This window comes from Bidens hawaiensis, unplaced genomic scaffold, assembly GCF_021521415.1.
Source record: "Bidens hawaiensis isolate Kalapana, Puna unplaced genomic scaffold, B.hawaiensis_p1.1 tig00032179_1, whole genome shotgun sequence".
Taxonomy (NCBI): Eukaryota; Viridiplantae; Streptophyta; class Magnoliopsida; order Asterales; family Asteraceae; genus Bidens; species Bidens hawaiensis.
The window spans coordinates 1-72,089 of record NW_027495477.1 but is presented as its reverse complement, the minus strand read 5'-3'; the positions used below and the strand labels follow the sequence as shown (position 1 = coordinate 72,089).

The 72,089-nt window shown below is 40.3% G+C and overlaps 1 protein-coding gene, 2 non-coding genes and 4 pseudogenes across 3 annotated transcripts; 5 read left to right on the top strand and 2 right to left on the bottom strand.

Annotated features, from left to right (window-relative positions):
* The first annotated feature begins 32,175 nt into the window (after nt 1-32,175).
* Nucleotides 32,176-34,322, top strand: LOC143583236 (small ribosomal subunit protein uS10c-like). Its single transcript, XM_077065597.1, has 3 exons — nt 32,176-32,382; nt 32,465-32,515; nt 33,704-34,322. The coding sequence occupies exons 1-3, from the start codon at nt 32,185-32,187 to the stop codon at nt 34,013-34,015; spliced, it is 561 nt and encodes a 186-aa protein (XP_076921712.1). The 5' UTR covers nt 32,176-32,184; the 3' UTR covers nt 34,016-34,322.
* Nucleotides 34,323-39,809: 5,487 nt separating this feature from the next.
* Nucleotides 39,810-39,924, top strand: LOC143583240 (U2 spliceosomal RNA; annotated as a pseudogene).
* A 12,498-nt stretch (nt 39,925-52,422) lies between these two features.
* LOC143583241 (U2 spliceosomal RNA) lies at nt 52,423-52,560 on the top strand (annotated as a pseudogene).
* A 2,734-nt stretch (nt 52,561-55,294) lies between these two features.
* On the top strand, nt 55,295-55,489 carry LOC143583244 (U2 spliceosomal RNA). Its single transcript, XR_013144131.1, has one exon. It is a non-coding gene; the product is annotated as a U2 spliceosomal RNA (small nuclear RNA).
* A 2,199-nt stretch (nt 55,490-57,688) lies between these two features.
* Nucleotides 57,689-58,888, top strand: LOC143583235 (two-pore potassium channel 1-like; annotated as a pseudogene).
* Nucleotides 58,889-59,250: 362 nt separating this feature from the next.
* LOC143583234 (ABC transporter C family member 3-like) lies at nt 59,251-64,412 on the bottom strand (annotated as a pseudogene).
* Nucleotides 64,413-69,074: 4,662 nt separating this feature from the next.
* LOC143583245 (U2 spliceosomal RNA) lies at nt 69,075-69,269 on the bottom strand. The gene has a single exon (XR_013144132.1). It is a non-coding gene; the product is annotated as a U2 spliceosomal RNA (small nuclear RNA).
* Between the last annotated feature and the right edge of the window lie 2,820 nt (nt 69,270-72,089).

The window sequence follows — 72,089 nt, the reverse complement described above, 5'->3', positions numbered from 1 at the left end:
CACTTATTACATTGCCTGACACTGCGACATATAGAAACAAGGGTTCTCCATATATAGGCTTCATCAAGGCTGGTGCTGAGGATAAGTAATCCTTCAAAGCCTTGAGTGCAGCCTCATGTCTTTCAGTCCACTCAAATTTCTTGTTCTTTCTTAGGATATCATAGAAGACTTTGCACTTCTCGGAGGATCTTGAAATGAATCTATTCAAAGCCGCTATTCTTCCGGTGAGTCTCTGGACATCTTTGACATTTGTAGGAGACTTGAGATTGATGATGGCTTCGATCTGTTCCGGGCTTGCTTCAATTCCCCTCTTTGTGACCATGTATCCCAGAAACTTTCCAGCCTTAATGTTAGTGCACAGAAATTTGACACTGTGGATATGTTATCCTGGCATATGTTTTGGATCAGTTATCCTTAGCGTGTGTTCCAGATCTCGTCAGGATCAAGGATCCACATTTTGTATTATTTATTAACGGTTGTTCTCATGTGTAGTCTTATATTTAGCAGGTTTAACGGCTCAACATGCTCAAGGATCCTCCATCCTTCAACCAGGGTCCGTGGGTCAGCATACTCAAGGATCCTCGATCTTCCAGCAAGGATCATCTATCCTTCAACAAGGATCCATGGGTCCACAGGCTCAAGGATTCTCACTGTTTCAGCCAGGATCATCTATCTTTCAACAGGGGTCCATGGGTCTACAGGCTCAAGGATCCTCACTGTTTCAACAAGGATCATTCATCATTCAACCAGGATCCTCTGGATTGCATCCTCAAGGATCCTTCAGCTCCCAACCTCAAGGATCCTTGTGGCAGAATCAAGGATCCTCAGAAATTCACCATCAAAGGTCTTCAGAGGTCCATGAAGGGGACATCATCCCCATGTAGACCATTGCCTCTGGTGGACCAACTACTGTAGCAGATGCCTCTTATCTTAACTACACTTATGGGATGCCAACGTTCAACCAACCAAGAGGTAACGCCTATAATCACATTTCCTCAGATACTAACCTTGGCTCTATACAGGATACAGGTATCAATCAGGCTATGGATAGGGAACTTCAGAAGCTTAAGGATATGATATCCAGCGTGCCAGGAGTGGTCAGTCCAATTCCTGAAATACAAGAAGGGAGCCACAAGCTATCCAGATTTGCTCCACCGATATGCGATACGGAGATCCCAAAACGCTTTCAAACCCCCAACATGAAGGTGTATGATGGGACCACTGATCCGGAAGAACACGTGGCTCAGTATAGGGAAAGGATGGAGATCAATCCAATTCCTGAAAGACTCAAAGAAGCTTGCCTGTGCAAAGGCTTTGGATCCACACTAACAGGATCTGCACTTAAATGGCTGCTAAGTCTTCCTCCTTATTCTGTTACATCTTTTTCACATTTAGTTAACTTGTTCAACAGCCAGTTTTCTTGTAGTAGGAAATTTGAGAAGTTAACTAGTGATTTATATAGAGTTGTCCAACATTATGATGAATCCTTAAGGGATTTTGTTACAAGGTTTGGCAGGGAAGCCCTAGAAATACCTAATCTTGATATGGCTACGGCTGTTGAAGCATTCAATATGGGGCTTCAAAGGGGCTCCCCATTTTATGATGATCTTATGATGACTCTGTGCAGGACCTTAGATGAAGTCAGGAACAGGGCGTTAAGATTCATCCGATTAGAAGACGATAAAAGGATCCAGGATCGTCTTGGGGGACAAACGAAACAAGAATCCCCCGACAAGAATAAAGGATCCTCATACAGGAACAACAATTCAAAGCCGTACACCAAGTTCAACAATCAAAACGTACGAGCAGTCGTATAAGGAGATGACGATGAAGACTATCCTTGCATCTCAGACTATTGTTTCTCTGTGGATACTCATGGCTTAATCTGTGCCATGAAGGATCTGGGGGAAAAGGCAAGGTGGCCTCGAAAGAATGAGAATACGACCACCTTCAAGGAAAAGTCTAAGTGGTGTGCCTTCCACGAAGATTTTGGCCACGCGACAGACGAGTGCATCGGCTTAAGGAGGGAAATTGGATACCTCCTGAGCAAAGGTCACTTTAAAGAACTCCTGGGAAGGAAGAAACCAAGGATCCAGGATCCTGAAGATCTTCCACAGAAAGCAACACCACCACCGCCAGATGCTCATGTGATCAACTTTGTCTCCAAAGACTACGAATTATTTCAAGATTCTTGTGCTATAGAATAAAGTCCCGTAGAAGAATTCGAGTTGGACGATGAGAGAAGATCGCTCATCCCCACTACTCGAGTGACTGATCAGAGAATCTTTTTCAATTCAAGGATCCATGATCCTCAACAAAACAAGCCAGATGTGCCAGTAGTTAATTTCATCTCGGGAGGTTCAGACGTATGTGGAACTTCTTTCTCCGCAGCAAAAAGATTCGCCAAGGAGATCAAGATGGATAACGGAGATCATCCAATAGTGTCAACCACATTAACAACAGACAAGAGAATCTTCTTCGATGAGGAAGATAAGCTGAACATTCAGGATCCTCATCATGACGATTTGATTATTACTTTATTTATCTCTAACCATTATGTACGCAGGATCCTGGTGGACGGGGGGAGCTCAGTCAACATTATCCAGCATTACGTCCTCAAAAAGATGAACATCCCGGATTCAGAAATCATCCCTAGAACATCGGTGCTAGTCGGTTTCAGTGGCGAAACCAAGAAGACATTGGGGGACATCAACCTCCCAATTTATATCGAAGGGTTAAATTCATACCAAAAATTTTGTGTTATAGATAACCTTTCCTGTTGCAATGTTATTTTAGGTAGGCCTTGGCTCCATGGAATGAAGGCCGTAGCTTCAACTTATCACCAATGCATCAAGCTACCTACTCCTTGGGGAGTTGTGAAGATAGTGGGTGACCAAGCGGAGGCTAGGAACAATTATTTGTCATCGATGAAACCAGCAGCCAAGAAAACTATAGCATAGCAACTACAACAACATCCTAGGAACGTGCTGGAAGATCGGGAGAAAGACCTCATAGAAGTATCATTGGACCCCGAAGATCCAGAGTTAAAAGTGTTCCTAGGATCCAGTCTCCCTAGCAAAATCGAGGAGGATATAATATCCTTCTTAGGGCGAAGAAGATCTACTTTTGCCTTCAAGCACTCCGACATGACATGTATTTCAAAAGAGGTAATCACTCATAAGCTCGGCCTTGATTTATCTGTAAAACTCGTCCATCAGAAGGGAAGGAAATTCGCTCCTGAAAGGAACAAGATCATACAAGAAGAAGTTGAAAAACTTCTTAAGGCCGGTATGATCAGAGAGGTTCAATATCCTCGATAGCTGGCTAATGTGGTCGTTGTTTCAAAAAAGAATGGAAAGTGGAGGGTGTTTGTCGATTTCACGGATTTAAACAAGGCATGCCCCAAGGATCCTTTCCCATTACCATATATAGATGCCATGGTGGATACAACGGCCGGACATGAAATGCTCACCTTTATGGATGCTTCCTCTGGATTCCAACAAATTCAGATGGAACCATCTGATCAAGGGGATACAGCGTTCATGACTCCAACCGGCATATATTCTTATACTGCTATGCCATTCGGACTAAGAAATGCAGGAGCGACGTACCAAAGACTAGTCAACATGATATTCAAGGACCAATTGGGCAAGACTATGGAGGTGTACATAGATGATATGGTGGTGAAGTCGAAGAAGGCAGAGGATCACCTTAGAGACCTTGAGGAAGCATTCAATATCCTTGACCATTATAACATGAAACTAAATCCGTCCAAATGCCACTTCGGTGTTAAGGCCGGAAAGTTTCTGGGATATATGGTCACAAAAAGAGGAATTGAAGCAAGCCCGGAGCAGATCGAAGCCATCCTCAATTTGAAATCTCCTGCAAACGCAAAGGATGTCCAAAGGCTCACAGGAAGAATAGTTTCTCTCAATAGGTTCATCTCAAGATCCTCCGAGAAGTGCAAGGACTTCTATGACATCCTTAGGAAGAATAAGAAGTTTGAATGGACGGAAAAGCATGAGGCTGCGCTTACAGCCTTGAAGGATTACTTATCCTCAGCTCCAGCTCTAATGAAGCATGTGGATGGAGAATCCTTATATCTGTACCTAGCTGTTACAGGAAATGCCGTAAGTGTTGTCCTTGTAAAGGATCATGAAGGTGAACAACATCCCGTTTATTATGTAAGTAAAAGTCTTCTAGATGCAGAAGCCAAGTATTCTCATTTAGAAAAGTTATTCTTGCACTTATTATGGCTTCTACTAAATTGATACATTACTTTGAAACTCATACTATTATTTTGAGAACTAACTATCTTGTTAAGAATGTGCTTAGAAAACCAGAAATGTCAGGTAGGATGGCCAAGTGGGCTGTGAAGCTAAGTGCATATGATATTTAGTATGAGCCTAGAACAACCATTAAATCACAAGCGCTTGCAGACTTTGTGGCTGATTTCAGTAGTGACATGCAAAATGAAGCTGATCTAGAGGTCCAACAACTTGAAGAAACCAAGGATCCTTGGATCCTCTTCACAGATGGAGCATCCAATGTAAAAGGAACAGGTTTGGGCATACTACTAAAATCGCCACAGGGGGACATAATACCCCAGTCCATTGCATGTGCATTCCAAACCACCAACAATGAGGCAGAATACGAAGCACTTATCGCAGGTTTACTCTTAGCTAAACAGATGAGGATCAGGTATCTTCAAGTTTATATAGACTCTTTACTTATAACTAACCACTTTAACGGTTCTTATACTGTGAAAGGTGAGAATATGGTAAAATATTTAGAAATTGTGAAGGAATTGGCGAAATCCTTCGAATTGTTTAGTATAATACAGGTACCAAGGGAAGAGAATGATGGGGTAGATGCCTTAGCAAACTTAGCATCATCGTTGAAGATCCCGGATGATGTAAAGATACCCATCATTCATATATTGTCTCCGGCAATTGGAGAACAAGAATCTGTGAAGATAACAGTGGATTGCACAGGAAAACATACGGATCCTACATCCTCTTCAAAAGTAGGATCTTGGATCCTTCCAATCAAAAAGTTTCTACAAAATGGAGAGATCCCTACAGGGGAAAATCCTAAAGCTTTCAGATTAAAGGTATCATAATTAATCATTTTACAAGATATTGTGTATAGAAAATCTCTTGCAGGTCCCTATCTGAGATGCATTGAGGATCCTGAAATACAAGAGGTACTTCAAGACTTCCACGAAGGCGATTGCGGCAACCACACAGGGGGAAGAACATTATTCTCCAGGATACTTAGGAATGGATACTTCTGGCCAACAATGAAGAAGGATGCTATGGAATACTCAAAGAAGTGTGATGCTTGACAAAGGCATGGAAATATTCTTCACCAGCCAGCAGAACCTATGTATCCTATATCCTCTTCATGGCCTTTCATGAAATGGGGAATGGATATTGTAGGCAAGCTACCAAAGGCACCAGGCGGAAAGGTCTTTATGCTTGCTATGACAGACTACTTCTCTAAATGGATAGAAGCATAAGCTTTTGTTCAAGTACGCAAAAAAGAGGTGATATCTTTCATTAAAAGAAATATTATTACTAGATTTGGTATCCCTTCAGAAATTATTTGTGACAATGGTTCCCAGTTTATCGGGAAAATAACCACTAACTTTTGTGACAGTTGGGGCATCCAGATGATCACTTCTACACCAGTTCATCCTCAAGCCAATGGTCAAGCAGAGTCAAGCAACAAGATTATCATCAACAACTTGAAGAAGAAGCTAGGATCCAAGAAAGGAAAATGGGCTGAAGAGCTACCTTATGTTCTTTGGGCTGACAGGACAACACCCAAGAATGCAGCAGGCCAAACCCCTTTCTCATTGGTGTTTGGATCAGAAGCAGTAATTCCTACAGAGATGGTGGTTCCTACGGTAAGAACAAGCATCCGTGATCCTGAGGCCAATGAACAAATCCTTCTCGAAGACTTGGATTCTATTGAAGAACTCAGAGACATGGCCAAGATCAGAATAGCAGCCTATCAACAAAGGATAGCTGGGGCATACAACAAAAACATAAGAATCATAAGATTTCAAGAAGGAGATTTAGTTTTGAGGAAAGCCTTCCAAAACACGACCAGTTCGGCTAATGGGAAGTTAGCACCCAAATAGAAAGGTCCTTATCAGATCGAGTCGGAGGCAGGAAAGGGGGCATATCATTTTCTCACTATGGAAGGCAACAGGTTACCAAGAGCATGGAATGCTATCCACCTCAAGAAGTACTTTTTCTTATCAGGATCAAGTATCCTAAGAGGATTGAGTATCCTTAAATGCTCTAGGATCCTAAAATCGGTAACATCTATCTGATTACTTATCCTTTTCAGATTCTTATTAATTTAAGGATAATATATTTTTAACATTTGTCTTTTCCAAGTTTTTAAGTAACAATGCAGGTTTCAATAAGAGGTTCAATGTCTAAGAGGTTGGTCACCTCTCCCTCACGCTTAAGGTACATCGCTATTTTCCTTGGCCTAGCCCACGATTGGATATGACCCCCGATGGTCTTATCCTCCAAGGTTTAAAGGTTTTCACCTTTCTTATAAATTAGAGTTTCTACACTCTCGCCTGGAGCGCACGCTATCCAACGTATAGTCCGGGGCAGCGGGACCAGTACACGCTTAGTGGCTGACAATTTCGTTGTCTTCGGCTATATGGAGGATCCTACGATTTATGGTAGACGTACCATACCACTGGTTTATAACGTTTTCACGTTATCTTAAGAGAAAGGTTTATAACGTTTTCACGTTATCTCATGTTTGGGCTAAATCCCGGTTTGGGCGAGTCCCCAGTTAACATCCGCATTTGGGCTTGTCCCCAGTTTTGGGCATGTCCCCAGTTTTTGGGCTTGTCCCCAGTTCACGGGCTTGTCCCCAGATTAAACGGGCTTGTCCCCAGTTTATATTATGGGCTTGTCCCCAGTTTGTTGGGTTTAATCCCAATTAATATCATAAGTTATTTGCATCAGGTATCCTAAGTTCAATTACAAGGATCATGGAAGGATCAATACTTATGGAAACTTAGGTCTAATTAGATCTTATGGTATGATTTCTACTTATCAATTTACTTTTACTTGGCTAAAATCTTTATAAACTCTTTTATGTAAGGATTCAGGATCCTTAACTTGTTTTTACAAGGATACTCTATCCTTAAAGCTTTTTATTAAAGAATATTTCACAAAACTTTCAACAAGTCTAAATCTATATCAGACAAACTTTCAAAATAACAGACAATCAACAGATAGTTAAAAGATACTATTTCTCAAACTTACTTGCAATTACCAAAAATCTTAACCCGGATTTCACCATTCATATAAATGGATCATCCACCCGGGTTAAACAGGTGTTACAAGTTGTTCATGATTTGCAGGGAAAAGGATATACAGCCGGAAGGGAAGTTCTCAACGAAACTCCATAGATATATGACAACTATATCCAGTTTGTCAAATCTCATATGTTTTTGCAGGAAGTTTGAATTCAAAGGCAAAATGACAGCTGTGATCTTATCACAACCGCCATTTTGGGGGCAATTGTTAGTGCACAGAAATTTGACACTGTGGATATGTTATCATGGCATATGTTTTGGATCAGTTATCCTTAGCGTGTGTTCCAGATCCCATCAGGATCAAGGATCCACAGTACTTATTATTTATTAACGGTTGTTCTCATGTGTAGTCTTATATTTAGCAGGTATAACGGTTAGAAGACTCAGTCTATCCACTAACTTGCAGTTAAGAAGATATTGATGTGTCTGGATCAATTATCCTTCTGAAGAGTTCCAGAGCTATGTCAGGATCATGGATCCTCGGTATTTGGTGCTATTAACGGTTGTTTCTTATATGAAGGCTGATATTTATCAAGTGTAACGGCTCCAAGACCTGGTCTACCCCCTATTTCGCAGCCTGAGTGATGGATAACATGGTCAAAATGGCAGTTACGATTATATTGAAGGAAATGGCGGATTTTTAGGGATTATTAGTTAATAGTCTTTATTATTCATAACTTCATAGAGTTATTATCTTTTATGTATAAATAGAGGTTATGATCAGCTAGGAAAACACACACAATACACTCTGCTCACTACGAATTTAGCAGCATACACACACACACACATAGCTTTCGTTGTAACACTGATCATATTCTCCAAACCTTGTAACACCCTTTTTTGATTAATAAAGTGGTGATAGACGATTTGTCATCACCCGGGGTTTTTGTGCCGGCGATCCAAACCAGATCAAGGGCTTTTCCCTGTAACAAATCCGTGTGTTTGTGTTTGCAATCGATACATACTTGTTTTCATCACCATAGCACTAATCCTCACTAAACGAATTTGGATACATTATCCTTGAGTGATTTTTGTCCAAAAAACTTAACGCCAAAGTGGCATTTGGATGGATTTAGTTTCATGTTATAGTGATCAAGGATATTGAATGCTTCCTCAAGGTCTCTAAGGTGATCCTCTGCTTTCTTCGACTTTACCACCATATCATCTATGTATACCTCCATAGTCTCTCCCAATTGGTCCTTGAACATCATGTTGACTAGTCTTTGGTACGTCGCCCCAGCATTTCTTAGTCCAAACGGCATGGCAGTATAACAATATATGCCGGTTGGAGTCATGAATGTTGTATCCTCTTGATCAGATGGTTCCATTTGAATTTGTTGAAATCCAGAGGAAGCCTCCATAAAGGTGAGCATTTCATGTCCAGCCGTCGCGTCCACCATGGCATCTATATGTGGTAATGGGAAAGGATCCTTGGGGCATGCCTTGTTTAAGTCCGTAAAATCGACACACGCCCTCCACTTTCCATTCTTTTTTGAAACAACGACCACATTAGATAGCCATCGAGGATATTGAACCTCTCTGATCATACCGGCCTTAAGAAGTTTTTCAACTTCTTCTTGTATGATCTTGTTCTTCTCAGGAGCGAATTTCCTTCGCTTCTGATGGACAGGTTTCACAGTTAAATCAAGGCCGAGTTTATGAGTGATTACCTCTTTTGAAATACCTGTCATGTCTGAGTGTTTGAAGGCAAAAGTAGATCTTCTAAGCCCTAAGAAGGATATTATATCCTCCTCGATCTTACTGGGGATATTGGATCCTAGGAACACCTTTATTTCTGGATCTTCGGGGTCCAATGATACTTCTTTAAGGTCTTTCTCCCGAGCTTCCAGCACGTTCCTAGGATGTTACTGTAGTTGCTATGCTATAGTTGGTTTGGGTGTTGGCTTCATTGATGATGAATAATAGTTCTTGGCCTCCGCTTGGTCACCCACTATCTTCACAACTCCCCAAGGAGTAGGTAACTTGATGCATTGGTGATAAGTTGAAGCTAAAGCTTTCATCCCATGGAGCCAAGGCCTACCTAAAATAACATTACAACAGGAAAGGTTATCTATTACACAAAATTTTTTATATGAGTTTAACCCTTCAATATAAATTGGGAGGTTGATGTCCCCCAATGTTTTCTTGGTTTCACCACTGAAACCGACTAGCACCGATGTTCTAGGAATGATTTCTGAATCCGGAATGTTCATATTCTTGAGTACATCATGTTGGATAATGTTGACTGAGCTGCCACCGTCCACTAGGATCTTGCGTACATAATGGTTAGAGATAAATAAAGTAATAATCAAACCATCATGATGAGGATCCTAAATGTTCAACTTGTCTTCTTCGTCGAAGAATATTCTCTTGTCTGTTGTTAATGTGGTTGACACTATCGGATGATCCCCGTTATCTATCTTGATCTCCTTGGCGAATCTTTTTGCTGTAGAGAAAGAAGTCCACAGATGTCTGAACCTCCGGAGATGAAATTGATTGCTTGCACACCCAGCTTGTCCTGTTGAGGATCTGGGATCCTTGAATTGAAAAAGATTCTCTGATCAGTTACTCGAGTGGTGGGAATGAGTGGTCTTCTTTCATTATCCAACTCGAATTCTTCTATGGGATTTTCTTCTATGGTACAAGAATCTCTAAACAGTTCGTAGTCTCTGGAGACAAAGTTGATCACATGAGCATCTGGTGGTGGTGGTGTTGCTTTTTGTGGAAGGTCTTCAGGATCTTGGATCTTGGATTTCTTCCTTCCCAAGAGTTCTTTAAAGTCACCCTTGCTCAGGAGGTATCCAATCTCCTTCCTTAAGCCGATGCACTCGTCTGTCGCGTGGCCAAAATCTTCGTGGAAGGCACATCACTTAGACTTGTCCTTGAAGCCCACAACCTTCTCATTCTTTCAGGGCCACCTTGCTTTTTCTCCCAGATCCTTCATGGCACAGATTAGGCCATGAGTATCCACAGAGAAACAATAGTCGGAGATGCAAGGATAGTCTTCATCGTCATCTCCTTCTTCAACTGCCCGTATGTTTTGATTGTTGAACTTGGCGTATGACTTTGAGTTGTTGTTCCTATTCCAGGATCCTTTATTCTTTTCGGGAGTTTCTTGTTTTGTTTGTCCCCCGAGACGATCCTGGATCTTCTTATCTTCCTCTAACCGGATGTATCTTAATGCCCTGTTTCTGACTTCATCTAATGTCCTGCATGGAGTTATCACTAAATCATCATAAAAGTGGGAGCTATTTTGAATTCCCATCTTGAATGTTTCAACAGCAGTAGTCATATCAAGGTTTGGGATTTCTAGAACTTCCTTGCCGAACCTGTTAACGAAATCCCTAAGGGATTCATCACTAGGTTGAACAACACGATATAAATCACTGGTTAACCTCTCAAATTTCCAACTACAGGAAAATTGAGTGTTAAATAAATTAACTAAATGAGAGAAAGATGTAAACGAGAAATGAGGGAGACTTAGCAGCCATTTTAGTGCAGCTCCTGTTAGTGTGGCTCCAAATCCTTCACAAAGGCAAGCCTCCTTGAGTCTTTCAAGAACGGGATTAATTTTCATCCTCTCCCTATACTGTGCAACATGTTCCTCCGGATCGGTACTTCCATCATACGTCTTCATGTTGGGAGTTTGGAACCGCTTCGGGATTTCAGCATCACATATGGGTGGAGCGAATCTGGATAATTTGTGACTTCCCTCCGGTATCTCAGGAATTGGACGTATTACTCCCGGGACACTGGATATCATATCCTTTAGCTTCTGTAACTCTTTGGCCATGGCCTGGTTGATACCTGAATCCTGAATGGGAACATGGTTAGTATCTAAAGGTATAGGATCATACCAGTTACCTCTCTGTTGGGTTGAGTTTGGTATTCCAGACGAGTATCTGGGATAAGAGGAGGCAGCAATCAGAGTGGGTCCTCCAGAAGCTATGGTTTGCATGGGGATTATGTCCCCATCATGGACTTCGGAAGATCGTTGATGTTGGGATCCAAAGGATCCCTGATCCTGAAAGAGGGATCCTTGATAAGGAATCCCGGAGGACCCTGGCGGAAGCACCCCTGATACCCCTTGGAACATCGAGGAACTCTACATTGGTTGACCTATTGACCCATGCTGGCCCATGGACCCTGGTTGCAGGATAGAGGATCCTGGCTGAAACATTGAGGATCCTTGAACCGGTTGACCCATGGACCCTTGTTGAAGGATATGTGATCCTAACTGAAAGAGTGAAGATCCTTGCGAAAGCTGAGCCATGGATCCTAGACTGGTGAAATCCAGCATCCTGGGCACCATGGGAGTGAGATCTTCTACTGGCCTCTTATTCTTCCTGAGATCTTCTATCTCACGAAGGATCCTCTGGTTAGTCTTGTTCTGCTGCTCCATATATGCTTTTACCTGCGAAAACATAGAGGAAACGTCATTGTTAGAGTTTACCGCCGAAGTAGCAGCGGTTGTTCTCGAGCTCTGGAAGACTGGTATTTGCGTCTTGCTCCCAGAAGCAGCAGCCTTTGGTGCTCCCGTGATTGGCGAAGGCATCGGCGGCAAGGTCCTTGAGGAGAGAGAAACTGAAGACGACATAGTTGATGATGCAGAGGTGGATTGAGAGGCCATTGAAAGTGATATGGGTATGAAAAATGAAGGTTGATGAGAATAATATGGGTTATAGCACCAATTGCCCCACGGTGGGCGCCAAATTGTTTTGGACAAAAATCAGCTAAGGATCAAGTATCCAAATCTGTTATGTGAGGTAAGGTGCTAATTCGATAATAACAAATGTATAAGCGTGATATCGGTGAACACAATGGTTTGATCACGAGGGAAAAGCCACTTAATCACGATAGTCTTACTTCGGTCAAAACTTATCGAGGCAATCGTTGGTAAAATAGCTCCGGTCGAAGATTAATAGGATAATCTTTGGTCGAAGTACTTTAGTCAATGATCAACAAGGTAACCTTTGGTCGATGAGTATATGGTTATCGTGGTCTCCGGCACAAAAAACCCCCGGACGGTGAAAACTATCACCGTCGAGTTTATTAATGAACAAAAGGTGATTACAAATATTTGTGGAGTATTTGATCGAGATTACAATGAAAGCTAGTGTATAGAGAGAATAATTGCTTCTGCTCTAGTGCGTGTGTAAGTACATGTGTCTATTCCTATCGATCATACTCAAATATATAAGGAAAAAGTAAATAACAAACTTAACGACTTCATCCTATTTATTCGCTAGTCTTCCATTCTCCACCAACGTGCTCTTTGACCACGTGCTGATAGCCACTCACTAGCGAATAAAGCGGAAGACCAGGTCTAGATACCGTTGTTGTTATTTAAACGTCAATCTTCTAGAGAGTTCGTGCATAATCAGCTATGTTGAATTAGGATCCTAGATCCATGTTCCAGCTACAGGATGTCCCATGAGGATAATTGATGCAGGTTCGTCTTGAAGTCGATATACCTGTCTAACACATCACCATACTAAACGCAATTATTAGTAAACAAACAATACCGAGGATCGTCGATCCTTTATATCCTGATATATATTTCAAGGATAAAATATCCATAAGACAGTCAAGGATAAAGGATCCCCGGTATAAAAATCGTGGCCTAACAATGTTCACCTGGTAACATGAGATTCCATCATAAGAAGGGCGATCGGGCTGGCCCAAAAATGGACGTCATCACATCGTTGAACTCACCAAATCCAAATGCATCTTGACCATCACCACCTTGCTCACCTCCTTGTTGTTGCGAGGTGCTTTGACTTGAACCTTGATTGGGATCCACCCACCTAGAATGATGCAATGGTGGTGTAGGGTATGACACACTATCATCATACAGTGGCAAAGTGGTGTTATCCACATATGGCGGGTCGGCCACAACCGGCTGTCCCGCATGCCACGCGTCATGCATCTGTCGCTAACGATCATCAAGGTATCGGCTGTTCATGTCATCTTCAAAGGCATATGAATGGGTGCGGTTCCACTGCTCTTGTAGATCATAACTCTGCTTTAATGCCCTTTCTATGATCGCACCCATGAAGGTTTGTTGATCAAAAATGGTTTGGGAATATTCGGGCCAATTCCCAAACGTGGGCGGCCTTTGTCTTTCTACCACCTCTTGCATTGTTCCTTGATAAGCCCAACTCGTCGTGCATAGTCAAATGCACTTCCCACATAACCCGATTACATTCCCGGTTGACTTCCAACACCACTCGGTCCCCCTTGATCCACATTCATATGAGTTACATTTGGATTATCATGATATGCCTCATCACCACTCAACTCATCTTCACTTTCCGGGTCATCCTCCTCACCCGCAATTAATGGTCTTGCATCTTCCTTCAAGACTCTCCATCTCCTTCCCTCACTCTTCAACTTGTGGTACCGTTCGGAAGTTGAATATACCCAACCGGACCCCAAATGTGAAATGTCAAATGGCTTGAATTTCTTATAAGAACCCTTATCACCCTTTTTAATAGCACCATATTGTTAGTGCACAGAAATTTGACATTGTGGATATGTTATCCTGGCATATGTTTTGGATCAGTTATCCTTAGCGTGTGTTCCAGATCCCGTCAGGATCAAGGATCCACAGTACTTATTATTTATTAACGGTTGTTCTCATGTGTAGTCTTATATTTAGCAGGTATAACAGTTAGAAGACTCAGTCTATCCACTAACTTGCAGTCAAGAAGATATTGACGTGTCTGGATCAATTATCCTTCTGAAGAGTTCCAGAGCTACGTCAGGATCAGTGATCCTCAGTACTTATTGCTTATTAACGATTTTCCTTTGTTATGTTGATATTTTTGGCAGGTATAACGGCTAATGACCAAGTCAAAGCTATAATCTCGCAATCTAATTAATATACCGCGTGGATAATGAAGGAAACAATCACAATTAAGGAATGGCTTGATTAGCGGTTTAAATTAGGGATATGTGTTATTCTTTTCTTGTATATAATGAAGATATGATCAGCTAGGTTAAACACATGTACGAACACACACACTAGAGCAGAAGCAAGCATTCTCTCTACACACTAGCTTACTTTGTAATCTCGATCATATACTCCACAACACTTGTAACCACCTTTTATTATCAATATAATCGATGGTGATAGTTTTCACCGTCTGGGGGGTTTTTGTGCCGGAGACCACGATAATCATATACTTATCGACCAAAGGTTACCTTGTTGATCATTGACTAAAGTAATTCGACCAAAGATTATCTTATTAATCATTGACCGAAGTTATTTTACCAAAGATTACCTTGATAAGTTTTGACCGAAGTAAGACTATTTTGGTTAAGGGCTTTTTCCCTCGTGATCAAATCATTGTGTTCACCAAGATTTCGATTACACATTCAATATTATCATCATAGCACTAGACCTCACAATTACGAATTTGGATACATTATCCTTGAGTGATTTTTGTCCAAAACAACTTGGCGCCCACCGTGGGGCAATTGGTGCTATAATCCAAAAAATACCTTATCAATATTCAACCTTTCTTACCCATATTACTATCAATGGCCTCTCAATCAACCTCTGCTTCATCAACCATGCCATCTTCGGTTTCTCTCTCATCAAAGACTTTGCTGCCGATGCCTCCTCCAATTACGGGAGTATCACGGGCTGCTGCTGCTGCTGGAAACAAGACACAAATTCCAGTCTTCCAGAGCTCAAAGACCACTGCTGCCACATCGGTGGTTAACTCTAACAATGATGCATCTGCTATGTTTTCACAGGTTAAAGCATAAATGAAGCAGCAGAACAAGACTAATCAGAAGATCCTTCGTGAAATTGAAGATCTCAAGAAAAGAAAGAGACCACTGGAGGATGAGACTCCTTTGATGCCAAGGATTCTGGATTTCACTACTCCAGGATCCGTGGCTCAACAGACTCAAGGATCCTCCATCTTCCAGCAAGGATCATCTATCCTTCAACCAGGATCTATGGGTCAGAAAACTCAAGAATCCTCGTTCCTTCAACAAGGATCATCTATCCTTCAACAGGGACCCATGGGTCAGCAAACTCAAGGAACATCGTTCCTTCAACCAGGGTCCTCTGAGATGTATCACCAAGGATCCTTTAGCTCCCAACCTCAAGGATCTTTATGGCAGAATCAAGGATCCTCAGGGGTGCAACATCAAAGATCCTCAGAGGTTCATGAAGGAGACATAATCCCCATGCAAACCATTGCCTATGGTGGACCAACTCCTATAGAAGATGCTTCTTATCTTGGCTACACTTCTAGGATACCAACGTTCAATCAACCGAGAGGTAACATGTATAATCATATATCTTTAGACACTAACCTTGGCTTTATGCAGGATACAGGTATCAACTTGGCTATGGCTAAGGAACTTCAGAAGCTTAAGAATATGATATCCAGAGTGCCAGGAGTGGTCCGTCCAATTCCTGAAATACCAGAAGGGAGCCATAAGTTGTCCAGATTTGCTCCACCTATTTGTGATACTGAAGTCCTGAAACGCTTTCAAACCCCAAACATGAAGGTGTATGATGGGACCACTGATCCGGAAGAGCACGTGACTCAATATAGGGAGAGGATGGACATCAATCCAACTCCTGAAAGACTCAAGGAATCATGTCTATGCAAGGGTTTCGGATCCACACTAACAGGATCTACACTTAAATGGCTTCTAAGTCTTCCTCCCTATTATGTTACTTCTTTTTCTCATTTAGTTAACTTGTTCAACATCCAATTTTCTTGTAGTAGGAAATTTGAGAAGTTAACTAGTGATTTGTATAGAGTTGTCCAACCTTATAATGAATCCCTTAGGGATTTTGTTACAAGGTTTGGCAGGGAGGCCCTAGAGATCCCTAGTCTTGATATGGCTACGGCTGTTGAAGCATTCAAGATGGGACTTCAAAAGGGCTCCCCATTTTATGACGATCTTGTGATGACTCCATGCAGGACTTTAGATGAAGTCAGAAACAGGGCACTCAGATTTATAAGACTAGAAGATGACAAGAAGATCCAAGAACGGTTAGGAGCTCCAATGAAACAAGAGTCACCTAACCAGAAACAAGGATCCTCATTCAGGAACAACGACTCAAAGCCGTACTCAAAATCCAATAATCAAAATGTCCAGGCAGTTGAAGAAGGAGAAGATGATGAGGACTACCCAAGTATTTCCGAGTATTGCTTCTCTGTTGATACCCATGGTTTGATTTGTGCTATGAAGGATCTTGGAAAGAAAGCAAGGTGGCCTCGAAAAAATGAGAAAACAACATCCTTCAAAGACAAGTCCAAGTGGTGTGCATTCCATGAAGACTTTGGCCATCAGACAGAAGGTTGTATTGGTTTAAGGAGGGAAATTGGATACCTCCTGGGAAAGGGTCATTTCAAAGAGCTCTTGGGAAGAAAAAAGTCTAAGATCCAGGATCCTGAAGATGTACCACAAAAAGCAACTCCACCCCCCACCAGATGCACAAGTAATCAACTTCATCTCCGGTGGCTCAGATATATGCGGTACTTCTTTCTCCTCAGCAAAAAGACACGCTAAAGAAACAAAGTTGGAGAACGGAGACCGACCAGTCATATCCACTACTTTGACGACTGACAAAAGAATCTTCTTTGACGAAGAAGATAAGACAAGCATCCAGGATCCTCACCACGATGGTTTGGTTACAACTTTATTTATTGCTAACCATTATGTACGCTTCCTAGTCGACGGTGGAAGCTCGGTCAACATCATCCAACATGACGTACTACAGAAAATGAACATCCCGGACTCAGAAATCATCCCAAGAACGTCGGTGTTAGTGGGTTTCAGTGGTGAAACCAAGAAAACATTGGGGGACATCAAACTCCCAATATACATCGAAGGGTTAAACTCTTACCAAAAGTTTTGTGTTATTGACAGTCTTTCTTGTTGCAACGTTATTCTTGTCAGGCCTTGGATACATGGAATAAAGGCTGTAGCCTCTACTTACCATCAGTGCATCAAACTACCAACTCCTTGGGGAGTAGTAAGGATAGATGGTGACCAAGTGGAAGCCAAGAATTATTATTCTTCATCAATGAAGCCAACAGCTAAACAAACGATAGCATAGCAATTACAGCAACATCCTAGGGACGTGCTGGAAGCTCGAGAGCGAGATGTGAAAGAAGTATCTTTAGATCCTGAAGATCCAGACATGAAGGTGTTCCTATGATCCTGTAACCCTGACGAGATCGAGGAGGATATAGTATCCTTCCTAAAGCAACGAAAATCCACGTTTACCTTCAGACATTCAGACATGACAGGTATTTCTAAGGAGGTAATTACTCATAAGTTGGGCCTTGATTATTCTATTAAACCCGTCCATCAGAAGCGAAGGAAATTCGCTCCTGAGAGGAACGCAATCATACAAGAGGAAGTTGAAAAACTTCTTAAGGCCAGTATGATCAGAGAGGTTAAGTATCCTTGATGGTTGGCTAATTTGGTTGTTGTTTCTAAAAAGAATGGAAAGTGGAGGGTGTGTGTCGATTTTACCGATTTAAACAAGGCATGCCCCAAGGATCCTTTCTCGTTACCACATATAGACTCCATGGTGGATGCAACGGCAGGGCATGAGATGCTTACCTTTATGGATGCTTCCTCTGGATTTCAACAAATTCGGATGGAACCATCTGATCAAGAGGATACAACATTCATGACTCCTACCGGCATATATTGTTATATTGCTATGCCGTTCGGACTAAGAAATGCATGGGCAACATATCAAAGATTGGTCAACATGATGTTCAAGGATCAGTTAGGCAAAACCATGGAAGTCTACATAGATGACATGGTAGTGAAGTCGAAAAGGGCTGAGGATCATCTTAGAGATCTTGAAGAAGCATTCAATATCCTTGATCAGTACAATATGAAACTGAACCCGTCAAAATGCCATTTTGGTGTTAAGGCTGGAAAGTTTCTAGGATACATGGTGACCAAAAGGGGAATAGAAGCGAGCCCCGAGCAGATAGAAGCCATCATTAATTTAAAGTCTCCTGTGAATGCTAAAGATGTCCAGAGACTGACGTGAAGTATAGCTGCTCTCAACAGATTCATTTCTAGATCCTCAGAGAAGTGCAAATACTTCTATGATATCTTGAGGAAAAATAAAAAGTTTGAATGGACTCAAAGGCATGAAGATGCACTAAAGGCTCTTAAGGATTATCTATCCTCGGCGCCTGCTTTGATGAAGCCAATAGATGGTGAGTCGCTGTCTTTGTACTTAGCTGTGTCAGGTAATGCAATCAGTGCTGTTCTGGCCAAGGATCATGAAGGACAACAGCACCCGGTATATTATGTAAGTAAAAGCCTGTTAGACGTAGAGGTCAGGTATTCTCACCTTGAAAAATTAATTCTTGCTTTGATTATGGCCTCAACCAAATTGAGACACTACTTTGAAACACATACTATTATTTTAAGAACTAATTATCCTGTTAAGAATGTGCTTAGAAAACCATAATTGTCAGGAAGGATGGCCAAATGGGCTGTGAAATTGAGTGCATATGATATTCAGTATGAGCCCAGAACAGCCATTAAGTCACAAGTGCTTGCAGACTTTGTGGCTGATTTCAGTAGTGACATGCAAGAGGAAGCTGATTTGGAGGTTCAACAACCGGAAGAAACCAAGGATCCTTGGATCCTCTTTACTGATGGAGCATCCAACGTAAGAGGAACAGGATTGGGTATCCTCTTGAAATCGCCACAGAGGGACATAATACCCCAGTCCATTGCATGTGCATTCCAAGCCACCAATAATGAAGCGGAATACGAAGCTCTGATTGCAGGTTTGCAATTAGCTAAACACATGAGGATCAGGTATCTTCAAGTATATGTGGATTCTTTATTGATGGCTAACCACTTTAATGGCTCATATGCTGTTAAAGGTGAAAAACTAATCAAATATCTAGATGTTGTGAAGGAACTATCAAAGTTCTTCGATTCTTTTAGTATTATACAGGTACAAATAGAAGAGAATGCTGGGGTAGATGCCTTAGAAAATTTAGCTTCATCATTGAAGATTCCAGAAGATATGAAGATCCCAATTATCCATCTACTCTCACCAGCAATAGGAGAACAAGAAGTTGGGGAGATAACAACTGACAAAGATATTGTGTCTTTGGATCTATTATCTTCAAGTAATCAAGGATCTTGGATCCTCCCGATCAAGAAGTTCATTCAAAATGGAGAGATTCCAGCCACATAGAAACCTAAGTCCTTCAAACTTAAGGTATCACAATACATTTTATTAAATAATATTCTGTATAGGAAATCTTTTGCAGGTCCATACTTAAGATGTATCGAAGATCCTGAAATTCAAGAGGTACTCAAAGACTTTCACGAAGGAGATTGCGGTAATCATACCGGAGGTAGAGCCCTATTCTCTAGGATTCTGAGAACATGATACTTCTGGCCTACCATGAAGATAGACGCCATGGAGTACTCAAAGAAGTGTGATTCATGTCAAATACATGGCAATATTCTGCATCAGCCAGCAAAGCCTGTATATCCTATATCCTCATCATGGCCTTTCATGAAGTGGGGCATGGATATCGTGGGTAAGCTACCTAAAGCGCCAGGAGGAAAAGTATTCATGCTTGCAATGACTGATTACTTTTCAAAGTGGATAGAAGCAGAAGCTTTCGTTCAAGTCCACAAAAAAGAGGTGATATCCTTCATTAAAAGAAATATTATTACTAGATTTGGTATCCCTTCAAAAATTATTTGTGACAATGGTTCCCAGTTTATCGGGAAAAGAACCACTAACTTTTGTGACAGTTGGGGCATTAAGATGATTACCTCCACACCAATTCATCCTCAAGCTAATGGTCAAGCAGAATCAAGTAACAAGATTATTATCAACAACTTGAAGAAGAAACTAGGATCCAAGAAAGGAAAGTGGGACGAAAAGCTACCATATGTTCTTTGGGCTGATAGAACAACACCAAAGAATGCAACAGGTCAAACACCCTTCTCATTGGTGTTTGGCTCAGAAGCTGTATCCCTACGGAGATGGTGGTTCCTACTGCCATAACAAGCATTCGTGATCCTCAAGCCAACAACGAAATCCTTCTCCAAGATCTGGATACTGTTAATGAGCTCAGAGACCTAGCTAAAATCAGAATGGCAGCATATCAACAAAGGGTAGCTGGGGCATACAACAAGAATATCAAGATTCGAAGATTTCAAGAAGGAGATCTAGTTTTGAGGAAAGCTTTCCAAAACACAACTAATCCAGCAGATGGAAAGCTAGCACCCAAGTGGGAAGGCCCATACTTGATCAAGTGAGAAGCCGGAAAGAGGGCATATCACCTGCTGACTATGGAAGGCAACAGGTTACCTAGAGCATAGAATGTTATTCATATCAAGAAATACTTTTTCTAATCAGGATCAAGTATCCTAAGAGGATTGAGTATCCTAATCAGAAGCAAGCATTCTCTCTACACACTAGCTTACTTTGTAATCTCGATCATATACTCCACAACACTTGTAACCACCTTTTATTATCAATATAATCGACGGTGATAGTTTTCACCGTCTGGGGGTTTTTTGTGCCGGAGACCACGATAATCATATACTTATCGACCAAAGGTTACCTTGTTGATCATCGACTAAAGTAATTCGACCAAAGATTATCTTATTAATCCTTGACCGAAGTTATTTTACCAAAGATTACCTTGATAAGTTTTGACCGAAGTAAGACTATTTTGGTTAAGGGCTTTTTCCCTCGTGATCAAATCATTGTGTTCACCAAGATTTCGATTACACATTCAATATTATCATCATAGCACTAGACCTCACAATTACGAATTTGGATACATTATCCTTGAGTGATTTTTGTCCAATACACATATGTCTTTAACAATGCCGTTATTAATCGACAATGCGGTATGATCTTCCGGTCTACGCTATTTCGGCTTATCCATAAGTTATTCATTACTATGAATCGATATGAAATAAGCGGTGAGCCATGTAGAAACGTGTATAATATTGGAACTTCGGGATATCGTACCTCGATCCTATCACCACGACGCGGAATGACGTTATCGATGCTTATCGTTAACATCAACTTTGCTTCCATCTTCAAATTTTTTCGGTACAATTTCCCGGCGTATGTACCGGGAAAAAACAGATCATCCAACATTGTGTTCCACATCGGGTGCTTCTTGGGTGCCAAATACAAATCATCCAAATCCGGGTACTTATACTGATTTTGCGGTTTACTATCAAACTTTGCTACCCGTCTCAAACTATCAAACGACATTTCCACTTGAACCCCATTCACAGTACCAATCAACCTATCCTTTGATGGATGGTTACCTGCAACCTTTCGTAGAGTAGCCATCCATTCTTGAATTTAAGAATCGAACAGGTTAGTTGACTCCTTGTCATGACATTTCAGAGCTGCTTCCCAACCCAATGCTCTGAATTTAGCGGTAACCCCAAATGGACCAAATTCCGCTTCTCTAACTTCTTTTTCGCAAATAAACGCATCAGTTCGCTGTCTCAACGCGTTCATCTGATCATGGAAGAGCTCCGCTTGCCATTCTTGAGGTTGATCTGCCAACGACCCTGATCTCCAAATTGGCTTTTCCCTTATCTGATCCTCTTCCTTCTCACTTCCGAGTCATCCCTTTGAAGAATTAACCTTCTTCTTTTCGGTTGGTCAGCCGGGTTACTTGAAGACCCAACCGGTTCCTTTCCTTTTAGACCCATTCTAAACACAACAACAAAACAACAAAAGAGCAAGTTAATCACTTTTCAATCTTGAACATCCCCACACTTGCTTAACATTATGATTGAAGATGTTACTTAGACATATTGTTCAACTTTTCAAAAAAAAATTCACAAAATTTTGACATTATGTCCACTAAATGACCAATAATATGCCCATAATTATGTTTCAAATCATACTAATCATCTTCAACCATAGCCCATTCAAACTCATTATTCAACAATTCAAGCAAGTGTGGGTGTAGCAACAATTATAAACAACTTACAATTTCCTTGCAATACACCATCAAGAATGATAATAGATTACATACCTTGTTGTTGTAGAGGATGAAGATGAACAAGCTTCAAAATACACAAAAAACCCAAAAAATTTCGGACTTGGTTGTCCAAAATTGACCACCAAAACAAAGGGTTCTCACAAATACAATGGTATAGCTGAAACCCTTATGAGATTCTAGCCAATTTAGACCCAAAAATCAAGTTATTTGGTTGAGAGATGAGAAAGTTATGAAGGTATGAGGTAAGAGTTAGGGTTTTAATGTTTTGGGGAAGAAGAAGATGAGTTTGGTGAAATATGTGGTGAATGAGGTAAGAATTTCGTGTGATGTACGTTAATTGTAAATTCTTTTTTTTTATTTTAAAAACCGGACCCCACCCAGCTCCCAAGGTCCACCGTAAGCTACGGTGGACACCGTAGCCTACGGTGGCCTTGGGTCACAAAAACCTACCGTAGGTTACGGTGGCCCTGTAGGTTTTAAAATTTTAATTTTTTTTACACTTACAAAAACCTACAATAATAAAAAAAATAATAAAAACTTATTTACCAAAATTAAAATAAAAATAAAAATTACCCTACCCCCCATGAAAAACCCGAGTTGTCCTCAACACGGTATAAAAATCGCAAGGACTTCCCCACACTTGATTTGGACAACTCCAAAGCGAGGAAGGTAATTTTTAAAACCAATTTCAAATAAAAACTAAATTAACCAAAACTAAAAATATACAACATACCTTGGCCCTTTAATTCGTTTCATCATCCGGTGAGCGTAACAAGTAACTCACCTGGTCCACATCGAGCATATTGATGTCATTTCCTTCCTAGTAAGGTTTAAGTCGTTGACCGTTCACCACTTGTTTCGTTTGTTCTTGGACATCTTCTATCTCCACATCACCAAATTGACCCACTTTTGTGATGACATACGGGCCCATCCACTTGCTCTTTAACTTACCCGGAAATAACTTTAGCCTTGAATTATACAACCACACCTTTTGACCCACTTCAAAAGTCCGTTTTCTTAACTTTGCATCATGGACCTTTTTTAGTTTGTCTTTGTATGCGGAAGCACATTCAGACGCTTCATCCCGGATTTCCTCAATCTCATTCAACTTCAACTTTCTCAATTCACCCGCTTCCTTATAATCCGCGTTGACATTCTTGATCTCCCAAAACACTTTATGTGCCAACTCCACTGGTAAATGACACCCTTTCGCATAAACTAACCGATAAGGAGTTGTGCCAATAGGAGTTTTATAAGCGGTCCGATACGCCCACAATGCATCATTCAACTTAGAATACCAATCCCTCCTATCGACCCGCACCGTCTTCATCAAGATTTCTTTGATTTGGCGATTGGACACTTCAACTTGTCCACTCATTTGTGGATGATAAGGAGTGGCAATTCGGTGATTCACATTGTACCTTTTTAAAATCTTCCCAAAGGTGAAATTCTTGAAATGCGACCCACCATCACTAATAATAACCCGCGGGATACCAAACCGAGCAAAGATGTTTGATTTGACGAATTTGCAAACTACCGAATGATCATTAGTTCTTGTTGCTATCGCTTCTACCCACTTAGACATATAATCAACCGCAACCAAGATATATAAAAATCCATTTGAGTTTGGAAACGGGCTCATAAAATCAATTCCCCATACATCGAAAATCTCAAACACCAAAAACGGTTGCAACGGCATTTCATCCCGTTTCGAGATACTACCCAACTTTTGACAATTCAAACAATGTCGGGCATTCTCACTTGAATCTTTAAAAATGGTGGACCAATAAAACCCACATTGAAGCACCCGGTAACCCGTCTTTTGACCGCTAAAATGACCTCCACACGCCGATGCATGTGCATGAGTCAAAACTTTCCACACCTCGGAATCGGGAATACACCTTCTTATCATTTGGTCCGAACCAATCTTGAACAAATCCGGTTCATCCCAAATATATTGCTTCACTTGGGCCATGAACCGTTGTCTTCTTTTCTTCACCCAATGACTTGGAATAGATCCCGTTGCTAAATAATTCACAAAATGGGCATACCATGGTGTAGTCGATACGGCTAACAGTTTTTCATCGGGAAACCGTTCGTTTATCTCCATCGGGTCATCAACACCCTCCAAGGGAATTCGGGAAAGGTGATCCGCCACTACATTCTGACACCCTTTTTTATCCCGAACTTCTAAATCGAACTCTTGCAAAAGCAACACCCATCTAATTAACCGTGCTTTTGCATCCTTCTTCTCCATCAAATATCGAACCGCGCTATGGTCCGAATAAACGATCACCTTACTCACCCAAATGTAAGAGCGAAACTTATCCAAAGCATACACCACCGCAAGCAATTCTTTTTCGGTGGTTGTATAATTAAGTTGCGCTTCGGATAATGTTTTACTCGCATAATAAATGACCACCGTCTTTTTATCGAATCGTTGACCCAAAACCGCTCCGATAGTAGTATCACTAGCATCGCACATAATCTCAAACGGCTTTGACCAATCCGGTGGTTGTAAAATGGGGGCTTCCACCAACTTTTCCTTCAAAACATTAAACGCTTGAAAACACTCATTAGTAAAATCAAAAGGAACATATTTTAATAATAAATTACATAAAGGTTTTGTGATAACACTAAAGCCTTTAATAAATCTCCTATAAAAAACCGCATGCCCCAAAAATGACCTTACCCCTTTATTGTTTTTAGGTGGTGGTAAAGATGATATTACCCGGAATTTTGCCTTATCCACTTCCATTCCCCTTTCCGAAATAACGTGACCCAACACAATACCCTCTTGCACCATGAAGTGAATTTTCTCCCAACTTAAAACTAAATTTGTCTCAACACACCTTTTTAAAACTTTTTCTAATTCATTGAGACAATTTTCATAAGTTGCCAAAAATGAAAAAGTCATCCATAAATACCTCGAGTGACTCCCCGACCATATCCGAAAAAATACTCATCATAAAACGTTGGAATGTGGCCGGGGCATTACACAATCCGAATGGCATTCACCGAAAAGAAAAAGTGCCATACGGACAGGTGAAAGTGGTCTTGTGTTGGTCATCCGGATGAATGGCAATTTAGTTATAACCCGAGTACCCATCCAAAAAACAGTTATACTTTTGACCCGATAATTTTTCAATAATTTGGTCAATAAAAGGTAATGGAAAATGATCTTTAGATGTAGCGGCATTTTATTTACGATAATCAATGCAAACTCGCCACCCGGTTACTGGTCGGGTGGCAATTTGTTCACCGCTTTCATCTTTAATTACCTGTATACCTGCTTTTTTCGGTACCACCTATGTAGGACTTACCCATGCGCTATCCGAGATGGGATAGATTATTCCCGCATCCAACCACTTGATTACCTCTTTTTTCACAACTTCTCTCAAATTGGGATTCAACCGTCTTTAAGTCTACCGAGTTGGTTACCTCCTCATCGGTGATGATTTTGTGCATAACTATAGATGGACTAATGCCTTTTAAATCCGCAATTGTCCAACCTATGGCCGCTTTATTCGTCTTCAACACCTTCAACAATTGTTGTTCTTGGGCCTCTTCCAAATTAGATGCAATAATGACCGGTAATGTGTCATTATCCCCCAAAAACGCATACTTCAAGTGGCTTGGAAAATCCTTCAATTCTAACTTTGGTGGACTTTCCAATGACGGTTTAGTACCCGAATCTATCACAGTCGGTAGACTTTCAATTTGATGAGTCCATGGTGGTCGTCCTTTTTTAACCGCCAACACGTCTTGATTTTTCTCTTCCATCCTCAATGCACAAAGATGTACCTGTTCAGAAAAATCACAAACACATGCTTCCAAAGCATCGTCCTCATAATCGTGCGGTTCACACGTGTCAACAATATCTGCCATGAAACACTCATCACCACATAAAGCATTAGATCCGTTAGTGAACACATTTAATCTCATTTTTCTATTTTCAAAAGCCATATCAACTGTGCCCGATCGACAGTCAATAATAGCATGAGCGGTGTTTAAAAACGGTCGACCCAATATAACATTTTGTTGTTGGGTCGAATCAACCGATGAGTAATCTAAGACCAAAAAGTCAACCGGATAGTAAAATTCTTCAACTTTTACTATCACGTCCCGCACAATTCCTCGGGGGAGTTTATGGGACAAATCGGCTAACACAACCGTTGTCTCAACTCGTTTTAAAGGACCAAAATCATATTGGTCGTATAAACCCCCCGGAAGAATACTTACCCCGGCCCCAAGATCTAGTAGCGCCTTAGACATTTGAAAGTCGCCTACATGAATGTTAATTAAGGGCGTTCCCGGATCTTGAAGCTTAGGAGGAAGATCTCCTTTTAAAACCGCACTTACCCGCTCAGTTAAATCCACTCGTAAAGGCACTTTTTGTTGCCTCTTTTGAGTGCACAATTCTTTCAAAAATTTTGCATAAGCGGGTACTTGCTTTATTGCCTCAAGTAAAGGTAAATTTACCTTTACTTGTTTAAAAACTTCCCACATCTCTTTTTTTTGAGGACCCCTTCTTGAAATAAATTTTTCTTACCCGGGTCAAGTAAAGCCGAAGGAAATGGAACCACCTTTGGTTCTACTTCCTTATCTTTATCTTTTAAATTTAAAGTTTGACCCGGATTTTGTAACGGTTTTTCAAAACTGACATGTTTAGTGGGTTTATTAATTTGAATTTCATCATCACTTTCATTACCCATAATATCCTCAACTTCCCCATCAACCACATCCGGTGATAAATCTTTTTTGTATTCTTTACCACTTCTTAAAACACTCACGTGGTTAATAGGAACATTACGAGAAGAGTTATGAGAAGGATTTACCTTTGTGTCGCTTGGAAATTGACATTTATTCTTCTTCAAGTCCGACACTTCAGTTGCAAGTTGACCCATTTGGGTGGTCAACGCTTGGATGGCTTTGTCTCGAACTTCATCCTTTTGCATTCTCACTTCATCAAGTTGATTTCTTCGTTGCATGTCTTGTTGCATCAACTTCAACATGTCCATAACCTCGTTTCCACTCGATGAACTTTGACCCGTTGACCCACCTTGATCGCCTTGACCACCACCCCCTTGACCTTAAAATCCTTGATTATTCCCGCCATAATAATTACCTTGGTTATTATATTGTTGACGAGGGACATAATTACTTTGACTTCCTTGAAAATTCGGGTTAGATTGAGTGGCCGGATTTCCATAACAAAAATTCGGGTGATTTCTTAACCTGGGGTGGTAGGTGTTGGAGTTCATGTTGTAATTTCTACCACCTCCCCCTTGAAGTGCATTTACCTCTTCTACCGGCGCTTGACCTACCGTACATACCTCCGTTGCATGACCCAATTCGTTACAATTTGTACAAACATTGATGACTTGATTAATGGTTTGTACATTTTCTTCTTCCACGGCTTGCACTTGCGGTCTACCAATCGCCGGTCTCGCTCTTCTACCGGTTTGAGCCTTTCTTTTTGAAGTAACTGCCATTTGTTCCAAATACGCCCAATCGTCTTGTTCATAATTGGTACCAAATGTACCATTAGTGATCGGCCGCAAATCCCGTTCATCCTCCATACTCAAACCCTCATGAAACGCATTCAACAACTCCCACAAAGCAATACCGTGATGAGGACAATTCTTGATCATCATATTGAATCTCTCAAATGCTTCATGAAACATTTCCCCCGATTGTTGTTGGAAGGTTCTCAGACTTCTTCTCGCATCATTGGTCTTTTGGGCCGTGTAAAATTCTTCTAAAAATCTTTGTTGCATCTCGGCCCAAGTATAAACAGAAGCGGAAGGCAAAGTGTAAAACCATCTCTTTGCCTTGTCTTCCAATGAAAACTGAAACAAAACCAACTTCACATCATCCGATGTAAAACCTTGACCCCCAATTGTGTTGCAAATGGAGTCATATGCCTCCAAGTGGAAGTAAGGTTCCTCCGTTGCTAGACCTTTATACTTCGGAAGACTTTGAAGGGAATTGGTTCTTACTTTAAAAGTCCTCCCTTGATTATTGAGAGGGATAACCACCGGAGACGGATTATTAGTAATTATGGGTCGGAAATGGGCTTCAATCCCCCTAACCATATCTCTTGCGTGCCTTCTTGGTACCCCCATTGGTACTCGTGGTTGACCCATTTGCCTATAAACGGGCCTTGGCTGCACAAACTGTTGTTGAAACTATGGTTGGGGCATTTGTCGTTGGAATTGTTGATCTTGAGGTTGCCCTTGCGGTTGTTGAATAACCGGTGGCGGTTGAACTTGATTAACGACAACCGGTGGTTGTTGTTGAACTTGTTGTTGAACCAGTGGTTAAGCTTGTTGTTGAACAACCGCCGGTGGTTGTTGTCGATTAACCTCTTGCAACGGTTCCGGTTGATGCCATTGACCATAACCAAAATTTCCCAGATTTACCCTTTTGCTTCCATCACCTCCCACGTAGTAACCTTCCACTTCATACCCCTCAAATTCACTATCAAACCCATACCCATAACCGTCACCTTGTGATCTTGAATGTTGCATAAAAGGTTAGGGTTGATATTGGTAACTTGATTGTGCTTGTTGAAAGGTTGGTTGTTGATGTTGTTGGGATGATGACGATCCAAAAGTAGGAAAAAGGTTGGTAATAGGTGACAATGTGGATGATGTTGCATAGGTGTATTGAACAGTGATTGGTTCGGTTGTGGTTGGTGGTTGATCACTTGATGTTGTAGTAGTGATCGATGGAGGTGGATTTGGTGGAGGTGTAGTTGGGTTTGTTTGACCTGAAGTGGGAAATGGTGAATCCATATTGTTTGATACGGTTGGAGAACCAAGAAGCTTATTCTCCCTAAGTAAGACTCGGTTTCTTCGGAGTGTTCTGTCAATCTCGGGATCAATTACTAGTGGTGATGACCTGTTAGAGCTTCTAGTATGCATAAACCTGTAGTTACCTGCACACTAACACAACCAGCGTAAACCCGAAAATAACACAAAAACTACTAAAGCTAACACACGTTGCGCACTACTCCCCGGCAACGGCGCCAAAATTTGACGTGAGTTCGTAAACTCACTCAAAAATAAACCGAATACAACTAATTAGATAGCGGTAAGCGGATATCGAACACAGGGAGTTTGTGGAAAATGTATTACTAAGTAGTTTTATAATTAAACTATATTATACTAATTGCAAAAAGTAAATTCAATGATTTGGTTGTTTGATTTGAAAAACAAAAAGAACTAAAGCAATAAACGAGTTTTAATCAATATACGAAAATATGCCTTCCCTCGGTTTCAGGTTTCCATGAATGTTACTGTTAATGTTTAAACTGAGTTCGTGTTTATGTAAACGATTGAGATAATTGAAGATCAAGTACTTGGATTATATAACACAAGGTAATCACTCAAAAACCAATTAGTTTATCCAACCCTAAATCCCTCCCGATTAATCTCGATTACTTACAAAACCAAGAACTGACGGTTTAGAACATAAAATTGATAAACTAACAATCTATCAACCAATACACAAACACCATAATAACTAAATCAATAAGATCAAATATTATCTCAGAAATTTTCTAAACAATTAACCGAACAAACATAGCAATCCTTACAATCCGAGGGAAAACACGAAGGATTTTAGCCGAGCATGATTCGGCTTGTCATCCCTTCGATTATGATTGTCATACAAATTGAAAACAAGTGTTTAATGATTACCACACTCACAATTGATCAAGAAGATCTCAAAATCACCCTAGGGTCGTCCTTAGATGAAAAGATATGATCAAGATACCAAAAGCCGTCCAAAAATACATGTTATATGGCAGTTATAAAGTGCAGCAAGGTGTCCACCGTAAGCTGCGGTGGCTACCGTAGCTTACGGTGGCTTTATAAATCCGACGGTGGCTTGAGTCTGCCTTACGGCGGCTATATTTCTTCAACGCCACCGTAGCTTACGGTGGGTACCGTAAGCTACGATGGTCTTCACACCAACTTCTTATTTTCTTGATATTTTCTTCGTTCCAAGTCCATTTTCGCCACCGTTTTCGCCTACGTTCTCGTATATCCATCATCTAGCTTTTCATACCTGCCATTACACAAGTAAACGTAGTTATCTAATTCAACAAAATAAACCAACTAAGCTCATGATTATTAAGGAACTTAAACCACTTAAGGGTTGTCCCATGGACCACCCGTCAGGGGGCTGCGGTTTTAGGGTGGTGGGCGGTGAAATGATGGATATGGTGTTCGACGGAAACCTGCAACTCGTTTTCCGGCGATTAAAGGATTACTTCGAATCGCTGCTCTGTTGTTAACGGTGGAACTCGCCGGAAAAACACGGAGGCGGCGACAACCACATTTGAGTTTGGGGTTTTGGCCAACAACTACCTCATTTGAGTTTGGGGTTTTGACATGTAGTGATGAGGGCGGTGAGGCTGGTGGTGGTGAAGGTAACTAGGGTGGCGGTGGTGGTAAAGGTGGCGATAAAGGCCGGAAGTGGTGGAGTTCTATGGTGGTGGTGTTATCGTGTAGACAGTGGTGGTGTTTGTGTCTATGTGTGTGGGTGTATGTGTATATATACATATTAATAGTATTTTTTTATTAGGTTTTTATTTTTTTAAATATGGTATTTTTTTTCCACATAGCATGTCACATCAGCCAAAACATGCCACGTCAGCAAAAAAAAAACTATCTGAGTTAAGGTCCGTTAAGTTCGGGAGTGATATAAGAAAATAAGTTACAAGTTGGGAGTGATGGGAGACAAATCGTTAGTTGGGAGTGTTATTATCCAATGAGTGAAAGTTGAGAGTATTAAAAACCAATATCCTTTAAAAAAGTATGATTGATAAGGGATAGGTGTAACACAAGTTTAAAGATACAAGATGAGTGATGCAGAAAGTAATGAGTTGACGATAATATAAAAGTGAATTATTGGTAAAAAAAACATAGCTTTCTAATCGGCATCAAAGTGGAATTGAATATTTGGGCTGGAGTTCGCAAGGTCTCAAATTTGAATATGATTTCAACCGGTTTTATGGCAGTGTACCTTTGAACCAAGACCAACTATGAGGTAGGGCCGGTTGGCCAATCGACCCCGACCAGACACCTCTATAGGCCCGATTTTTTTAAACATTATATATATTTTTTTAAAAAAAATATGTATTTCTAATGTTTAAATCCAGTTATCAACTAATTTAAGGCCCAACATTTTGCGCCCTCGGCCCAAATAAATTTCACGATTCTTTGAGACGGCTTTTCTTTTAACTAGAGGTGTAGAAAACCATTTTTTTGTCAACCAAGCCTGTTTGATCAAACCATGGTCAAAACCGGTTTGACTTCAACCGGTTTGGTTTTGAAACCGGTTTAGGAGCATGAAAGGTCGAACTGGTCCAAAACGATTTTGTTCGTTTTAACCAGCTTAAACCAGTTTTTTCTCAAACCGGTTTGGTAGTTCAAAAGGGGAACCAATGATAGAACCGGCGGACTGAGTCAATTTGCAGTGAACCGGTTTCAAAATGGGTTTTTGTATATTTCTACTTTGAACGACGGGTTTTCCCATGAGATGATGTGTTTGAGCCACCCGCTAAGCTAAGGACATCTCCAACTCGAAGTGTTTCTATATTGGGCTCTGAATAAAGCTTATATTGACCACTAGCCCATATACTAAACCAACCAACCCGGATCCAATATTACTCACCCTCCATTATCTCACTCAGTCAGAACCTCTTTTCTTTTGTTTTGTGGATAACGCTCCTCCGTCTGCAAAACATCCGATCATCACTGTTTCAAATTAACATTCAATAAGATGTCAATTTCATCATCTTTAGCAGCACCAATGTTCCCTTTATGCAATTCCACCTCAATTTCTTCAAAGCCCAAGCTGTCTGCCCTACATGTCATCCCAAATGCCTCTTCATTAACCTCCAAGATTCAGTTTCAATCTCATCGTTGCTCCACAACTAGGGCTTTTGCAGCTCCTGAAGCCTTGGAACAAACCCTTGAGGTATAATTGAATTTCACTTCTGTTTATGTTTTTGCACAGTTTTATGTTGGTTGAAATGATGTGGGCTTGTTTGGTTTGATAGGCTGGTGTTCCGGAATTGTCGACTGGGATTGCGGGCTCGGATTCGGAAAAGGTGTGTTTTGACAATATAACTAAAGTGGTTTGGTTTGGTTGGTTAGCTGTTTATAGGTTGATTGGGTAGAATTAGTAATACATGGTGTTTGGATGTGTATGTTTTTGCAAAATTCTGTTTTGACTGTTTGGCTAAAAGGCTTGTGATTTTCTGATTAATGAGTGAAAATGATACAATGTGGAGATAAATAAATACAAGAATAAATTGTTTAATCTGATTGTGATATTGTTCAAGTTGCTTGCTATAAGCACCTTCAAAATGCACATTTTAAAGCCCCGTAGGTATAAATAGGAGGCCAGGGGTTCAAAACCCCACCGTGTACAAATATTTAGTTGTTCAAAACTATGCAGTCGATATCGCCAATATATCGGTCCTTTGTTAAAATATCGGCGAGAATATCGGTACCAATAATATCGGTGATATTGACCGATATTGGACCGTTATATCACCGATATTCCCGATATAAGTGTTTTAAGTCTTAATTATCAATATTTAGTGTTCAATGTTAGTGTTTTAAGTCTTAATCAGTTCCTACTTGCTACGATTGTTTGGGTATTGCAAGTTGCAAAAGGTTAATTTGTTAGTGGTAGGAGAGTATACTTAACTATTAGTGTTAAATTGCTATATATATGGATTTTAAATGATATTAAAATTACGGATATCCCACCGATATCTTGTCGCGATAACCGATATCTCAGATATCGGTCCTTGACCAATATCCGATATTTTTTCCGCATTAACTGCTTAGGTTCAAAATAAAAAAAGGCCCTGTAGGTATATATTTTACATTTCAATATTCAAAACTTTGGCATAAGTGCATATTCTTCATAAGCACTATCACCATTTTACATTTGTCGACCACATTTTTTAAGGTTGTTTCATGCTTTTAAGCATGTAGTTAGAGCATTTGGGACGTTTTTGAACTTGGTCGTTGTAGAAGAGAAGTATCGATCACATATTATTGTGTAATTCACATTTTTTAGAATGAAAGTTCGTGTTTCAAGTTCTTTGTGGGTCCCGTTTTTTTTCCTCATACAAGATAAACTGGACCCACAAGATGAAAATGATTTACAAGTAGTGACGAAATGGATTCAACAAAGCGTGCTTCATGTAGCAGCAGGATCGCGTGTTGATCAATGTGCTTATAATGTATAGTAGCTTAGATTTAGTAATTTTATTGTTTCTCAGGTAGCACCAAAACAGAAAATTAGGATCAAATTGAGGTCATACTGGGTGCCTTTAATTGAGGATTCATGCAAGCAGATCATGGATGCTGCTAGAACAACAAACGCAAAGACCATGGGGCCCGTGCCATTGCCAACCAAGAAGAGAATATACTGTGTGCTTAAATCTCCTCATGTTCACAAAGATGCAAGGTTTCACTTTGAGATCAGAACCCATCAACGGCTCATAGACATTCTACACCCGACTGCACAAACCATTGACTCTTTGATGCAGCTTGATCTTCCTGCTGGTGTTAATGTTGAGGTTAAGCTTTGAAAACATCTTTGGAGTTCCTTTTTGTTATGAAATGCTTCAACTTAACACTTTTGTGTAGTGAATTTGTTAAATGTATCAATGTGTTGATTAAAGGAATGATGTTTTGGTAAAGTAGTTTGTAATTTCTTAATCTTGAAATGATGGATTATGCATTTAAAATTTGGTTTTAGACCACAAGTGAGTGTCTTGGTAGTTCATAAATGGAGTGCTGAATCGACGTTCATGTTTCTGTACAACTGCACTTTTCAGTCTCTTATATATTCATCTTCTTGTATTAAAAATGTTGCATAAATAGACATGTTAAAATCTATACTATTTAATAAATAAAGTTTTCTAAATGTTACATGTTATCACTATATTGATCCTTACAAAATTTTCCCCCATCTGTCCCATATTAATACATTTCTCTTTTTAATATTTTATTTTCAACTTTTAATAATTCCATCTAATTTAAAAGAATTAATATCATCATAAATATGTTAATTTGTTTAATATAAAATATATTGCATTAGTTATTAATATTAGATTTTTATAACAAACCAATACGAAACGGGTGGGTTTCTTTAACCGGTTAAATATTAAACATTGTTCATGTCAAAATAGTTTAAGATTAGAATGAGTTTTGATCCACGAGTTGGTTTAAAAAAGTAGCCATTTACAACCATGTTTTGATATAGAAAATAATAAAGAAATAATTTATGATTTATAAATTTTCTAACAACTTTTTATTTTCAAATTGCGTAATGTGTAACTTTTTACCATATAATATATCTTTATGTATGTGATACATTTTTTTTGTATTTCATATTATGTTATTATTTAACAAAAAATTACTCATTTTAACCTGTGTGGTACACAGGTAACTAACCTGGTATATCAATATATGTATCTAAGTATCTTTCCATTTTAAAAATTACTTGCTGTCAATTTAAAATATTTAAACATACAGATAGAAGCTTACAAATGTTGAAAACAAAACTCTGTACTAGCGGTTAATAACATAAAATATAATTTTCAAGAGTCTTATCTATGTAGAATAATGGTACGTATACCAAAGGTTAATTAAATGTTGTATTGAAAGGATATCGAAAATAACTAAATGACTGAATAATATTTTGTACTCTAGAGATCCCGTTGTGTCATAGGCACTTCTTCTGGACCATGCTGGCCTTGATAACACCAAGCCAAGTCGCCAAGATATGAGATACCTATTCATGACTGTAACATCTTGAATTACTGAACACAAGTCTGAGTAAGTTTATCAGTCAACTTTGAACCAATTACAAAAATTGCAAAACTTAACTAATACAACGAACACAAATTGATGATATGATGTTAGCGAAACACATTTTGAGCTCAAATTAATTATATGAGTAAAGTTTATCAGTTACATTCTTAGTTTGCTTGTTCATTGGTGGAACTAATTGCAACAAAATGGCAATATTCATAATTTCCCTGTGTTCTTATGACAGCTGAGCTTGTGGACGATGTATTACACTTAATGGTGCAGGTGTATTTTTTATATTTGGATGGAAATTTTATCTACCCTATAGCAGATTTGGATATCTTAATTCATTGATAACAGTTCACATGTGACACTTTCTGTTTTCCCAACACAGTAGGTTATAGGGGTTAGAAGAAAAGGATGAACCTGACCTGAACCTGTTCTGCTGAGCGTTGTTCTGGGCTGGAAAATAAGAAAGATAAAAGACTCAAATGAGTTTTTTAGTGAGAGAAACTAGAGAGAAGATAGAGGTAAATATATAAGAATTTTTTATTTCTTTCCAAGGATGAGAATTACACTAGGGGGAACCCTCCTTTTATAGGCCAAGGAAGGGTGTTCATGACATCATTGCTTACATCACACTAGCAAATTACATCATGGCTTATATCACACATTACTAGATATTTTAATAAATAACCTACTTGCTAAAACCACTTTAAGAGTGATTAAGCTTTATTTTTAAGCACACATTAAACAAACCAAAAGCACACAAATATGTTACAAGAACTTCTTCTTCTTCTTGGATACTTTTACTTCCATCGGGAATCTGGGTGCGACGGATCATCTTCGTATGGATCAAAATCATCTACAAGATGAGCGTCTGCATATTGGTCGTAGGCTTCTTTCCAAATTTGTGAATATGGATCGTCATTTTCCCAAGCATTTACTCTGTTGAGCACATTTGCAGGTATAGATTCTGGCGAGACGTTGTTTGCATGGGCAAGGCATATCCGTGTATCTGTGTACTCCTTTGGAACCCAGTATTTGTAATTAGGGCTAGTAGGCTTTATGTCTGACCATGAGTGTGTGAAACAATAAGGAGCGTGTAAAACCAATGACTGCCCGTCTCTACCTGTTGATGGAGGAATATAACATCCTGGTCTTCTGAAGTATACAATACAGTGTTTCTTCTTTGAGGATGTAATTTCTTCAATCCACTGATGCGGAGTGAGGAACCATTGTAGTAAGGTGAACGTATTTTTGGACTTTTTCGTCATGGGTTCACACTAACAATCAATCAAGTAAGGGAGAAGTTTCTCTGAATTGAAGGACATTGCAATTGTGTGGGATTCAAATAGATACCAGAAAAAGCATAAAGCTTCTTTTGGTAGATCATAAAGATCTTTGATATGGAAAATATTCATGAATGGGTAGTCGTGGTGGAATACCAATCCTTTCATGAACAGACCATACTTTTTCATGATGATTGTAAGAAATCTTTTGTAGCACAATTGGGAACGTTCTCTCAGGGCATGTTCTGCAATTACTTCGATAATTTCTTCTGGAACATTTTTGTCTTTGAGTTCTTCTACAAGTGGTTTTGGGGAGCTAGAAGAACCTGGGTTATTCATCATGAATAAGGTTGGAAGGATATGGGGGTGTCTGGTGTGTTGATGCTTTGGAATGATATGGGGGTGTCTGGTGTGTTGGTACTGGATTTCTGGATGCTCTTTGTATTTATAGGCCTTTGGCTTGTACTCTTTTGGTCTTGATAAGAAGTCAGCAAGGATATTATCTTTTCCTTTAATATGTTTAACCGTGAACTTCCATTGAGTAAACCAGTTTGCCCATCTCAACAGTTGTGCTTCTGGGAGAATCTTTTGTTTGAACTGTAGCATCTTCGGAAAAGCTGACATGTCCATTTCAATAAGAAAATTATGACCAATTAAGTGGAATTGAAATTTCTCGATTCCTTTCTTAACTGATAAGATTTCTTTATACGTGGAATGGTAATGCTTTTCAAATTCCTTGAACGTGCCACTTTTATAACCACATATTGTTCTGACACCCTTATCGTCTTCAACAAGCAAGACTGCCGCCCAATACTCGTCACTGGCATCTATCTGTAAGACTCGTTTGTCTGTTTGTGCAGGAATCTTTAAAGGAGGCATCTTGTCAGCAAGCTCCTTTATCTGTTTGACAGCTTTTGTTTGGATTTCAGTCCAAGTGGGGGGACTCCTTTTCAACATGGGGAACAGGTGGGCTGTATGGACAGACAGCTTTGGCAGAAAATCTGCCATATAATTGACTAACCCGAGGAACTGTTGGGCTTCCTTTTGTGACGTCAGCTTATCTGGAAATTGATAGAGCTCTTTGGCAATGTGTGGTTGTGGTTGATACGTGCCTCCTGTAATTTTCATGCCAAGAAACTCAATGGAAATTACTCCGACCTCCATTTTCTTTTCTGATAGCATTATCCCGTATTTTTGAACAATGGAGTGGAACTTGTGTAGCAACTCCGCATGTGATTCTTCATCTTCTGAGAATAAGATAATATCGTCAATGTAAACCAATGCATTATTGAGGATTGGCTCAAAAATGCGTATCATCGCCTTTTGAAAGACTGACGGTGCATTTTTTAGCCCAAACGGCATCACTTTCCACTGGTAGTGGCGATTCGGGATGCAGAAAGCTGTCTTTGGCCTATCTTCTGGATTGATCCCTAGCTGCCAGAAACCAGCTTTGAGGTCAAATTTTGACAGAACTTTTGCATTTACCAGGGACTGGAATAACGTCTTCTTTTGAGGGAGTAGGAATTTATTATCTGCCAAGAAGTAATTCAATGGCTGGTAGTTGATAACCAATCTTAGTTTTCCTCTAACTTGTTCGCTTCTTTTGTTGACATAAAAGGCTTCACACACCCACAGGGATGTTGTTGACTCAATTAGATTTTGGTTTACTAGCTCTTGGCACTCTTGAATGGCTAAATTCATATGATCTGGATTCATTCCCGAATGACTCGCTCTTGTAGGGTTTATGTCTTCATTTTTCTTAAAGAGAAGAGTAACGAAGAATGATTCGTTTAGCCATAACGGGGAGCTGTGCTTTTTGAGGAACTCAGTATGGCTATCAGCACAAGAAGTGTGAATGATCCTTTCTTTTATTGCTTCAATAGAAGATAATGTGGAAACCATGAATATTCTTGGGACGGTACTCCATGGTTTCAAAAACCTCTCGTATCTGAGTCCTCTTTTTCCATACCTCAGATCTCTTAATTGGTGTAGAACATCAAACCCTAATAAGAGATCTTTTCCATGACAGTCTAAACCTAGGAATCTGTTTTTGATTGTACACTTAGGGAAAACCCGTATGTATATAGGAATGCTTTTCTTGGTAATTACAAATGAATCACCACTTGCTGCAACAAATCCTTGATGATGTGGTAGCCAATATTCATCAGGGAGAATCCTTGGGTCTAAGACCGAAGCTGCGGACCCAGTATCAAAGAATGCAACGACCGGAATTGGTCTATCATACGTGCTGGTGAGGATATGAACTTTGACTATTGGTTCAGGTACATCTTTTTTATGTTTGCGGATCTTCCGATTGGAGTGTGGTTGTGTCATGTAACAAGGTTGTAAGCCGGTTACGGGCTATAAACCAGTTATAGGTCGTAGGCCAGTCACAGCTACAGGCTGTAAGCCAGTCACAGGCCTTAAGCCAGTTACGGGCTTTGGAACCTTAGGATTATTATCCTCTTCCTCATCAGGGTAAGAGAGAATGACCGGGCTGCTAGCAGACATCGGACCACTGGCTGGAATTGGCTGGTCGACAATTGTTAAGGAATCTTCTTTTTTGATTGGTGGTTCATGACGAGATATCATCATGATATTATTTGTGGCTACCATCATAGTGTCATCTCTGACCTGCTTGTCTTTCTTAGAACTGCTTGACGGTTTATGGTCTGTGCTGCTTGACGAAGCACTTCGGTTTGAGGATGACTTTCTTACTCTAGCTCTGATCTGAGCTTGTTCGTTTGCCCATAGGTTCATTGATGGTGACGTTTCTGACCACGTGTGTATTGGTAGCGGCTGTGGCTCAAAAGCTGTTCTGACGAACGGAGCACTTGGTAGCCTCCATGGATCATCTGCCATGGTTTAAGTTCTTTGTTGCTTGTGCTGCTTTTCAAGGTCTACAAGCTGGGCTTTGAGGAACTTCATCTCCGCTTCTTTCTGGGCTAGACTGTTTTGAGTCTGTGGGCCAGGAGCTGAGCTGACTAGCTGGAGTAATTCATTATGAAGACCAAGCTTCTTGGTCCGTAGCTCATAAATGATACCCTCCAAAGTCTGCACTCTGCCAACCAAGCTTTCTTGAGTTTGGCTGAACCTGTTCTGCTGAGCTAAGATGGCTTTGAGAGCGTTGTTCTGAGCAACTGCTAAGATGCATATATGAGTGGTTGTAGAAAACTAAAAGGAAAAAGTCATTCTCTTCAATCCCACATCGGCAGAGTGAAGAATGCATATATGAAAGGACTGCCTATGTAAACAGAGGCCCAAGAATATATCAAGCATACCTTTCTCGGCCTTTTGGCTAAGATCAAGTGTAGTATCTGTTCTTATCAGTTATATCTGATATGTGAGCTGAAGAAACGTGGATCGACTCACTGGTAGACGATCTACTTTCCTCGGGTGTGATTATGCTATTTCACCGATGGTTTCTCTTGGATCTGGGTTCTTCCACCTACAAAATGAACAGCACCGTAAACTTACCCCTCAGAAAGGGACAGGGGGGTCCTCTTTGGGGTAACCCTCCGGTGTGAGAATAAGTATTTGTGGAGAAGATAATAATATGTGAGAGTAAGGAATTTGGAGTGTATTGCTTAATAGCTGAATACTCTGTGATTGTATGTTATCAGATGATATTGGATGTGATATGATGTCCCTCTCCTTGTGGAGTTGATGCTGTATTTATAGTGCTAGGGTTTCCAATGATTGGGCTCAGACCCAATTAGGGCTTTGTTGGCCTCTTCTAGTAGCTTTGCGCCACGTGTCCTTTGGGACACCTGGTGCTTTTTCATTGGTTATAACCACGTGGTGGCACATAGGTTTTGCTGAGTTGTCCACCTTTCATTGGTGGCTGTCAACATCAGCATATTCTTATTCCTTAAAAAGATACCTTCTGGAAGGTTGTCTGACGTGCACAATCAAGGTTGCCCTAATCCTGATTTGGATAAGGACGAGGTTGATTATGTGCATGTGTGATATGCGCCAATCCTGATGATGCGCGAGGGCTTCTCTTTATTCTCACGCGCAGATGTTTCATGCGCAGATGTGATATGCACGAGCATGTGATATGCGCCGCGCGCTGATGCGCCACGCGCATATGTGATATGCGTGAGCATATGTGATGCGTGAGCATATGTGATGCCTGGGCATCTGTGGTGCCTGGGCATATGATGCCTGAGCATGTGTGGTGCCTGGGCATATGATGCCTGAGCATGTGATGCATGAGCATATGTGATATGCGCCATGCGCATAGGTTTTGGCTTTGTGCCTTCATAATGTCTTGATTTCAAGCCTCTTGTCTATATCTTGTGGGTTGACCCGCCTCGCTCGGTGTTGAGGCGGGTACATACCTCTTCAAGCCCCCCCAGTCTAATGTGTGTCTTGTCTCGCGCGAGCGAGGTAAGATAGATGTTAGACTAAATAGTTTGCTCTTTTAGTAGGGGTTTTGTCTTTTTCTTCTTATTATTCATCGTTGCGCGAAATTCTATCCTTTTAGTTGAAAACGAATCGTCCCTGTACGTGGTTGGTTGTTGCTGACATGCGTCAGTGATGGAGACGTGTCAGACCTTTCGTGTGCTCGAGGTGCTACAGTTGCCTTTCGTGTCCCCTCAAATAGTGTCAGGGACACGTGTCGCGCTCGCGTTGGTCTGTTGGTGCGAGTGGTGGCGCGTGAACTCTGGCAGCAGCTGTACAGTTTCTTTTCGTGTCCCCTCACACAGTGTCATGTACACGTGTCGCGCTCCCGTTGGCTTACACCTGCGAGTGGGGGCGCGTGAAGTCCGATCAGCACCAATTCTTCTCTCTCCTGGGCCTATAAAAGCCAGCCCTTAGATTTTTATTTCTTCATCTTCTTTGCTGTTTTATTCTGAGCTCTTTTCTTTCTTTCTTTCTATTCCGATTACGTGTCTTCTGCTTCCAGGTCTCTGTTCTTCAGATCATCCTTTGTCCGTTTTACAGTTGTATGTCTGATAGCTCAGACAACACAACCTCCCCTATCCATCGCCGTGTGAAATCGTTAGTGATGTCTACATTGAAGAAGACCGGCAAGGGGAAGAAGGCTGCTGAGGCCTCATCGGAGGAGGTAGGGAGGACCAAGGCCGTGAAGAGGTGGAATGAAATCCCCTGCAAACTGAGGCAGGCCGATCTTGACAGCCTTATCGCCTCTCAGGGTTTTCCCCCTCTGTTTGGCTGCATGTTGCCTGGGGCCGGGCAAACGGCGGCGGACCCGCCTACCGGCTATATATCCTTGTATTGCCATTTTTTCACCCACTGCAACCTTCGTCTCCCGATGACAAGGTTTGTGGGTGCGCTGCTTAGGTTCTATAGGATTCATATATCCCAAGTCCATCCGTTTGGACTTGTGCGCATGACTCATTTTGAGTTCATGTGCAAATCTCAGCGCGAGGAGCCCACCCCTCGGCGCTTTCAGTTTTTTTACAAGCCCAAGATCCAAGACTCTTGGTTCTCTTTTATTCCTCGCAGTCAGAAAGTGAAGTGCTCCACCGTTTCATTCAAGAGCCTTCATGACTGGTCTGAGAGGTTTTTTTACATTAGGGCTGGTGTGATCCCCATCCGCATGACCATGCGCGCGATCTCTTCTGCGCCTGCGGATGTGGGTGTCGTCAAGAACCCAACTGGCGCCTGGGTGAAGAAGTTGACTGCTGAACCATCCCCCGCCAAGAAAATTTGTGAGGAGGCGCTGGTGCGGGTGGGTATGAGCAGGAGGTGGGCTGACAGCGCGACTGAGCCCGTGATCCAAGTTGACGGCTTGTGTAGTTGATCTCATTGCATTACTTCTGCGCGAATACTTATCTTTTTGCTGATATCATTTGATTTGTTTTGTGCAGTCAGCAAGGAGTATGTCCACGCCGCCTATGATGAGCATATGGAGGGTGGCTCCGTCGCGCTGGGCGCTGGTGAGGTTGGCTTCCCCGATCGCTTTGATGACATGTTCATCCCTGTTGATCTGGGATTTGTCTTTGACAGCGATGCGCCTGGTAAGCCTTTGTACTTATGCATTTTCTTTTATAATACCAAATTTTGTTAACACTTCTGTTGCGTGTATTGTAGATGCGCTCGAAAACTACGAGCTGGAGCTCGCGGAAGAGGAGGAGGAGGAGGAGGCGCCCAACTAAAGCGTAAAGCTAAGGGGAAAACTGGCGCGGGGGCCAGTAAGAAACAGAAGAAAGATGTTGCCCCTGTTGTTCAGGATCCTCCTACTCAGGCGGGGGGATTTGGGAAAACCCAGGAGTTTACCACCAAGGTTTCCTTGTCTTCCCTGCCTCAAAAAGTGGGCAGACCTCCTGTCCACCTGAGGTATGGTGCCACTACCTCCTCCCTTCGCGCGGCGGAAAAGGGAAGCGGTGTTGCGCCTTCGACAGGTATACTTTGCTTATCCTTTGCTTATCTTTTATGGTTCTATGAGCGCGATTCTGATAGAATTACTAATGAATCTTTGCTCACTCAAATGTTTGTAGAGCCGGCGACAGCGCAACAAGATGCCGAGGCTGCGCCGGAGGTCGCTTCGAAGTCCCCTGTTTTACCCTCAAAGAAGGGTAGAATGGACTTCATGGCGATGTTTGCTTCGCGAACGGAGTTGCGCCAAGGTACGTATTGCGCTCTTTTTTTCTGACTTTCTTTTAGATCAAGTCATGAACCATTTCTTGTTGTTGACTTTTTCATAGAAGCCGTAGCTGGCGTACAAGCTGCTGGCGGCACTCCTGGCGCCGGTGCCAGCGCCGTTGGCTCTGCTCCTGCTCCTGCAAGCGATGAATCTCCCCTCATTGGGATTACTAAGGAGCAGGAGGCCGTTTTGCGCGCCGACCTGGCGGCGTCGAGACCTCCCTCACCTCCTCCTGCGCACAGCCCTCCTCGCGAGAACGATTTTGGCTCTAGGTCGCAGGAGAAAAGGCCTGTTTCCGAGGAGGAAGAGGAGTTTGAAGTTGAAGACTCCGACCACGGTCGCGCCAGTCCTGCAGCGCCACGAGGCTTCGCGGCTGAGCCTTCTCGTGGGGCTGGCGCTGACTTTTCTGCTTCATCCCCGCAGGTATATGTTATTTTTTGCTCCGCTACGCGGAATTCCATCTTAATGTTTTGATGACTTAGATAATTACTTTGTTTTTGCAGGAAGCCGATCACATTTACCGCCCGAGATGGAATATTACTGAAGACAGCACATTTCAATCCATGGGTGTGTGTGCGGAATTCTGGGCTCATGCTGTGCCTCCATCTGAAAGGAGGTTCCAGGAGGACCGCGCTCGCGACGACTTGCTCAACAATCATATGTTTGCTGGGTCGGCCTTCTTTGCTGCCTCCCAAGAGCTTCGCTATGATTACGTAAAAGTACGTGATGCTCTTGCGGAAGCCAAGCAAGAGGCTAAGGTGTCTGCTTGGCATCTTTCTGATGCTCGCGAGAGAGCTGAGAAGCTCCAAGCAGAGCTCAGTGAGAACAGAGCAAGTGCCAACAGCGCCTTCGTGAAGCGCGGTCATGAGCTTCAGGCTGCGCGAGAGAAGCTGCAGGCGGCGGAGGCGGACGCGGCCAAGTACGCGCGCAGAGCGCGCGACTTGGAGCAGGAGGCGGAGGCGCGTGACCAAGCTCTTGTCCAGTCTATCACTGAAAAATCATCACTGGAGAGTGAGGTTGCGCGCCTGAAGAAGGAACTGGCGTCCGCGCAGGCCGAGAAGGATGAAGCCCTGGCGATGGCAGCTTCTAGCCAGGAAGCACTTGATTCTGCGCGGGCGGAAAAGGAAGAAGCCTTGGCGGCAGCAGCGTCCGACAAAGAGGAGCTAAAAAAGACTAAGGAAACTGTTGAGTTGTTAAACTCTCAGGTTCCTGCCCTCGAGACGACTGTTTCTTCTCTCGCGCAGGATCGCCAATGGCTAGTCTCACAGGGCATGACTCGTTGCGCTTATGCGATGAAATATTCAGACGAGTTTCAAGCCCTTGTGATGGATTGCAACGCTGCCGCGCGCTTGGTGGGTCGAGCTGAAGGGTTTAAGGATGGCTATGAATATGGGATGCTGAAGAAGAACCCATCCGAATACCCTTATCAGAGCGACGTTGCCTGCGCGGACATGGCCGCGATGGGGGAGAAGTATTTGAATACTCCCGTTCCCATCCTTGGGCAGGTATTTTAACTATAATGAGATTACTTTGATTTATTTTCCAAGTATTTTTTCTCATATTTTTCCTTATGATTTGCAGATATCCGAGCTTGCTGACCAGCCCGATCTTGGCGCGCTAAAGAATTTACTTGACGAGTGCGAAGGGGCTGGCGGCGGCGATGATGGCGCGGGGAATACTGCTCCTGCTAGCGGCTCTGGCGTGGCCAAAGGATCCGCTCCTGACACTGTTGTGCTAGAAGACTCCATTCAAGATGAACAACTTGACTATGGTCAGTTTGGAGATGATGAGGAGCAGGCTGCGCCAGATGCTGAGGGCGATGATGAGGATGATGAAGAGGCTGATGTCAACGTGGAGACTTGAGAAGCCCCTCATGTTTTTTATTTTTATTTGTAGTTTGTATCTCATCTTGTAAACTTGTAAATTTCAATGCTTTGGAATGAAATTTTGTTTTTCCCTTCTTCGCATCTTGCGCATTCCCATTCATCTCTTTATATCACATGTTTGCTTGTTGAATATAAGATATGCTTACACGTTGGAATAAGAACAAGGTTGTAAGGAATTTATTATACTTAACCCTTGTCATATTGTAAGTGATTTTGCCATATCTTGATTATGTTGACACGTGTGTTGGCGTTTTCATTATTCCTCTTTTGCGCGACGTTTTCGCGCATGGAATTATGAGTTTTTTAGCCTTTACGTGTCAATATGTGTTATTCAGATATCCATTACAATTTCATGCGCGACCTCGACCTGAGACCTTAACAACTATGTTTTGGCATTCGCTTTGCCTTAGTTGTGCTTAGGTATTTTTATGGTCAGTCTGCGCAGCATGTAGGATGGATGTTGTGAGTGATTTGAGCTAAGGCTCACATTATTGGGCTAAGGCCCTGACGTTTTAGAGTTAAGACTCGTTAACGCGTTTGAGCTTGAAGCTCGCGCATGTATGTTTTACTTCGTTTTATTTCATTTTGATGTCAATACAATGTTGTCATATTGCTCAAAATTAATAAAGGGAAGTGTGAAACATGTATGCAAAAGGTAATAGAATTGGGCTAAGGCCCTGACGTTTTAGAGTTAAGACTCGTTAACGCGTTTGAGCTTGAAGCTCGCGCATGTATGTTTTACTTCGTTTTATTTCATTTTGATGTCAATACAATGTTGTCATATTGCTCAAAACTAATAAAGGGAAGTGTGAAACATGTATGCAAAAGGTAATAGAATCCACATTAAGAGAAGATAGCGCGTATCATTATTCATAATGGCTTAAAAAGCCTTGATTACAAACTTTACATTTTTACATGAAACATTTTCTAAGCTGTGCCGCGTTCCATGCGCGCAGGATCTTCTTTCCATTCAAATCTTTTAAAGCGTATGCGCCTTTTCCCAATTCTTCCGAGACTTGATAAGGTCCCTCCCAATTGGGGGACATTTTTCCCGGGGGTATCGCGCGGCTAGCTTCATTGTTTCGAAGGACAAAATCATTTTTCTTGAAGTGGCATTCTTTCACACGCTGGTTGTAATATTTTTCCAGTTTTTTCTTGTACTTGGCTTCACTGATGATAGCCGCCTCTCTGCGCCCTTCAAGTAAGTTGAGATCCAACCTTCTTTCGCGCTCGTTATCAATTTTGCTCATCATGAGCACTCTATGGGATGGGCATCCAATTTCTGCTGGAATCATTGCCTCCGTTCCATAGGTTAGGCTGAACGGGGATTCGCCATTGCTGGTTTTGCTTAATGTCCTGTGTGCCCACAGGACATTAGGTAGCTCTTCGACCCAAGAATGGGATTCTCCCTCCAACCTCTTCTTCAGCCCATTTAACAAGCTTTGATTCGCGCGCTCCACTTGGCCATTCCCCTGAGGGTGGTATACCGAAGTGAAGATTTGGTTGATGCGCAATTCCTTGAGCCAGTTTGATAACTTCTTGTCAGTGAATTGTTTTCCATTATCGCTCACAATTTCCATGGGCAAGCCAAAACGGCATATGATGTGGCTCCAGATAAACTGCTTCATCGCTTCGGCTGTGATTTTTGCTAGTGGCTTGGCTTCAACCCATTTTGTAAAATAGTCTACTGCCACTACCAAAAATTTTACTCGCCCTTGCGCTTGCGGTAGGGGACCCACAATATCGATTGCCCATTTGTGGAAAGGCCATGCGGAGGTCACCGGAATCAAGTTGTTCTTTGGCCGCATGGTGTTTGGCGCATAGCTTTGACATGCTTTGCATTTTTGGATCTCTTTTAAAGCGTCCAAGTACATGCATGGCCAATAGTAACCTGCGCTCATTGCCTTGGTAACCACCATGCGCGGGCCAGCATGTATTCCACAGATTCCCTCGTGTATCTCTCTGATCACATAGCTTGCTTCCTCAGCATCTAGGCATTTCATGAGCGGTCCCAGATAAGAGCGTCGATATAATGTACCCTCAAGCAGTTCATAGTTCTGCGACTTGTGTCTTATCTTCCTCGCCTGGGCGCGATCGTCTGGTACTTTTCTCTCCTTCAAGAATTCCATTACTGGAGTTATCCATGATGAAGGGGTTGTATGAGTTACAAGGACAGACTTCGCACCCACCGACGGGTTGCTCAATACTTCCACCCTGACATCTTTGCCAAAGTGATCGAACCTGGTTGATGCCATCTTGCTCAGCGCGTCAGCAGATTTGTTTTCACTGCGCGGAATATGAATGATTCTAAAGCAGTTAAATTGCTCGATGAGCTTTTTCGCCTGCTCTAGATACAGAGGCATGGTGTTCTCCTTGGCATCATAAAGGCCATTGACCTGTGCTGCTACCAAGTATGAATCAACATGTGCCTCTAGCTTTTTCACTCCGAATTTGTGCGCGATGCGGAGGCCAGCCAGCAAGGCTTCATACTCAGCTTCATTGTTGGTGCTCTTGAAGTCCAACCTGATGGCGTAAGTATATTCATGATTCTCTGGATCCACCAGCTTGAGGCCTGCGCCAGACCCTTCGTTGTTTGAAGCTCCGTCAGTGAACAAACTCCAAACATTTTCTTCATCATTGGCTCGCGGAGGGTCTACCTCGCGCTGAGCCTCTTCAATTTTTTCTTCAGGGACTTCTGCAATGAAATCAGCCAAGACTTGTCCCTTTATTGCTGGACGGGGCTTATAGGCGATCGTGTGCTCACCTAATTCCAGCGCCCACTTTGTCAGCCTTCCCGAGAGCGCGGGGCGCCGCAAGACTTGCTGGATGTTGTAACCAGTCAGAACTTCAATGGGATGACCATTGAAATATCTATGAAGCTTGCGCGACGCGTGTGTTAGTGACAAAACTAACTTTTCCATGATGGAGTAGCGCGTCTCAGGATCTGTCAGCACCCGACTCACATAGTATATTGGCGTTTGGATTCCCTTGCGATCCACCAATAATACTGCGCCGATGGCGCGCTCTCCTGCTGATAGGTATAATGTCAATGTTTCACCAGGAAGTGGAGCTGTGAGCGCGGGCAAATTTATCAAACATTCTTTTATCTCACTGAAAGCTTGCTCGGCCTCAGGAGTCCATTTGAACTGGCTTTTCTTTAAGCAGTTTCTCAATGTATTGACAAATGGGGTAGATTTGCTTGCATGGTTCGCTAGGAACCTGTTGATTGAAACCAATCTACCATTCAGCTTCTGGACTTCTTTCATGGTGGATGGCGAGGGCATGTCAAGGATGGCCTCCACCTTCTCAGGGTTCACCTTGAAACCATCCTTGGTGACCATTACACCTAGAAATTTTCCCTCTTGTACGCCGAAAGTGCATTTGCTCGGATTGAGCTTCATGTTAACTTCCTTTAGGCGCCTAAGGGTTTCTTCGATGTCTTTGAGCATTTGTTTCTCCTCCCTGCTTTTGATCACCAAATCATCTACATAGACTTCTAGGTTTCTTCCAATCTGCTCGCTGAAAACAGCATCCATAAGTCTTTGGTAGGTGGCTCCCGCATTCTTCAAACCAAAAGGCATTTTTGTGTAACAAAAAACACCCTTGTCGGTTCTGAAGGCGGTCTTGTCCTCGTCTTGTGGTGCCATTTGAATCTGGTGATAGCCCTTGTAGGCATCCAGGAAACATTTGAGCTTGAATGGCGCCACGGAGTCCACCTTTGCGTCGATGTTTGGTAGGGGGTAACAATCTTTTGGGCACGCTTTGTTGAGGTCCTTGAAGTCAATGCACATCCTCCATGACCCGTTACTTTTCTTTACCATCACAGGATTGGCTACCCATGTCTGGTATCGTATCGGGCGGATGATGTTTGCGCGCAATAGATCCTCAACCTGCTCATTCATGGCCCTCGCCTTCTCATCCCCCATGACTCTCTTCTTTTGAGCAATTGGCTCTACAGACTTGAAGGTGTTGAGAGAATGTTGCGCCAGGTCTAGCGGAACTCCAGTCATATCAGAGTGTTTCCACGCGAAGACCGACATATATGCTGTGAGCAGTCTTTTCATTCTCAACCTAGTGTCGTCTGATATCGTAGCGCCAATTGTGATTGTCTGCTCCGGGAATTTTGGGTTGAGAATCCACTCCTCTGGCGCGTTGTCTGCCATTGGAAGTTTCATCCTCCCTTCCCGCGGAGTACTTCTCACTGCACACAAATGATCTCGGTATACAAAAGTTACACCTGTTGGTGTTGGGAACCCCAATGCGCCGTGCGCTGGCGACGGTATGGCGTTGAATTGGGCAATCGTTTCCCTACCCAAGATCATATTGTGGCATGAAGTGGTGGGCAAGACCAAGAAGTTGACAACTTCGGCTCGCTTGTGTTTTTCATCCCCCATGGTTAGTTCAAATTGTATTTGACCTAGGGGATGAATGATTTCATTCGAGACACCAGATATCGGTGCATTCACAATCTCAAGCCTTGCTTGGTCTGCCGGATCCAGTTTCCTGAAACATTGCTCATACATGATGTCTGATTCGCTGCCAGTGTCCACCAGGACTTTTGACACTTCATAATGAGCAATGTGTGTAGTGATGACAAGAGGACTGCTGATGGAAGGGCCTCCCCTGATTCTTGGGAAGATGACTTGTTGTTCGCGCCAATCTCCTTGGATTTGCGCGCTTCTCTTTCTTGATATTTGCCCTTGCCTTCCTCCCTCAGCTACACAGATTCTTTTGTACTTTTTGCTGGCTGAGGCTCCTAATTGTTCATTTTCTGGTCTTGAGTTTTTTACCAGGTGAGCCAGCTTGCCTGATTTCACATCCTTCTCAATTGCATCCTTCAAGTGGTGGCATGCATCAGTGCTGTGTCCTGTGGACTTGTGAAACTCACAGTACTTGCCACTGTCTGATGGTCCCTTGTAGTGTAGTGGCTTGGGGCTTTTGAATTGGACATTCTCAGTGCTTAACACCTGTGAAGGCGTTTTAGTGAGGGGAGTCCATATTCTTGGCAGAGGTCTGCTAGGATCTCTGCCGCCCTCCCTCTTGTCACCCTCCACGCGACTACGAACGTCTTTTTGGGGCTGGGGTGAGGTTGGTTGCGCCTGCTTTTCTGCGGAAGAAAAACTGGTTGATTGCAACCTGGACCATACAGAGTTCTGTTTGCCCCTTTTTTCGTTGCTGCGCGGTGACTCAGCTTGATGCGCTCTTTCTCTTGCCCTATCTTGGGCAATTTGTTTTTCATTTCTCGCGAAGACTCGCGATGTTTCCATTAGTTTGGCCCAAGTGGTGGGCATGCCATCTCTGCTTACGAGAGCTCGGCGGAGTTGATCACTGCGCGCGCCTTGTATAAAGGCCACTCGCAGGAGTTGCTCAGTTATACCTCCGATTGCCAGAGACTCCTGATTGAAACGTGTTATGTAGTCTTCAATCGTTTCATCATTCCTGCGCACGCAGTGCATAATGTCATCAGGGTCGCGCGTGTGTCTGCGCTACTGTACGAAGTGGGCTTGGAACTTTTCCAATAGTTCCTCGAACCCATCGATTTGCCCAGTCGGCAAGCTCTCGAACCAGACACGCGCCGCGCCCGTGAGGCAGCGAGCAAACATGTGACACCATGTTGGCATCGTCCAGCTCTCTAGGTTTCCCGTGTTGTAAAAACCTTGCAAGAAATCGTCTGGATCTGTTGTGCCGTCATATTTGCCCAAACCACTTGGCATCTTGGTTTTGTGCTGGATGGGAGCCTTCGCGATGCGCTCAGTAAACTTTGAATGTTTCACCAAGATGGCTGGTCTGTACGGTGTGGTTACGTCCACTTGCCCTCTAACTGGTGGGCTGTACGGTATTTGCAGATCCAGATCGGCTCTGGCTCCAGGCGCCATGTTCACATGCGCGCGGAGCTGTGAGCCTCCTGCATGAGTATCTCGCGTCTTCCTCATGCTGTGCACTTCTTCATCACTGAACTCAGTGTGTGCAGTGTGAACAGAATGTCCTTCTTCCGGCGCGCGCGCCCTTTTTGTTCCATGAACAGTTTGCTTATCAAACGCTTGCTTTTGTGCTTTATGTTTGACCAGCTCATTGTATTTGTCCATTAGGCGCCGTTGCTCGCTTATGAGCCATTCTTTGGGGTCATTAGTTTCATCTTCTGGACCCATTGGTCCTTTTTGTTTCGCGCCGGCAAGATTTTGTAACGTGAGATCGTCTGGAGGAGTTTCAGTCTGGCCATGAGGAGTTGTGATGAAGGGACGGTTACTGGTGGTGCGCGTAGAATCACACGGCACCCTCAGAAACTGCTGTCCCTCATTAACATCCTCACGTTCAATATCCTCCAGAACTTGATCAACGTTACGAACGCCAGAAGCCATGGTGAAAAAAAAAATTTTTATAGATCTGATGAGATCTTGTTGCCGTTGTAACAGTGGATGGCTCCAATGAAGAAACGTGGATCGACTCACTGGTAGACGATCTACTTTCCTCGGGTGTGATTATGCTATTTCACCGATGGTTTCTCTTGGATCTGGGTTCTTCCACCTACAAAATGAACAGCACCGTAAACTTACCCCTCAGAAAGGGACAGGGGGGTCCTCTTTGGGGTAACCCTCCGGTGTGAGAATAAGTATTTGTGGAGAAGATAATAATATGTGAGAGTAAGGAATTTGGAGTGTATTGCTTAATAGCTGAATACTCTGTGATTGTATGTTATCAGATGATATTGGATGTGATATGATGTCCCTCTCCTTGTGGAGTTGATGCTGTATTTATAGTGCTAGGGTTTCCAATGATTGGGCTCAAACCCAATTAGGGCTTTGTTGGCCTCTTCCAGTAGCTTTGCGCCACGTGTCCTTTGGGACACCTGGTGCTTTTTCATTGGTTATAACCACGTGGTGGCACATAGGTTTTGCTGAGTTGTCCACCTTTCATTGGTGGCTGTCAACATCAGCATATTCTTATTCCTTAAAAAGATACCTTCTGGAAGGTTGTCTGACGTGCACAATCAAGGTTGCCCTAATCCTGATTTGGATAAGGACGAGGTTGATTATGTGCATGTGTGATATGCGCCAATCCTGATGATGCGCGAGGGCTTCTCTTTATTCTCACGCGCAGATGTTTCATGCGCAGATGTGATATGCACGAGCATGTGATATGCGCCGCGCGCGTGAGCATATGTGATGCGTGAGCATATGTGATGCCTGGGCATCTGTGGTGCCTGGGCATATGATGCCTGAGCATGTGTGGTGCCTGGGCATATGATGCCTGAGCATGTGATGCATGAGCATATGTGATATGCGCCATGCGCATAGGTTTTGGCTTTGTGCCTTCATAATGTCTTGATTTCAAGCCTCTTGTCTATATCTTGTGGGTTGACCCGCCTCGCTCGGTGTTGAGGCGGGTACATACCTTTTCATGAGCCATCGGCTCACTAGATATTAATCTTATTTTTTATGGGGGAAGGCCCGTTAAAGTAGCTTGCTGCTTGGGTATTCATGCGTCGCCTTGGTCTTACACTACCACTAAGGCCTGGCGCACCCCTCCAATTCAAGATCAAATTTTTGTTGATTTACAAGGTTATTTTTTTAAATAATTCAAGATCAAAATTTTGTTGATTTACAAGTTTATTTTTTTAAATCATGTTATGTGAAACTGGTGTACCCTTGTACATAATGCATGTTGATTGTTGAGCATACAGTTAATGTATTTACCTATTGGTAACATGGATAGTGAAATTGAGGTTGTCAAAGTTTATTAATATTTTGCTATGAACAAAAACATGAGCAGTTGCACATGGAAAATGTCTTCAATTAGGATATTCTACCTAGCAGTCAAACTTTTTATATTGATGATTGCGTTTGAGGGGCATTGGATGTATTGTACAAGAAAAAAACAAGTAAATGGATAGTAAAAGGATACCTTAGTTGGTTAATAAAAGTTCACAGGTTGTAGTTTCCGAATACCTGAATTCCTCAAGGATGGCAGTATCTATATTCAGTTGATAGCTAAGGGCATAGAGTTTTATAGTTTTAAGGAATATTTGTATTCATTGTTCTTTGCTTTATTCTGTATCTACAAAAGTGCTTTTTCTTTGACGGATTCCGATATCATTCTTTATTTAATATGAAGAATTGTTGACTTCTGTACATGATACACTTAAATCTGGTTAGTATGTTCCCTAAATACAGAAGGTGCAATACTGTCTTCTTTCTAGATCACATGTTAGTTTCTTGAAGTATAAACCAGTGCATTTCTGTTGCTTATGTTAAACCTTAGACAAGTGAATCAAGAACACCAAACACGATATTGCATAAAACGTTTATGCGACTCTTTTCATTAATAAGAAACAGGAACAAAATACTTTCTACTCTCTACTTAAAATAAACTTTTGATGGGTTTATATAACACCCACAATTCTAATCCTACTCAAACTACGAAATTTAATCTAACTACACTTCTACTTTATAAAAGATAACCATGACACCAAGTTATTCAACTTGGTCCCTGAACTTTGGAAATCTACCAAACCGTCCCTTGAGATCTTCCGTACCACCCTTACACTTTTCGTATTAGTCATTCGGGTCCTTCAAGTTGGTATTGCTCCAAGTTTTAGGTAGCGTTTGTTATGCAGTAATGACAGAAGGAATGGAATGATTCATTACGTGGGAATGAAATAAGAGGTGTTTGGTTGCACAATGGAATGGAATCATCCATTACACATGGAATCTCATTCCATCAAAACCATTCCTTCCCACCCCCTTCTTTTTTTTCATTCCATTCCTCCTTCAACCTACTTTCTCAACAACACCATCATCTAACAACAACCACCGCCACCACCACCACCACCACTACCATAGCCACCACCGCCATCGTCACCACCACCGCCATCGTCACCACCACTTGACCGTCACCGTCGCCATCACCACCTCCACCACCTTACCACCAAAGCTACCACCGCCACCATCGTCGCCACCTGACCATAACCGTCACCACCATCGTCATCACCACCCTACCACTGCTATCACTACCAATGCTACCATCGCTTGACCACCACAACCACCACCCCCGCCTCCTGACCGCCAGCACCACCACCGTCGCCACCGCCACCACCATTTTCATCTCCAAAGCTACCACCGCTGTCGCCATTTCAGGGTTTTTTTTTGTAAAAATATATATATTTTGGGATAGGAATATTTTTATTATTTCTATTTCATTCCTAAAAAAATTTTCGGATATCAAACAACATAAAGTAATTAATCATTTCATTCTCATATGTTAACCAAACAAGACAAAGGAATTGTAATGATCCATTTCATTCCTTTGTCCATTCCATTTCTTCTCTCATTCCATTCCTCCTTCATTCCATTCCTTTCAACCAAACATACCCTTACAGCTTAGACACATTACGACCTTGTAATCAACTTGTTAAAACATTTATACAAACGGTAAAGTCTCTCAGTAGTTGATATACGTAAAGATACTTTAGCCTTTACAATATTTATTCCAACATTAAAGCAATTAATAATAACAAAATGGCGATATCATTATTTCCTTGCATTCCTATGCATGCTGTGCCTGTGGATTATGTATTTACTCTTGTGAATGATATAAATGTCTGCTTTACTCTCAATTATATGATTACATCTTCAAGTCAAAAGGTTTGTTATGATAATTGCTTTTAAGGGACATTGGATGTAAATGCACGTGAAAAAAACTTTGGAGGTAACTAGCTTATAATGCTGATTTTATTAATAACATTTCACAAGTGATTGTTTCTGTATAGCCAAAACAAGTTGGAAGTTTTAGAGAGAGAATTTTGTTTATTGATGAGGGTGAATAATATCTCTTAGCTGCTTTACAGCTAAATGGTAATATTCATTGTTTCCTTGATGAATACTGTGCTTGTAAACTTTGTATTTACTCTTAAAATTATGCAGGTAAGGTGCCTGCATATTAAAGTTTTGATATTTAGATAGGAATAGACATGTCACAGGTTTAGTATTTATATGGCCGATAGTTATCAGGGTCAGAGATAAGGAATTCGGTCTATTGATAAGAGTATGAGTGACCGACCGACACTGACTTCTTTTAGTTGAGATAACAAGTTCTAGTCACATTTAGAAAATGATTTAGTTTAATGCAAACTTTATTGATTAGGATTTAGAGATACTAAAAGAGTTAAAACCATAGGGAAATTACTGTCCCACATTGGCTGTGTGGAGTATACAAAGATGAAAGAACCGGCTATATAATAAGCGGACCAAGAAGAGGACAAGCATACCTTTCTCGGCCTTTTGGCTAAGATCAAGTGTAGTATCTGTTCTTATCAGCTTAATATCTGATATGTGAGTCATCGGCTCACTCGATATTAATTTACTTTTTATGGGGGAAGATCCATCAAAGTAGCTTGCTGCTTAGGTCTTCATGTGTCGCCTTGGTCTTACACTATTACTAAGGCCTGGCGCACCCCTCCAATCCATAGTCCAAAATTATAGTTGTTTTTCTCTAAGCTTAACATTATTAGGCATTTCTTAATCTTACGTATACACTGCTTTGGTGCTAATCAGATACCTAAAGTTTTCACTGAGTCTGTTAGGTGTACCAAGTTTATTGTATTATCTTGTAGGTGTTCCTTGGTAATTTATTATGACAGTGGAGTTTATTAGATGCAATCACTAAGGACAGACATATCTAATGGATTTATGGACCAAGCATGTGATGAAAAGATAACAGCTGAAGATGAGCAGTATAAGGTGACAAGTTGTGTAATTTGGTTGTTCATACTAACTATAGCCATTTGAATCAAATCACAAGAACCGATAGAAGAAAAAGGTAGCACTCGATGCTAATAATGGCGATTTGTCATTGCCCGTTTATGATATTTTTCCCGTCAACCTTAATTAGAAGGTATTATTTTTTCTAATTGATATCAACCTCATCATGGGTAAAGGCCCTTTGAAGTAGACAAGGTACTCTCTTAGATTGTTCTCTATGGTGAGGGGCATCGAAGCCCCTCCACAACGCCACGTAAGCACCGGGGCATCGAAGCCCCAACCTATGATGCCCCGTTGTGGTTTAAAGCCCCTTTGGCGTCTCTATTATATATATATATAAATATATATACACATATATATGTATGTGTGTGTGAGAGATGGAGAGAGGGCCCACCTCCTTTTCTCCTCCACCGCGCCTATCGTCCGGACCATGCCCCTCCTTTTGCGCCCCACTGCGGTGTTCAGCACCCTTGCGCCCTTGGCGCCCAAAGATGCCCCATTTAGGCGCCCATAACGAAGGGTCTTATCAATCATTAAAATATCATCAATTATTAAACTTGATGAACAGGAAAGTTAAAATTATAACACTTTACATCAAGTCAAGATATTTATTTTAAGCAATGAATAACCAATCATCATATACTAGATTCTAGTGGTAGCGGGTTTCATTAACAAACCTTAGGTTAGAACATGTGTTTCCAATTATACCAAAATAATAAGGTTGTTTCTACATGTACATGTACCACTTTTCAGTGGTTTATTGTAAGCCGATCTTAAAGTTTAACCTATCCTATGACCAATATGCAGCACGTGTTTCATAAATTATGTAAATGTGTAAGAAAAAAAACCATGGTAAAATAATAATAATAATAATAATAATAATCATCATCCTCACAAGTTGACTGAAAAAGAATTGCATGTGACCATGATTGAAGTGATTTATATGTGGATTGTTGTGGTGTACTATTCTGGACTCTGGCCCTATGTTTTTAACTTAACCTTAGGAAAGCAACTCAACTTCACACATCTTTTCAATAGATATAATTCATTTTCTTAGCAAATACATGGGTGAAATTAGATGGATCCTCCGGTGCACCAAATTTTCTATCAATACTAGTTCGCCACTTAACGTAAAAAGGATATACTCCACAATTTTTTTGTTTAGAAGTTCTGATATGAAAGTGAAACGCGTTATAAATATGATATAAACGAACAGAAATGCGTTATGTGATAAAATATAATTGTATATCTTTTGAACACAATAAATTCAAGAAACAAAACAATCACAATGAAACAATGAATGCAGGTCCCATCCACTCCAAATTAAGTCATTGTTAGCAGCCCTGCTAGACCTATGACTTTGAAGATACTATAGGGGCCACAAAAATAATGTTACATGTTTTTTTTTTCAAAATTAAATAAGTTTAAATGATCCATATTCATACCCCAGCCATCTGACGCATAATCAGCATTTTACGCCATGTGACGCCTAGTCAGCATTTATATATTGTAAAAAACAACTGTAGTGGGAAAATGCTCCCAAAACGCCTCTCTCTCCTCCCTATCTCTCTACCTCTCTCTTACAAAAACCTCAAAATTCGAGCCGGCCTAGCGTTTCCAATAACGTTGCACCTAAAACCTCAACCCAAAATGCCGAGCGGGGGTGTGCCCGGGCGTTTTAGGCTGAAAATGCCACACAAACCAGCCTACTACGGATGGTCTTGGAGGCCTGCTAGACCTATGACTTTAAAGATGTTTTAGGGGCCACAAAAATAATGTTACATGTTTTTTTTTAAATATTAAGTAAATGAGTTTAAATGATATCCATAGTCATACACTTGCCGGAGCCACTCTGTGTTCCTAAAGTTTCCTTATTATTGCTCACAAGTTTCTTGCCATGACAACTAATGGCCTGAAACAAGCTTCACCAACGCACCTGCGTGTAACTGATCAAATAGCTTCTGCCAAGAGAAAAAGATTCCGGAGAATTAAAAGCGCCCCGCTGGCAGATTCCTTTACTTATGATGACCAAAATCCCGAAGCTGTTAAACAATGCCCCAAGTCTGTTTTTGATCAGTTTTATCCAAATTACTGGAAAGTAGGTGTCATATTGTGTGCATACTTAGCTGCAGGCACACTATGTTTTCATCTTACCCGACACCAGATTTCAGGAAAGAAAACAAACAGCATACTCGATGCTCTTTACTTCACCGTTGTAACAATGACATCTGTCGGCTATGGAGACGTTGTTCCAGCTAGCACGCTCACAATCCTACTCACGTGTCTGTTTGTGGTCTCGGGCATGATAATTGTCGGGTTGGTTTTAGTTAAATGCAGCCGAGGTTTTAGTGGTCAAACAAGAACGAATGCTAGAAAAGGCGTTACATCTAAACGAAACCATCGGTGAAGCACAAATCCTTAGAAAGATCAAAACAAATGCAGTGAGAAACAAGTGTATAATCTTGGTGGTCTTGCTTTTGGTACTTATGGCTGCAGGTACCAGCCTGTTACTTGCAGTTGAAGATTTGGATTTTGTTCACGCGTTTTATTGTGTTGTTGGATCACTTACGGGCCTAGGGTACATTGATAAATGTTTTTCAACAACAAGCGGGCGCGTGTTTGCTTTGTTCTGGATTTTATTGGGTACGGTTTATGTAGCCCAGTTGTTGTTTGCTTTTGCTTTGTTGTACACCGAAAGAAAGCAACGGTCGTTGGTTAAATGGGTTCTTAAACGGAAAACAACGGCTTCTGACCTCGAGGCAGCTGATTTTGATGGCGATGGAGTTGTCGTGTAAGTATAGTATTAAGTATAGAATATATATAAAATAACAAGAATTAAGTTATAAACTTATAATTAGTTTTTGAGTTCTGATATGTTTTGGTATTGAACAGGGCTGCTGAGTTTGTTGTGTACAAGTTAAAAGAGATGGGAAAGATCAGCCAAGACGACATCACACCGATTATGGATGAGTTTGAATCACTGGATTTTGATAAAACTGGAACGTTATCCGTCTCTGATATTCGTTTATCCCAGTCAGCGTTATCGGTGTCTGATAGTATAGCACCCCGGTTATCAGTGTAAGGTGATGCAATACATTAGGAGAGGGGGGGGGGGGTGTTGGATGAGAGTTTAAATCAGTTCTTGGTGTGTTGGTAGAAGTGGATTATGCTTAATTATGGTCATAAGGAACTGATTAATGAGATAAGTGTAAAATTATCAAGTAGTTGTTCAAAATAACTGTTTTTGACTTTAATTCTACAACTTTTAATTTAATGTGATAAAATAGAAACCTTTAGAGTAACATACCAAATAACAAGTTCTTTTATTGCCTCATTTACAATAAAAAAGAACACGACATTCTGTGACATGTTACAAGTTACCGACTAACGTGGATTATGTTGCATTCGATGTGGCAGTTGACGTTAAAATAAAATTAAACATAAAACTAAATACATTTATTAGGTTCCTGCGATATTCTAAATGCTGGAATTAGATCTCAAGCTATACTCAGCTACAAGTTTCGCAAATGAAGATGAATCATCTTCTAGCAGCTTCTTTGGAGAGTCATATTCGTCAACCATACCTGCATACAGAACAAAAGGTGCACATATAGAGACTTCGACTCGATAGACACGCTTGATCAACAAATTTGTGTAACTAACCTTGTTCTAGAACCAAAACCAAGTCACTATCAAGAACAGAGGTGATACGATGCGCAATCATTATCACAGTAGAGTCTGTAAAGTGTTTTCGAAGCGTTTGTTGAGTCATACCATCAGTTGCAGTGTCTACTGATGCCGTAGCTTCATCAAGCACCAAGACTTTGCTTTTCTTGAGTAGCACACGCCCAAGACACACCAGCTGCCTTTGGCCCACACTCCAGTTCTCTCCATTCTCGCTAACTATAACATTTTGTATGAAAAGAGAAAACTATAAGCAAACTGACATTGTAACGTGTCAAAACACCACCGGATGAGCATGGTAGGTTTAACGAACCTGGTGAATCGAGCTTTCCTTCCTTACTCCTCACTTCTTTGCCAAGTTGGCACTTATCAAGAGCCTGAATTAACAAATATAGTTATATTATACTATTATAGCACCATAATAACAGTTTGAATGCATTCAAATTGATATTTTGTAATTTAACTACCTCCCAAATCTGATCATCTGTGTACTCTTCAAGGGGATCCAAGTTTCTTCGGATACTCCCCTCAAACATGGTTGGATCTTGTGGAATTATGCTCAATCTTGAACGGAGATCATGAAGTCCGATGGTGGATATGTTGATTCCATCTATCAGAATCTGTCCAGCTGCTGGCTCCACAAGGCGGAAGAGTGTTTGTATCAAAGTCGACTTACCACTTCCGGTTCTTCCCACAATCCCACTTTTCTTTCCGCCACTGAAAGTGCATGTAATACCTCGCAACACAAGTGGCAAATGTGGTGCATACCGAACCTTTCAAAAGAAAATCATTAGGTTTGATAACAAAACTATATAAGCGGTTCTGGACGGATAAAACCTGAAAAGAGTAAGATTTAAGTACCTGCAGATGGCGTATGTCAACTTCTCCTTGTGATGGCCATTTTTCATCAGGCCTATATGATTCTATAACAAGAGGAGGTTCACTCGGAGTAGAAGAGTACTGAAATATTCTTTCAACCGAAATAATCTTGTTTCCGAGGTTGGTAAAAGTCCATATTATCCACCCTTTTAAATTGCTCAAAGTAAGCCCGTAAGTGGCAGCCACTCCAGCAATACCTTCAGTATATTATACAACCAGAAGCTTCTGTCAATCAAGTATTCTTCATTATATATCAATACAGTACACATGAAGAAAGAACAACTTACTTGGATCAATAGTTCCCTCCGGGATAGAAACCAAGAAAGTTAAAAAAGCAGCAAATGTAAAACACGACAACATCTCCAAGCGAAGTCCTAACCATTCCCTAGCTGCAGCAACATGAAACATTGGCCTTGAAAAATCATCATTTAATTTTAGGTTCGTGTTCTGGAATCTGGCTTGTTGATCAAAGCTCCTAATGGTCGCTGATCCCGATATTGTTTCAGAATAATTCTGTATCACTGGACCTTTACAAACTCCGGCTATACGTGACATTTCTCGAGCTGAAGGCAAGTAAATTTGTTGTAACCAAATGCACATTCCCGCAGCCGGAAAAAGTACAATGATCACCTGCCAAGCCGCCTGTGACATGACTGCAATGATCCCAAGAAGTTCAATGGCGGCAAATGCAAATGCTCCAACTTGGTAAGGAATTTCCATGTCCACCTCACTTTGGTCTGTAGATGCCTATAAATATAAATAAAATTATGTTAAATATTAAAACATTAGCATAAAAATCATCAGAATATCTGTGCTTATAATCATACAATAGAATGTTCACACTTGTAAGCATGCAAAAATATTAAGTAAAGCTATGGGGAAAAAAAGTGTGTGAATATTGCAGATTTTTATAAGAGAATGTCTTTTCTGCTAGGTTATGATTTATGGATAATCACTACTAAAGACGGCGAACACATAAATTTTTATTTTTAAGAACATAAAGATGATGTTGCTACTAGAGGTAGAGACTTCAGTTAAAAAGTTCTTTATTTCCTTTTTCAATTTCCATTTAACATTTAAATAAACTAGTTTTTCTCTAATACTATATATATTTAATATTTAAAACAAAAAGGCTAAATACAGAGTTTTTTCCCTAAGTTTCAAATATAGATTGAAATTAAAATCATATTATGTCCAAAATTTAGTATTTTTTATATTACTGGACCAAAAATACGTTATTTTGGATACATGCTTGTAATAGAGAGAACACATTTGCTTACTCTATTTAGTATTCTTCCACTTGGAGTAGAGTCGAAGAAGGACATAGGTGACCGGAAAATGGCCAAGTGCATCTTGTGGAAGAGCAGTGTGGCTGTCTTATATGCAGCAGTTGCAAGAAGCAAGTCTCTTGCAAGTGTGCACAATGCACATCCAACTGCTAAAGTTGCATACACAATGATCAGGGTAAAGCCTGTAACTGAGGCTGGATCGCTTGGTGACCCTGAAGATGCCCAAGCCATCCAGTAATTGCCCCCAATCTCTAGAGTTTGGAAGAGAACTTGTGCCAATATTATAACTGGTACTAGTGCACCACCGTAAACTGTTGTAATGTATTTCCCGTAGCCTGAGAAACCCACTCTTCCTTTTACCCGTTCTTCTTCTTGAACAAGTTGTGCTTTTGAACCCGAGATACCATTTGCTTCATCATTTTGACTATTGGTTGTGTTCTTCAAACTAGTTGTTTGTTCTTGAACGCTTGCCTTTTTGGAATCAGTGGTTGATAATGCCTCTTTGTGTGCGCCTACAAGATCCATAAAGTCGCTTCCTGTATTGAGAATGTCGTCGTATTTTCCGGCTTGTGTGATTCTTCCATCTCTTAAAACCTGAGTGTGACTATTAAGTGAGGTAGATGAAATTGAAATGTTGATGATAACAGATAACATGAAAATAGAGTTACAGGGTATGTGTTCTATGTGTGAACTAAATGAAAATTAAAATCATAGGTAGCTAACCAGGATGAGATCTGCAGCAGGTAAGAACTCAACTTGATGCGTAATGTAAATCACTGTCTTGGAGTTCAGAAATTGCAAGATGCATTCCTGATATTTAAAAAACCAAAAAAATGTGCATTCAAGTTATGAAATTATACCTTTATGTACTCTCAAAACTACAAAAACTTTTAGAACAAAAGCATAACCCAAAATTAGTTACCTTGAAAGATGACTCCCCGTATGAGCATCAACCGCACTAAATGGATCATCAAAAAGATAAATATCGGCATCTTGATATAGCGCCCGTGCAATTTGAATTCTCTGCTTCTGACCACCACTCAAATTTAGTCCCCGCTCACCGATAACCGTTTGATCACCAAACGGAAGAGCTTCAAGGTCTTTCTTCAAAGAACATGCTTCTAGAACCTTCTCATACCTCTCTCTATCCATCTCCCTGCCAAACAAGATATTATCTTCAATCTTCCCACTTTGTATCCATGGAGATTGAGCTACATACGCCTTTGATCCTTCTACTTTTACACTTCCTGATATCTTTGAAACCTCTCCTAAAATACAAGAAAGTAAGCTTGACTTCCCCGAGCCAACAGCCCCGCAAACAGCAACCCGCATACCTTGATTCACTCTAACATTTATATCTTTCAAAGTTGGGTTAGTAGATACAGTTAAATCCCATGAAAAGCACCCATTAATGATATCAACAGCTGTGTTAGAACTGCCTTGTGGGAGCTTATTTATAGCATTAGAATCTAAGTCCTTGATACGAAGGAATGCGGAAATGCAATCAAGTGAGACTTTAGTTTGGAAAAACATTGACATAGAATTTGGAACATTGTGAATCGGCTCTTCAAGTATTCTAAACGTTGCAAGTGTAGAAAGTACCTTTCCTGACTCAAGTGGGATACCAGCTATAAGGCATGTGGTGAAAGTGATCCCAGCAACAACAGTTGGAGCACCCCAAAACAATAAATAATTCAAGGACAAAGTATACATATACTTCTTCAATGCACCTTCTTCTTCATCTCTAAGTTTGATGATTTTTGACAAAAAATTCAGTTCCCAACCATGAAGTTTAAGAATCCTCATGTTTTTCAAGATTTCAGATGTTGATTTCATCCTTTTATCTTTAGATTTCATCATGTCATCTTGAAGCTTTTCTTGTACATTCCCAAGTGGAAGATTGGTCAACAACACAAGAACTGTAGCGATTAATGAAGCAATTGCGGCTAGTCCTAAGTTTTTATATAAAAGCGCTAATCCAAAAGCTACTTGCACGAGTACTAGCCAAAAATCATGCATATACCAACCAAAGTCGCCTATCCTTTCAGCATCAACAGCCATGTAGTTTATGATCTCACCACTCGAGTTCTCTTGCTTTGACTGGCCAGAAACGGTCAAGCCCTTTTGGTAAATCATGGCAACGATGGCAGACCTGGCTCTAATTCCAGCTTGCTGGAGCTTGAACCACCAATGTCGTTGCGCCAAACAGCCGATAATTTTTGAAATAAAGAATGCAGCCACCAAGACAAAACCTTGGTTTTCATATTCTCGGTGTCCATTTAGGTATTGAACAAATGAGTCTATGAGGTAAGGACCAACAAAACTAGACAATGCATACACTAACGCAAGCAATCCTGTGATGATGACATCTTTCCGCACAACGAAATATAAGGCCTTTGCGAGACCAAATGTAGTGATTTGATCATCCACATTACGTAAAGACTCAACTTTATTAAACAATACGGGAAATACTTCTCTCGCACTATCAATATTTGCAAGTTGAGGGATATCTTCAAGATCTAATTGCTTTTTGTTGCCTTTTGTAATCACAGAGTTCATCCAAGAAAATGTCAACAGGCTAAAGAAACTTGCATTTTCATAGGTGGATGTAAGTTCACCCCTAGATACACTACAACTCAAAACGGGGTTTTCAAGATTATGGTTTTGAGTCTCTTCCTTTGTTTTGTGGGACAACCCCACAAAACAAAGAAACAAACCCATGAAACTAGAGACAATATCAAAGACAAAGAACATAGTAACTGAATCATGGGTTCTTTTGTAGTAAGCATAGTCTACGAAAAGGGAATAACAAGAAACTAAAAAGAAAAACACCCACCAAACTCTTAAAACAAAGGGATATATTCTAGATTCTGTTGACGAACTTGAAATAAGTGTTCTTATATAAAGGGAAATGATAAGTGTTCCAAGTGCGACCCTCAAAATAGCTACACTCTTTTCATCGGTCCAACTGTTTTCATACCAATAAAAGTTGTTCAAGAAAGACAAAGCAAGATTGAAGAGTTAAAGAACAAGAGAACAAAACAAAGCTTGTTTGTAAAACAAACATCCGGAACTCTGTTTTGGAACCTCAATTCCATCGATCCTAAATCTTTTCCAAACCCAAGAGATTAGTGTCACACCCTGACCAAGGGGGCGGGACATAGCAGTTGATAACATTACTTAGCAGTGGAATGAAATAAGGTACAAACGCGTTTAACGCCAGTACAATGTCTAGTCATTAATAATTCAACAAATCTAAGGTTTTAAGGTCGGTGGTGACGCCAAAATGTCGTTTAAGCGTCTTCAAGAAGGCGCTGATTCTATATTCGTTACTATGTCCACACAAGGCTTGGCTTCTAAAATAGGTCCAAGAAATGCAATCACGCCTTAAAACAAGTAATACCTGACAACATATTGAAAAAGAAAGCGTGTCAACTAAAAAGTTGGGGAGTTTGCAGTTTAATTTACTAAATAAATCAAGTAATTTTGAACTGTTATGAAAACCTTTATGATAATGCAGTATTAAACAGTCACAACCAAACCTATAGTTCTATGTCCTGGTGTCCAATATAGACACAAGCTCTAAAGTATCACCAATAACCTGCTGAAGATATGGTAGCTCCAGTATACCATGTGGCCAAGCTCAAGTGAGGTATGCTCGATTCAACGAGATCACACGACGTGTGTGGGGTCTCCCAAAATAATACTATATGTAACCATAGACTTCCACAAAGTTAATAGTTGTGTATATGTATGGACAATTCGGCATAAGCTCTCATATATTAATAAAGTTTACAATTCACATTATCTACTCAAGTTAATTTGTAAAAAGCAAAGAGAGTGTAGTCAACCCAATACCAAAAACGTAAAGGTAAAAGGGGGGTTTTACACGAACTCATTAAAAAAGGATTGCACGAAACTTACCTTAACCGTTTAGGGGTTTGATGTAAACGAAACACCAATTTGTAAACTCCATATTTTGCACAATGTTGCAATGCTATATTCAAGTATTTATTGTATGCTTTGTATATGATTCATGATAACTTGTTGATGTATCAATAGTTGTTAAGTAAAGTTGTTCGAAAATCGCAGTTTGGTCGTTTTGCCTTTATTTTAAGTTGCAAGGTTACGTATTTTGTCAAAACACTTGGAAAAAATTCAGGTTTTGTGTGTTAAAAGCACTACTTTCGGGAATTTACAACTTTAGCCCTCTATACCTTGAAATATTTAAATTAGGACCTAAACTGTATTATTAAGAAGAAAGGAAAGAAAATAAAAAATGAGTTGTGTTCCTGAGTTTTTGTTGAAAAGAAAGAAAAGGAAAATCACAATATGTTGTGTTTCAGAGGTTCATTTAATAGGAAATCAAAAGGAAAAGAAAAGATGAGAAAGAAAGAAGAAAATAAAAGGAAAAGTTTTCCTTCCAAGTTGAAAGGAAAGTGAAAAGAAATGAAAGGAAAAGATAAATGTGAAATAAGGAAAGAAAGGAAATGAAAACTTTTCATTTCATTCATTTCTCTTTTTAATTGAACTCGGGAACATAGCGTAAATGACACGAAATTTTGTACAATGTTCATTATGTTCGATGGTTATGAGAATTAGCTAGTTTTCTATAAAAATAAAAAAATGAAGGGATATTTTATTAAAATAATTCCAAAATTAATACAAAGACATTTAATTTATATAAAATATACTTTTTATACCCAAAAGGCACTTGTCTTCAAATATATAGTTAGAAACGTCCAAAAATTATAAAAGATTGTAGTCATATTTTCAAGTATTATTAAGCCACAAAAATTTTGGTTGTGTTTTGAATACTGTCGACCATACTTCTATTTTAATGCTCGTGGGTTTGGTTTACCGTCCCTAGCAATCTAATGAGCTATATATTGTATGTACCACAAACCAAAATTCACCCCAGTATGGTTTAGTTACTGTAATATTAATAATAAAAAAAAGGTCTCGGGGCGTTCATAACATAATCCTTCACAAAAAGTGCCAAAATGATTAATTTAATTAGTGAAATTAGTTGGTGTTTTAAGCTAAGTTCTTTGATTAAGAATCCATGTTTCAAGTTGAGAATTTTCTTTATGAGGATATTATATGCTAGTAGGGACTGTACTAAACATGCTTTTAGGTTCAATTAGGTATAAAAATCACCATGAACAAGCCTTAGCCTAAGGCTTAAAAGTATGTTTAATGTGGGCTCATGAATGCAAGTTATAATCATGGTTTTATGGTAAAATATACATCATGAAAAGGTTCATAATCTGATTTCATACAAAAATAATAAAGTATAGCTATAAATATATGATTTTTGACAAATCAATGCATTAAAAGTTAAAACTCACAATGTTTTCAGGTTCTAGAATTCGTGTTGCTTTTGGACACGATTCGAAGTAGCATTTGGGGCTCCAATGCTTAAGGGTATCTGAATTAAACGAAGGTAAGTGAAAGCCAAGTACGTAGCAAAAAGAATCAAGAGATTTTGAGTTCTTTTGACACCTCAAACATATGTAATAAGAGAAGATAGTTCAGCAGCTTCGGGTTCTGGCGCACTTGTGATTTGAAGACCATTTGGAGGTCGAATACCTAATGGAATTGCATGAAACCAGTGGAGTTCCTTCAGGGAGATAATGGAGTTTATTTTAGAGAAAGAATGAATGCATTTGGTGCAACGATGAGTGTGATATAACCGTTTGAAGTAGAGCATGCAATCTGTCATCATGCATGGAAAGACAAGGAAGGCGTTGAGTGGATGAGATGAGAGGTTGAGGGTGAGGTGTCATGTCACAATCTGATTATTTTGAGATATTTATAAATAAAATGGGTATTTCAAATGACAAGTATGTATTTTATTTAAAAGTAAAGTAGGAAAATACAATATTTTGACACCTAACTACACTAGTTTTATTCTTTATGAGATTCTTACATATATCTTTTTCTTATAACTTCTCAATTATATATTTTCTCAATGGTTAAATTGTAATTACATATTTTATCAATAATTAACTACATGACAAAAAAAAAGTTTGGGTGTCTTTGCACATAGTTGACAACTGAAGAAAACTAAGCAGCTATGCAATGAATAAAGTTAGCTTTTCCTATCCAATGTTAGGGCTGATATTAATCATATTCACAAGAATTAGTTAAAACTGTTCTTATTTCTTTACTCTCAATAACTCTATTGTTTTAGCTTATTTTCACCAAAACAGCTTGTTATATCTTTTACAGACAAGGATGATGATGGGTTCAACAACAGATAAAGCATCTGGTATTTTAGTTTTGAGTTAACTCTTCCCACACTTTTTTATATTGAATTGGCTTATTTATTTAAGCCAATGGAGTTTTTGTTGAATTATTCAATCATAAATAGATATTAGACACGGTTTACACATTTAGTCCCTGACATTTGTCTAAAGTTACAAGATTGAGTATTAAGTTTTAAAAACCACATGTATAGGTACTAAAGTTTTTACTTTGTAACAATTATAAGTACTAGCTTTAAGTTCCATTAAATATTAACCAAAAGTGTAAATTAAACTAATTAAGGGCATTACACATTCTCACTAAAATATTTGGCATATTTGTGTGTTGAAATATTTTGAAGTTTCACGTTTTGACTAGTACGGCAATTTTGAGTTTTTCTTTTTGAATAATGACAATAATGTCCTCAGCTATCTAGCATTATAGGGGTGTTCATGGTTTTGGGCCAATTTCATAACCATAACCGCTATGATAATTAATGGATAACCATAATCATAACTAATCCGCAATGGTGGTTTCAGTTAATCAGTTTTGAAGGTTATAACGAGTCGATTATGGGTTGGTTAGCCGTAATCAAAGCAATGTAATTGCACCCAAAAGTTTGGTACCAAGTATTACAAAAAAGCGACATGACATAACCAACAAAATATATAATCAATAATATTAATACCAAATATTTAAAAAAAAACAACATTATATAATCTAATAAAGAGATTCAAGTTTATTTAGTTACGCGCGTTGAACCGAAAACATCAAAATGGTATGATTCAAACTATATGTTTGGTGGAATTCAACCTCAAACATATTTTCGTTTAAATAAATATGTCCGTTCGATTATGCCTGGTTTGGAATTATCTTTAACCAGAACTAACCCGTATTTGGCGGTTTTTGAAAATTCATTAAAACCTACCAATCGATTATGTCGGTTAGAATTGGTTCGGTTATGGTTCGATTAACAATTATGACGGTTAAGTTGCTTACCCGTTCTTTGTAACTTTTAACAGGAGTTAAAGTTAGTATCTAACAATGTTACAAAAGTAAAACCTTAGAATCCATACATGTACTTTTAAACCTTAGTATCCAATATTGTTAAAAAAACGTCAGGAACTAACTACGTAATTATGTTTAGATATTAACATATAAAGGTAAATTTAACTTGTTTTGGAGGGGTGCGCCAGGCCTTAGTGGCAGTGTAAGACCAATGCGACGCATGAAGACCCAAGCAGCAAGCTACTTTGAGGGCCTTCTCTCATAAAAAATAAGATTAATATCGAGTGAGCCGATGGCTCACATATCAAATATTAAACTAATAAGAACATATACTACACTTGATCTTAACCAAAAGGCCGATAAAGGAATGCTTGGCATCTCCTTGGGCAACTTCATATAAGTATTCTTCACATAGCCGATGTGGGATTGTGATAGACTTTTTCCATATGGTTTTCTAAATGTGCCTGAAACTTTTTCACTGGCTTTTAATTTCTCAGAATTTATTAACATAATGAAGTGCAGATTAATGTTTGATAAACTGTCCTTAAGGTCATAAAGCTTTCAACAATTGATTGACACGTAATCAACATGCCAAATCCATTTTGAAATGCGCGTGACTGAAATAAACATGCTCCTCTATTTCAGCAACTAGCGCAACGTTCACGACATGGCCGTCTCCGAGGATTTAGATACCTCGGTCGAGCCGAAATAAAAAGGCCCATAGCCTTAACAAGTAACGAAATATATAAGCTAACTTTTTTAAATGATGCTTAATGTTATAACAATAAACATAGAAAAATATATTATTAAAATCAAATACCGTAATAACTAACGATTAACCAATGATTCGTGAAACTCTCCTAACATTGGATAAAAAAATAGCTTGGTCCTTGGTGGCAGGCTTGGTCAACCGCAGAGGAGCCTGGTGGCCAACAATGAACCAATAGTGGTGGTCTGTTGGGTTAGTCATTGTTCAGGTTTTGTTTAGCATTCGCAAAGAATGAAGGAAGCAAAACAGGAATTTCAATTGACAACTATTTCTTTTATTTTTCATTGGAAGTTTATTTAATTTTTTTAGTTTTAGTTTGGACCCAAAAAATTTAAACTTGATTAAATGGATTATGTATAAAAAAAAATTTTGGGCCCAACAATTATAAGATGGTAAAGATCAAATCATATTTTTATAAGTTTTATATTTTTAAATGTATATATAAAAATATAGATATAAAAAATTTTGATCCCCAAAAATTACGTGCCCCGGCCGACGGTCCGACCGGCGCTACCCTCCAGCCGGCCATGGTTCACGATTAGCCCCGTATAACTCAGTCTGCATGGACCAATTATTCGACTGACCCGTTCTATCAGCATGACCGTAACCGACTTGACCCGTACCATCAAGATTAACCCAATAGTTAAGACACGAGTTCACGTCAACAAAAACACATTACATGTGTAACCATAGAATAAAAAAGGGGCAATTTCATAAATACCCTTACAAATATTGAAAATATCATACATACCCATGCAAAACTAAAAATATCATATATGCCATTCCAAAATTAATAATATATCACATGTACCCAATTCAATAAAAAAAATTAAAAAATGACCATATTACTCTAGTTTAATTAGATGCGATATATAATGTATACCATTCGATGCGATAAATCTGTCGAATAGTTTGCAAATTTTGAAGAAGTAACGATAGACGATTTGATTGCTGTTAAAGATGAGAAAAGTCGATTAAAGTTAGAATAATAATATAGGGGTATAACACATTATGTAATGGGAATGGTAGAATGGTCTATTCGTTAAAGTGAACATATATGAAAGTTAATTTTTTTGAAAAAATAATGATAGAATGGTCATTTATTTATTTATTTATTTGTTAATCATCGTTATTGTAATCGTTTAAAAAACATCCAAACGATTTACAATGTTGTGGCAGGTAAGCGGGCAACAAGCTAATCTGCAACCCCCTTTTAGATAGCAAACTCAATCTTATTTGGGGTATATATGATACTTTAATTGTTTTATAAGGGCATATATGATATTTTAGTTACTTTGTAAGGATATATATGATATTTCAAAATTTGCTTGGGTATATATGATATTTATAATTTTTGTAAGGGTATATATGAAATTTATCCAATAAAAAAAGGGGGAATTAAACATTAAAGTGGTTAGAATTAGCTATCCTATGTATAAGGGCGAGTAAACTTTGATATCAAAAATTGTAGGATGAATAGATTGGTGTCACGCATCTTCTATTAAATGGCTGCTAATTCTACTCGCATTGCTTTCGAATTTACTCGTTACGAGTGTTTAAGAAGGGACATTTGGGGAATTAAATTCATTTAGAGGATTTTTTATTTTTTAATCTCTCTTTACAAAGAGGACGAAATAATATATAAGAAAAGAGACATCGTAAAGAAAAAAAGCAACAATACTCATATCATTTGTAGTCAAAACTCTTCATATATAGGTGTTTTGCGACACGTAACGTCTCAGTCAACAATAAAAAGTTTTACAAAAAGTAATGTAGTGAGAATACTCTCTTTCAGTTATTACTCAATTGTTATAAATTAAATTAAATATAAATGGCTTCAAATTTTTATTGGTTAGTATTTGGGATAAACCTGATTGATTGAAGGATATAGTGGGTAGCGTTTGCTACAAAATCCTTAGACCAAACGTAGTGGGGCGAAGGTTGGGGCGAAAAGGGGCGACAAGGTGGTGGAACCCCCCCCCCCCCTTGATTTTTTGGGCGAAAAGGGGCGGGGGGCGACATCTCCTTCTCGCCGTTCTTCCTTTCCTTTTTATTATTATTATTATATTGTTTGTGTGTGTTGTATATATATATGTATATATATATATTAAACCATAACACCATTACACTTCAAAAACAAATTCGCACCCCTTGCTGACTGGGCGTCACATGTTGCAATTCGTCCCAATTTGTAGCCCCTCCACTACGCATAGCCTTAGACTATGAGTAGTCATAAAGTCTCACCCCCAGGCATTATGCGTCACGTGGAGCCCAGTCAGAGTTATAGCTTTTTACCAAAACAGGGTGTAGTCATAAAACCTTATCCCTAGACATTATGCGTCACGTGGCGCCCAGTCACTATTTGTTTTTTTTTTGTTAAGAATGATCATATAACAATAATATTTTGTTAAATAAATATA

What these genes read in the sequence shown, in the direction of transcription:
- LOC143583236 (XM_077065597.1), top strand. Translation starts at nt 32,185, where the DNA reads ATGTCAATTTCATCATCTTTAGCAGCACCAATGTTCCCTTTATGCAAT. An exon ending in CCTTGGAACAAACCCTTGAG is followed by an intron (nt 32,383 to 32,464) that starts GTATAATTGAAT and finishes TTGGTTTGATAG; the next exon opens with GCTGGTGTTCCGGAATTGTC. An exon ending in CGGGCTCGGATTCGGAAAAG is followed by an intron (nt 32,516 to 33,703) that starts GTGTGTTTTGAC and finishes ATTGTTTCTCAG; the next exon opens with GTAGCACCAAAACAGAAAAT.